Here is a 72,089-nt window from a genome sequence, read left to right as displayed (position 1 = left end):
GGGTCGCACAGAGTCGGACACGACTGAGGCGACTTAGCAGCAGCAGCAGCAGCAGCAGGAGCAGTGATGCCCTCTAGTGGTAGATATGATATAGCAGCCATGGATCATCGCAAAAGCATGAGTTCCAGAAAAACATCTACTTTTGCTTTATTGACTACACCAAAGCCTTTGATTGTGTGGATCACAACAAACTGTGGAAAATTCTTACAGAGATGGGATTACCATACCATCTGACCTGCCTCCTGATAAATCTGTATGCAGGTCAAGAAGCAACAGTTAGAACCAGACATGAAACAACAGCCTGGTTCCAAATCAGGAAAGGAGTACATCAAGGCTGTATATTGTCACCCTGCTTATTTAACTTATATGCAGAATACATCATGAGAAACTCTGGGTTGGATGAAGCACAAGCTGGAATCAAGATTGCCAGGAGAAATATCAATAATCTCAGATATGCCGATGACACCACCCTTATGGCAGAAAGCAAAGAACTAAAGAGCCACTTGATGAAAGTGAGAGAGGAGAGTGAAAACATTGGCTTAAAGCTCAACATTCAGAAAACTAAGATCATGGCATCTTGTCCCATCACTTTATAGCAAATAGATGGGAAACAATGGAAACAGTGACAGACTTTATTTTCTTTGGCTCCCAAAGCACTGCAGATGGTGAGTGCAGCCACGAAATTAAAAGATGCTTGCTCCTTGGAAGAAAAGCTATGACGAACCTAGACAGCATATTAAAAAGCAGAGACATTACTTTACCAACAAAGGTCCGTCTAGTCAAAGCTATGGTTTTTCCAGTAGTCATGTATGGATGTGAGAGTGGGACTATAAAGAAAGCTGATCGCCAAAGAATTGATGCTTTTGAACTGTGGTGTTGGAGAAGACTCTTGAAAATCCCTTGGACAACAAGGAGCTCAAACCAGTCAATCCTAAAGGAAATCAGTCCTGAATATTCATTGGAAGGACTGATGCTGAAGCTGAAGTTCCAAGACTTTGGCCACCTGATGTGAAGAACTGACTCACTGGAAAAGACCCTGATGCTGGGAAAGGTTGAGGGCAGGAGGAGAAGGGGACGACAGAGGATGAGATGGTTGGATGGCATCACCCACTCAATGGACATGAGTTTGAGTAGGCTCCGGGAGTTGGTGATGGACAAGGAAGCCTGGCATGCTGCAGTCCATGGGGTCACAAAAAGTCGGACATGACTGAGCAACTGAAGCGAACTGAACTGAGCTGAGCTATTTGAACTAAATTTTAAAGAAGCTTTCCTGGTGGCTTAGATGGTAAAGAATCTGCCTGCAACTCAGGAAACCTGGGTTTGATCCCTGGGGGAATATCCCGAAGTAAATTAAAATTTCAGCTCCTCATCTGCATCAGCCACACTCAAAAGTTCTGCTGGACCTGGAGCCCATCATCCCCATTTGGCAGACAAGAAACTGAGGCTCAGCAAAAGGCAGTGATTTTTCCTCAAATCGGCAGAGTCAGTAAATGTTCACGCTCAGACACAAACACACATCTGGCCCATAGGCCTACACCATCTCTTTCAAGCTCTGTTTTGCCCCATGAGCCCTTCATCCTGCTCTTCCCAAGCACAGCTTCACCCCCTCCAGGCTCCGGCCCTGACAGCCTCTCAAAGGGCAGAGCTGAGGTACCCTTCTGCCCACAGCCATGCCAAGGTCAAGGGCAGACTATCCAGGGCACAGCCGAGCCCTTCTCTTTCATCAGCAGAAAGAGTGTTTTCCCCAGGCTGCTGGCTCATACTGGCCAAGAGCCCAGAGTAGACAGAGCAGAGGCAGGAGGGATCCTTTTAAAACAAGAAAACAGCTTTAAAGACATTTCTTTTTCTTTCTTTTGGCCTTACTGAACAGCCTGCCAGATCTCAGCTCCCCAACCACAGACCGAACCCAGGCCATGGCAACGAAAGCCCTGAATCCTAAGGACTAGCCCACCAGGGAACTCCAGCAAAGACATTTCCTGATGACAGTAACTGTAAGCATATGTTCACACACAGGAATGCACACGCTGGCTAGCCCATCCTCACACATGAGCACACCTGCAGACTGACACACTCACACACACACACAAGGTGACTGGCACACACACACAGACATACACAGGAGCACATTCAAGGCTACAGGAGCTTGTTAACAAAGACGGCAGGGCCCACACCCAAAAACATTCCAGAAAGACACCCAGAAGAGTGTGCCCCAACTTCACGCAGAGCTGTTTCTCTGAAAGCAGCGGCCTTTCTAATTTATTTCTGACAAGTCCCCAAGCGCCAAAGACAGGCGCCCGTGAAGGTTGTTGAGAAGCACACAAACAGCCTCGTCGGTGGGCTGAAAGCCAGTCCGTGCAGGGCACAGTGAGAGGGGTGGGGCAGGACCGCCCAGGTGCTAAGGCTGGCCTGGAGGGGACAGTCTTGGGGGAGCTCAGCATGACCGGACACAGGGCAACAGTCTGGCATGTGGACCAGCCCGAGTGGATGCGAGAGCCGCCTCCCGACCCCCTGCAGCGAGCTACGAGTCCCCCCGCACAGCCAGGAGCCCATCAAAGCCTCTTCAACATCGGTGGCTGAACAGGTACCGCCGGGAGGAGAGAGGAAGGAGAAGGTCAGGATGGGGTGAATTTCCGGAGCTGGAAACATTTGCAAAAACGCCCAGGCCAAGGAAATGTTGTGACTTCCCACAACAGCCCCCAACAGGATCCACCCACGAAGGAACAGACGGGGCACATTCTATGTAGAACTCAGTGGAATGTTACTCGGGAATTAAATGAATAATTAAGTAAACCAGTGACACTGAACAGTGTGGACACACATCAGAGGCATAACACAGACTGAAAAGCTGGGCACGGGGAAACCCTGCAGACCCTCTCGAAATTTAATTCAACAACTGGCAACAGTAACTGGTGCAGTTGAGAAGCCAGAACGGTGGTTCCCTCTGGTGGGGAAGGAGGTGGAATTCGTGAGCTACTGGAATTATCTGTTTTTCCATTGAGCTGTACATTTAAGATGCATGGCCTTTACTGCATGTGTGTTAGGCTTCAATAATTTTTTTTTTAAGAGGAAGGCCACATGATGGCCGGAAGGCGAGTTTGTCAGAAGCAAGGCTGGGAGGGCTCCCTGTAGGAGAGAGCAGGTGTTGCACCTGCTGAGCCGGTTCCAGGAGTCGGGGAAACTGAGCCCCAGCAGACCTCGCAAAGGGGGTCTTGTAGGAGCCATTCCAAATCAGCTTGGACCCCACCCCACCTTTCTCTCTCTCTATCTCACGCACACACACACACACACACACACAGTCCTAATGGAGCTGAACTGCAGAGCCTGGGTATCACCCATTAGGGGAGCGTGGCCTGGAGGAGGGAGAATGTGGGCTCCATCTCGCCGAGCGTTGGTGTGACTGTGTCAGGAGAAGCCGAGCCTACCACCCGCAACATCCAGGCTGGGCCCCTGCAGTACGGGCCTGTTCTGGAGCAGCTCCATCAGCCCCTCGACATGGCAGTCTGCCTCCTCCTGCCTCAATCTCTATGGCTCGAGTTCTTGGGCTGCCTCCTTGAGCCTCAGTTTTCCCCATCTCTAAATTGGGCTTGTTATCACCTTGAAGGATGGCTGTGGGGACACAATGTGACCATGCCTACCTGAGCCCATATGTCCGCCCTTTCTGTTTGCCCCCTTCCCTTGCTGTGGTAAATTGAGTGTGTGACCAGTGTGGCAGGGTCTCCAGACTGAGGAATCCCCTGGGCCCTAGTGACCATACAGCGTGTCTCACACCCTCTCAGGATGCTGGGGTCAGTGGGGCTGGGCGGGGCTGGACACTGTTTTTCACAAGCTGCCCAGTGACTTTCACATGGGAGACATCAGAGAAACTCTGCCGGGCAGGATGAGGGCACACAGACTCCAGGTGGAACGCTGGTATCTGCCTCATGTGATGGTTTCAAAAACTCGAAGATGGGTGTGGGGTGTGTGTGCTGCATTCAGACCCCACCCTCAAGGCCAAGCACAGAGGTGGTGCTCAGATGGTTGTATTGTTGTAGGAGACTCAGCAACGGATCCAGATAGGAGGGATCAGAAGGAAAAAACAAATTGCAGGGCCAAGGCTGGGCCCCCACAGGCCTCTTAAATCAATGAGGTCCCAGACAGGTTATGAGGGGGTCCCAGAGTGGGGTACAATCTGCAGAACAGTGCAGCCCCCAACTGGGAGCCTTGGGTGCTCAGAAGGGAAGCTGACTACAACCACAAAAACGACTGCCACCTTTCCTGGCTCTCGCTCTATGACCCACACACCCAGGGAAGCGCTGTGCCAACATCCTTTCACAGAAGCCCATCACGGGCGAGAGGCAAGAAGTTTCAGGGTTACACTCTGACTTTCACAGGTCCTCAGCATTTCCACTTTTGTGGGCACCTTTCCCCATCAAAAACAAACAAAAAAAAATCATTACAAGTTCTACTTATGACTGCACTGCTATAAAGAGGAATATGATCCAGCCTAGATTACATTTATTTTCCTTCTGATCTTAACGGAAATTAGAATGCTGTTGTGGGCCCCTGTAGCAAGCTATCATCAATGGAGCAGCTTAAAATAACACTCATTTATTATCGTACAGTTCTGGAGGTCAGAAGTCTGAAACGGGTGTCACTGGGCTAAAATCGCAGTATCGGCAGGGCTTCCTCTTCAGGAAGCTTTAGGGGAGAATCATTTCCCTGCTTTTTCCAGTCTCTGGAGGCTGCCCACGTTCCTTGGCTCGTGGCCCTTCCCCCTTATTTAAAGCTGCTCGAGTCCTTCTCATGTAGAGTCACTCTGACGCTCCCTCTCTGACTCCCTCTGCCACATGTAAGGATTCTGGTCATCATGTTGGGCCCACAAGGATAACCCAGGCTAATCCCTCTAGTTCAAGGTCAGCTGGTGAGCGACACTAGTTCATCTGCAACATTAACTCCCCTTTGTCATGGAGCACATCATCTTCACGGTTTCCAGGGATGAAAATGTGGACATCTTTGAGAGGCCTTCATTGTGTCCACCACAGCCCATCAATCAGTATCTTGGGCCCTGGGTACTGCGTCTAATGGGTAAATTGGGTCTGAACATTACTGTTCTTATGTCATAGCTGAGAAAGCTGAGGCTCAGAGAGTGCAAGCAATTCATAAGAGGCCACACAGCTTGGAACTGAGATTGCCTGCCTCTGAAGTGGGGGATGGGGTGGGCGGTATGGCCAGGGTCCTAGGGAAGGTCGTGCTGGGATAGCAAAGCCATCTGCACCAACAGGTAGGGTACTTGGAAGGGTCTGGGTTTGGTGGGGCTGGTTGGTGGGGGCTGACCCAGCCCCTCAAAGCTCCTAACACTCCGCAGGAAGTAGATGCAGACAATACAGGGGTGGGGGGTGGTCAGAAGCTCATGATTCGTGGCCTAGCAGATGCCTCCCTGTACCTGTGTGCTGATTCTTAATAAAACAGATTCATTTATCTCTGTTTTATCTCATTTATCTCTGGCATTTATGACCAGAGACAGAAATCATACTGGGGAAATGTATTACTTTTCAAACACTTTTCAAATGTTTCTTCCTCATCACCTACCAGTAAGCAGATGTGGGTAAGGGTTATTTATCCGAGGTTCCTATTAACCGGTAATTAGGTTGCTAACACACTAGGAAAAAATGCAATTATCCAGGTGAGGGCATCCTCTTTGGAATGGGCAGGCCTGGCTGCTGAGTTGGCTGGAAACCCTGCTACCCTCCCGCAATGTGGGCACAGTGACCCAGGGAGCCAGAGAGACCGACAGTGGGAAGTGGGGAGGCTGGAGGTATGTCCAACAGAGGTCGAGGACCCGCAACTCTAAGACTGGGAATCTGGTGATTTGAGGGGCACCCCGGAAGGTGATGGTGGATCATCCTGGGGCCACAGTGGGGCTCAGAGCAGGACACAAGGAGGAAGACGGGCCCAGGACTGGAGGGTGGAGGCCCCAAAGTTCCTTAGTGCGCGCTCCAGAACAGTAACTCATGGCATTTGCACAGCACCTAATGTGATAACCATGGCTGACAGGTGTCAGCAGGATGGCTATCCCTGCATCTCACACAACACCTGACAAAGTATTCCCAGTTTTCCAGGTAAAATAATAATAATAAGGCACAGAGAGGTTAATTCACCTTCCCATGGTCACACAGCTTGGGGACCACGATTCACACTTAAGTGGCTATATACCAAGGGCAAGAGGGCTGGCCCCTCCTTGTTCTGCTGGGCTGTTCTGAGAAACCAAGTCTCGGGGGGACCCCCAAGCCCTCCCTCACTTCCCCAAGTCCACCGCACACGTCAGGCCACCCTACCACTGACAAGGGTCCTAGACCAGGAACTGAAAGAGAGGCAGGCCAGGGAGGCGGGAATCGCCACCCAGAACCCCCAGCTGTCTGCACAGATTGGCTCACAGATAATTCTCCCTAATGTTTGTTGCTTTTCCACTTATTTATTAGCCAGCGTGCCTCAAAATTTATGCCAAATCCATGTCGTAGCAACAGCTCAGCTGCTAGGATTGATTTCTTTTACTTAAGATGAAACTAGTTTAGCTTGAGGCTCTGAGCAAAATCATCATGCTTGCTGAAAAGGTGGTGTTTGGCAAGGGGATTCCTGGGAAGAATCCCAAAAGCTGGAGCCCCTCGGGGCAAGCTGCCATCCTTCCAGGCTCGCAGGTCCCAAGGCAGTGCATCAATGCCACGAAGGACAAAAAAGGGGAAGGTGCGTCACTGAACCAGGCACCCCCACTCACCACCCGCGCAAAGGGCATGCCTCCTCCCCTCCCAATCCTAAAGATGGCCACGGAGTCACAGAAATGTTGAGAAACTCGCCCAAGCCACAGAGAGAGCTAGGTTTATTTACCTCTAAATATGAGGCTTCTCTGAACCTGGTGATGGGGACAGATTTTCCCCCAAGTAAATTTGCTGAGCTTCTGTAACCACATCATAAAATGAATTGTCATGAAGCAGAACACGTTTCCCCACGGGAACTCTGCAAGGTATTCAGCCTGGGATCCTGATCAATGGCTGGGCATCCAGTACATCATAAACATGACGAGCTCTGCATCATAAATATAAATGTACAATAACTATAAATGTCTTAACAATCAGCCAAAACATAAACCCTAAATGGTCATGTAACATTTGTCACAAGTCCAAGGGACTTGGGAATAACTACAGCATGCATATTTGTCATAGAAGAAACCCTGAAGTATTATAAATAATGCATACGCACAGCGGGTAAAAACAGAGTGCTCTCACACCATAAACTTGACTTTAAAGTAATGAGTTGCTATAGCAGAAGTACAGAACTGCAGGAGAAAGAGGGGCCTTAAATTTTATTTATCCTAGCTCCCATTTGATGCTGGGATCCTCACTACAACAGCATTGCCAGGATCTTCCAGCCTTTGCTTGAACACCCCCCAGGGACAGGGAGCTCACTACCTCCACCACCTCCTAATCTACTGTAGGTTAAACTTCCTGTCACTGTTCCCCAGCATCCTACAGTTGCTTGAAAGGAATGAGCACAGCATTCTAGTCGGGGTGTGGCCAGCAAGCCTTGCGGGGAGATCTTGTCTTTGGTTAATGTTCTGTCCCCAGCAAGCTGTGTGACCCTAGGTAAGCTACTTCACTGCTGTGAACCTCCATTTCCCCATCTGTTGAATGGGCATTGATAATGGTCCCTACATCACACCCTGCTGTAAAGGCCAAATAAGGTAATTCCTGTTGGCTAACGATACTTTAGAGGAGGGAATATAAAACCACTCCAGTACTCTTGCTGCGGGAACCCCAAGAACGTATGGACAGGGAAGCCCGGGGGTCCATGACAGGGAAGTGCTGCAAAGAGTCGGACACCACTGAGTGACTGAACAACAGCAACACTACTTTTATTATCCTAACCAATGATGACGTGTCCACAGTGTCTCTGCTGTGTGTCTCCCTTGTCTCTGGGCAGCTGCCCTTGATTTGTTTTTTTAAGCCCAGGTGCTGGGTCTCGAACTCATCCTTGTAATATCACATATTGTTACTTCGAACCTTTTCTCTACCCTGTCAAGATATCTTGGATCCCAAAACTGTCACCCAAGGCATTCTCCATCCCATCAGGGTCTAACCACCCATCAATTTGATCAGCAGACAATCGGTGTCTTCTTCTCAGTTTCTGATGAGAAATGCTGATGGAGATGGGCCTGAGGTGGAGCCCTGTGGCATACCACTGCAGTTCTCTCTCTAGGGCAGCGTTTCCCATATTGTGTTCCTCAGAACTTTATCTTCCATGAGATGCAAATATGTGTTTGAGAATAAAGGAGCCAGGTTGACACACACTGATAATAACAGCATTTGCACGAAAAAGCAAAGATATAATGACCTCTAATGGTAAGCTTCCAGGCTAGACGGTTTACCTTCCAATAGTATGGGAGGTGGTCCACTAAAATTCAATTTTATCAAAGAATTTCAAGCTACATGGAAAGATGCTTCATGTTACTAATAATTTCAGACATGAAAATTAAAACCAGAATGAAATGTCTCACTTCATATTCATAAGGATGACTACTATTTAGAACACATCAGAAAGTAATAAATTTTGTGAGAACATGGATAAATTGGAAGCTCTGTGTACTACCGACAAGAATATAAAATGGTGCGGCCACTATGGAAGATTGTATGGTGGCCCCTAAAGTATTGAAAATATACTTACCACATGATTCAGCAATTCTACCTCTGAGTTTACACCGCAAAGAACTGAAAGTAGGGTCTTAAACAGATATTTGTCTGTAGTTGCCACGTTTATAGCAGCACGACTCGCAGTAGCCAAAAGGTAGAATCAACCCAAGGGTCATTCGACAGATGAAAAGAAAAAAATGGTGTATATATACAATGAATTATTATTCAACCTTAAAAAATGAATGTAATTCTGACATATGCCAAAGTGTGGATGAGCCTGGAGGACATTATGCTAAGTGAAATCAGCCAGTCACAAAAAGACAAATACTGTTTGATTGCACTTAGATGAGGTCCTAGAGTAGTCATAACCTTAAAGACAGGGAGTAGAACGAGGTTGCCGGGGGCTAAGTGAGGAAGGAATGGGAGCCACTGTTTAACGGGCAGAGAGTTTTGTTTTGCAAGATGGGCAGATGGAGAAGAGAGGTGGTGATGGTTATACTTAATGCCACTGAACTCTACATTTTAAAATGGTTAAGATGGTAAATCTTCTGTTACGTGCACCTCCTATGAGTGCCTTTCCCATGGCCAATCACTCCTTCCTTCCTCAGACACTTTATTTTTTTCAATGCCCCTGCCCTGGTGAGAACCCCAGCCACACCAGCCTTTAAGAGCTTCTTGTTTGGTTCTCTTGTTCTCCAGGGACCCTTGCTTGGTTCTACAGCAGCCAGCAGGGTGCGCTGCTGCTGCTGCCGCTGCTAAATCACTTCAGTCGTATCCGACTCTGTGTGACCCCATAGACGGAAGCCCACCAGGCTCCCCCTTCCCTGGGATTCTCCGGGCAATAACACTGGAGTGGGTTGTCATTTCCTTCTCCAATGTGTGAAAGTGAAAAGTGAAAGTAAAGTCTCTCAGTCGTGTCTGACCCTTAGCGACCCCACGGACTGCAGCCTACCAGGCTCCTCCATCCATGGGATTTTCTAGGCAAGAGTACTGGAGTGGCTTGCCATTGCCTTCTCCGAGCAGGGTGGGCAGCAGCCATCAATTCTGACTAACTTCTGTGGGCTCCTATTCAAACCCTGAGCGTCAGCTTCAAGAAGTGACGTGAAAGTCCCTCAGTCGTGTCCAACTCTTTGCGACCCCATGGGCTATACAGTCCATGGAATTCTCCAGGCCAGAACAGTGAAGTGGGTAGCCTTTCCCTCCTCCAGGGGATCTTCCCAACCGAGGGATAGAACTGAGGTCTCCCGCATTGCAGGCAGATACTTTACTAGCTGAGCCACAGGGCTGCTCCCAACTACAGCTACCTCAGATGCCCCAAACTAGGGCACTACTCTCTTCCCACCTCACCAGCCTGCCCTGGAGGCCCTCCCAGGACCGAGAATAGACCTGATGAGACCACAGGAGATTGAATACCCCCAAATAGTCTATGCTTATCTCCTTGATGTCTGAGAGTCAGCACCTACCTGCCTCAGACCTGACCCACAGTGGCTGTTTGTTGAATGAATGAATGTCCTCATGGAGGCGAGCTGAGTTTTCCTGTCCAAATGAGTATCCACCCTTTTAGATTACTCTCTCCCTCCCTTTCCAGCCCTGCCTGGGACTAAGCCTCAGAAAAAATGTATTTATGGAACTTGTTACAGATGGCAGGGCAGGCTCTATTCAGGACCATCACCAAAGGCATGGGGATCACTGCAATATAACTTGCAGGGAAGGAGACTGGCAAGTGGGAATTTATAACCAAGGATCAGGATGAGTGGGAGTCAGTGGAGGGAAAATTACTAAGACAAAACACCAAGGGAAGAGGGAACTCCAGTTAAACTGACTGAGTTCTTGGTGAATTGTGGACTAACCAGGATTCTTGCTGAAGGCAGGCCAGGGAGCTCAGACATCACCTGGAGGGTACTGTAGGATGAGGAACCTGATCAGATCTCAAGGTTCTGGTTAAATTGACTTGGCAGAGTACTGGCTAAAACTAGATTTTACAGGGAAGTGCTCAGATGGGCCCGGAAGAAAGTTAGGAAACCTGACTCAAGTCTGATTGAGAGACTTTGTCTCAGTAACATGGAGACTTACATTACCATACGTAAAATAGATAGCCAATGGGAATTTGCTGCATGACTCAGGGAACTCAAACAGAGATTCTGTATCAACCTAAAGCGGGGAGGGGTGGGGAGGGAGATGGGAGAGAAGTTCAAGAGGGAGGGGACATATGTATACCTATGGCTGATTCATGGTGATATTTGGCAGAAAACAACAAAATTCTGTAAAGCAATTATCCTTCAATTAAAAGATAAGTTAATTTAGGGGGAAAAAAGACTGTCTCCAGCCTCTCCTGGGGTTTGTGAATGAAATCTAATCAGCAGTGCTTACACATGAAACCTGCCATCAGGCCACTCTCTTTTTCACACACACACACACAAAAAAAAAAAAAAAACCTTTGGAAACATAGATCCACATCCCTTCAAAACTTCTGTCTAAGCAACGTGAATTGTCACCTCTCCACCCATTTGTGTCCCCTGAGAACAGTCATTGAAGTCCTGAAGATGCTCATCAGGTCTCAGTAATGGCCACTAGATGGCGACATCGTGCAACTGCAGAAACAACACAGGAGCTCCATGTTAAACAAAAAGTCTCAAAGAGCCAGACAGGACGGAAGCGACTGAGCACACAAAGAATAGGAGAAAGGAGAGGAAGTGAAAAGAGAGGGACTTTGAATTCCAGCTACCCCTCCCGCTATGCGGCCATATAATCTTGAACATGGCCTTTAATCTCCCGAGCTTCTGCACCTATAAAATGGAGCTAGTGGTGGTAGCTGCCCCGAAGGCAGTGATTAGAGTCCAGGGGTGCACATTAGGGTCTCCTGGGGAGCTTTAAAACATACTGAAGTCCAGCCCCCATCCTGATCAATTGAATGAGAGTCTCTAAGGCTGCCTCTCCTCAAACTAGCACTAAGGACAGAAACAAGACAAAAGCTCCCCAGGTAATTGTGGTGTGCAGCCTGGAGAGAAGCGCTGCTCGAGGGTGGCAGTTCTCAAGCTTGAGTGCATCAGGATCACCTGACGCTCTTAAATAACACCGGTCGCTGGACCCCACCCCCAGAGTCTCTGATCTAGCAAGTCTGCCTTCGGCCAGAGAATCAGCTGATGCTGCGGGTCAGAGCCCTACTTTGTGAGAGCCTCCGCCAGGAAGAGAGAGCCAGCCAACGCACCTACAGCACTGAGCACCACGCCTGGTGCAAAGGAGACCTGCAATGAATGTCGGTTACTCTTTTCCTTAACCCACTACCATGCTCCAGGCTATCTGTGGGTCACCCTGGCACCAATCTGGGCCCATATTTGAAGCTAGACATCCTGCCATCTACTCGCTATATGCCCAGGAAGGAACTGAGCCTCAACTTCACATCTGTAAAATGGGAGTAAAAGTTCCTGCCTTGCAGGATGTGATGACGAAAGAGAATACACACGTGGCACAGGGAAATCTCAAGATGGTGGCTAATCTTCATGACCTTGGGTGAGGCAACAGTTTCTTAGGTTTGATGCTAAAAGCACAATAAACAAGAGAATATATATTAATATCAACTGGACTTCATGAAAACTAAAAGCTATTGTATTATTAAGAAAGTGAGGGACTTCCCTGATGATCCAGTGACTCCATGCTCCCAACGCAAGGGACACAGGTTCAAACCCTGGTTGGGAAACTAAGATCCTACATACGACACAGCATAGCACCCCCCCACCCCCGCCAAAAAAAGTGTAAAAACAACCCAGAGAATGGGAGAATACGTTTGTCAACCACATATTTGATATGTGGGACATATCTGATAAGGAACTTACATTTGGACATACAAAAAACTTGCAACACACACACACAAAAAAAGGGCAAATAACCCAATTAAAAGCCGGCAGATGATTGAAGCAAACATTTGTCCAAAGAAAATACACAAATAGCCAATACCCATGAAAAGAGGCCCAAAAATACTAGTTATTAAGGAAATACAAACCAAAACCAGAAGGAGACACCACTTCACACTCACTAGAATGACTAGACTCAAAAGGACAAACATTAACAAGCGTTGGTGAGGATGCGGGGAAATTAGAGCCTTTCTCCATTGCTGGTGGAAATGTGGAAGGGTCGACCTGCTTTGGAGAGCAGTCTGACAATTCCTCAAAGACTAAATCTAGAGTTACCATGTGTGTACATATCTGCTTAGTTGCTCAGTCGTGTCCGACTCTTTGTGACCTTTGGACTGTAGCCCACCAGACTCCTCTAACCATAGGATTTTTCAGGCAGAAATACTGTAGTGGGCTGTCACTTCCTCCTCCAGGGTATGTTCCCAACCCAGGGATCAAATCATGTCTCCTGCATTGCAGGAGGATTCTTTACCTGCTGAGCCATTGCAGAAGACCGAAGTTACCATATGACCCAGAAATTCTATTCCCAAATACATACCCCAAGAGAATTCAAAACATTTTCACACAAGGACGTAATCAAACTCACAAGCTATCGCACAGCAAAGAAAACTATAAATTAAAAAAGAGACAGCCCTCAGACTGGAAGAAAACATCTGCAAACAATGCAACTAACAAGGGATTAATCTCCAAAATAAACAAACAGCACATGCAACTCAGTATCAAAAAGCAAGCAACCCAATAAAAAGAAATGGGCAGAAGACCTCGATAGACATTTCTCCAAAGAAGACATACAGATGGCCAACAGGCACAGGAAAAGATGTCCAACACTGCTAACTGTTAGAGAAATACAACCAAAACTACAACAAGGCATCACCGCATACATGTCAGAATGGCGATCACCGAAAAGCCTACAATAATGCTGGAGGAAAGCGAATCCTGTTTCACTGTTGGTGATAATTAATGCAAATTGGTGCAGACACTATGGAAAACAGTGGGGAGGTTCCTCAAAATACTAAAACTAGAGTTATAATATCAGTCAGCAATCCCACACCTGGACATATATCCAGAAAAGATAAAACGCTCAATTCGAAAAGATACATGCACCTCTACGTTCACAGCAGCACTATTAACAGTAGCCAAGATGTGGAAGCAACCTAAGTGTCCTTCAACAGATGAATAAAGAAGGTGTGGTATACTTGGTATACAATGGAATTACTCAACCATAAAAGAGAATGAAATAATACCATCTACAGTGACATGAATGGACCTAGAAACTGTCATTAAGTAAGTCAGACAGAGAAGGACAAAACATTATTTCATTTATAAGTGGAATCTAAAAAAATGGTACAAATGAATTTATTTACAAAACAGAAACAGACTCAGAGATACAGAAGACAGATTTCTGGTTATCAAAGGGGAAGAGGGAGGATAAATTAGAAGTAAAAGATTAACAGATTAATTATCTATATGTGTGTGTGTGTGTGTGTGCTTAGTTGCTGAGTAATATCTGACTCTTTGTGACTTCATGGACTGTATCCTGCCAGGTTTCTCTGTCCATGGGGATTCTCCAGGCAAGAATACTGGAGTGGGTTGCCATGCCCTCCTCCAGGGGATCTTCCCAATGCGGTGGAACCAGGGATTAAACCCAGGTCTCCTGCATAGCAGGTGGATTCTTTACTGTCTAAGCCACCAGGGAAGCCCATGAATACTGGAGTGGGCAGCCAATCCCTTCTCCAGGGAATCTTCCCGACCCAAGAATCAAACCAGGGTCTCCTGCATTACAGGCAGATGCTTCACCAGCTGAGCTACCAGGGAACCCCATATATGTGTGTGTATACATATATTCAAATCACTTTGCTATACACCTGAAACTTATACATTATTGTAAATCAACTGTACTTCATTTTTTTCAAATCTTTACACAAAAGCTTACGCACAAGTGTTCACAGAAGTCTTATTCATAGTGGCCAAAAAAGCAGAAACAACCCAAATGTCCATCAGCTGATGAATGGATAAACTAATGCGGATATCTACACACTGGAATATTACTCAGTCATAAAAAATAACAAAGCACTGATACATACTACAACATGGAAAAGCACTGATACATACTACAACATGGATGAAGATTAAAACCATGAAGCTCAGTAAAGAACTCAGCCATGAAAAGACCACATGTTGTGTGATTGCATTTACATAAAATGTCCAGGAAGGGCAAACCCACAGAGATAGAAAGCAGGTTCTTGGGCTAGGGGAAAGGGGAACTGGGAGTGACTGCTAATGGGGTACTGGATTTCCTTTGGGGTGATGCAAATGTTCTCGGAATAGATAATAGTGACTGATACACAACTTTGGGAATATATCAATACTCAAAAAAAAAAAACACTAAATAAAGGTTCTTATATATATAAAGTGTCCTAGAAAAACGCCAACGCATCTAAACCGTCAGAATCCAAATCAAACAGGTGTGTGAGGAAAGGAGGCAAGCAGGGAGCACGGAAGGGCACAAGACAAGCTTCAGAAGTGAGAAACACGTTCAAGATTCCGATTGTGGTGATGTTTCCACCATCGCACACATATGGCAAATCCTGCCAGACTGTATACCTAAAATGTACGCAATGTATTGGCATTAACTACTCCTCAATAACACTTTTAAAAAATAAACAAAGCTCAGTGAAGCTGGTTTGCTTTTTCAAAGAGAAGGAAACTCTAGTCTTTATTGTTGTCCGTCATGGAGAAGATGAAGTTCGGGTTGAGTTTCAGGAGGCTGGAAGGTCTAGAGGTGCTTTGGGAGGTGGAATTCCACGGGCCTGGCACACGCCAAGGTCCTGTGGCCTGGCAGAGCACTGTGCTTGCAGAGGCCCAGAGCTGCAGGGTGAGGAGCAGGGCAGGAGAGGGCAGCAGGGCCTTAAATACCAGGCTGAGGATCTTGGACCTTGTCCCAAAGAGCAAAACATGGTGGTCATCAAGCAGGAACTAGCACCAAACAGCAGACTAGTGAGAACGGAGCTGTGACGTGGTCAGACTGGGTATGACCCTCCCCCATCACAGTGAGGGAGGGCCAGAGTGACCGTCCCAGAGCTGAGCCCTGCAGCAGTGGCCTACGCGGCGGGCAGGGGCAGCAAACAACCCCTACCCAGCCTCCCTTGTCACCAGGAGTCTGGACCCCTCCCCAAACCTCCCCACCCTGACTCCAGTCTTCCTTCTCTCCAGCCATATGTTTCCTGTGAGTGACCCCGGCCGGGACTCACAAGCGGAAGGAAACTTTTCCAGAAGTACAAATAGACTGGGAGGAGCTGTTCTCAGAGGTGGTTCCTCAGCCCAGGGCAGGGGAACCCCTGATGATGGCCAGATACTCAGACACAAGGGGCTGCAGAAACAGCCCGAGCCTTTGAAGAGTCGTCCACACAGACCCACAGATCCCCAACTTCCTCCTCTCCACTGGCAGGATTGCCACAGCACTGCCCTGCCTTTCCCGCCAGCATCGTTAGAACTGTATGTAAACTGAGCGCTAACAGGCTCACAGACACCCCTGCGGGTACCAGCTTGAGCCCAGGAGCTGGGGAGGTTGCTTTCGGTGGTAGAGCTTCTCTTGGTTCCCTCATGGTTCTCAGGGGCATGGCAGGTGGGGGAGGCTGTGGGACCCCCAGGACCTCCACCAGCTGCCTCAGTTTCACCCAATCCGCCTTGAGCTCTTCCTGGCAGACTCCTTCCCCAGGGCCAGCCCAGACTCTTCATCCCCTGGCTGGACTGGGCCCACAGGGCTGCCCCAAGCCACAAGGGGTGGGGTCTGGAGATGGCTGAGAGGCCTGGAGACAGGCCGGGCCAGTGCAGGCAGGAGGCAAACATCCCAGGCTGGCTAGGTTCTGGCCCTGCCGCCACACTGCCTGAGGCTGTGGCCTGAGCTACGTCTGTTTACCCCATCAAGAGGCAGCCCCTGACCCACCTTCCTGCCCAGCAGAAAGCAAATCCTCTGACCCATTGTTCTCCGGGACAGTTGATGGAGGGTGCAAGGAATGTGGGGCCCAGAGGCAGGAAGTCCTGGCTTCCGTGCTGGCAAGCTCTCTGCCAGACTCAGGCCTGCCCTCCAATCAGGGCGGAAGGGCCCTGGGTCCCATCCTGCCACTCCCAGCTCACTGGGCCACCCTGGAGCAAAGCCTTGAGCTCTCGGGGCTCCTGCAGGAGACGAAGGTGCAGAAGGCTTGGTCAACAGGGTAACAGAAGCAGATGATTTCCAGTTAACAGAGGAGGAAGGGGCTGGCCCCAGGAATGGCCCTCCTCTGGCCTACTCGTGCACAGAAACACACACGCCACGTTGACGTGGACGCCTAACACGGTCCACACGAGCTCTGGCACGCACACATGTAGCCACACAGCTGCCAAACCAACGCCGTGCACATGCTCACACCCTCACCTGTGCGGCTTCACCATCGACCTCTCTGCGGCATCACTGTCATACTAACACCTATTGAACACCTACTGTATGCCAGAGGCAGCTTTACTTGAATCTTCTCAATGACTCCTTCCAGCAACCCCACAAGGAAGGCATGTGGTCGCTCCCATTTTACAGAAGGGGAAACTGAGGCACTGAAGGCTTGTCCAGGATCAGTGGGACAGCAAGCAGCAGGTATGCCTGGGACATGACCACAGGCATGACTGAACCCTCACGTCGCGGGACGGGCAGCTGCTCCTGGGTACCCTTCAGCCCCAATTGCGAACACAGCTTCCTAAGAGCCTGCCCGGATAAGGTGGAAGAAAAGTGAGAAACAGCTGGGAAAGTGCAGTGTGGATAACCCATTGTTCTCACTGTCGGGAATTCAGTGCCTGCTCCAGCGGTCCCTTCCTAGCCAAGGAGAGGTTTCACTTAGTCCAGCTCTATCGACTGTTCACATAGCGGCCACGGCTCGTGGCTTACCAGCCAGGCCACAGACCATCAGCCTGGAAGGGCCCGATTTGCCTGGCATTCAGTTTCTCAGAGGCCCTGCCTGAGTTTCCCCGTGCAGCTATTGAAGCCTCGGCCACCTGGCTTCACCCCAGCCAGTCCTTGAATCCCCCTCCCAACAGTTCAATGCTTTCCCCTGGGGAATGGATTCTCCTTCCCAAACAGGCAGGAGATACCGGTTGGATTCCTGGGTCAGGAAGATCCTCTGGAGAAGGGATAGGCTACCCACTCCAGTATTCTTGGGCTTCCCTGGTGGCTCAGATGGCAAAGAATCTTCTGCAATGTGGAAGACCTGGGTTCAGTCCATGGGTTGGGAAGATCCTCTGGAGAAGGGAATGGCTATCCAGTCCTGTATTCTGGCCTGGAGAATCCCATGGACTGTATAGTCCATGGGGTCACAAAGAGTCAGACATGACTGAGCGACTTTCACTTTTCACTTCCCAAACGGGCCTCCCTGCTTGGACCTTGCCCCTCTCCGTGGCTGGTCAGTCTTTCCTCTTGCCTTCCCCTCCTTTCAGAGCAGCCTGGGCGCTCTGTCCTCTGGGAGCTCCCCAGGCTACCTCCTCCAGGCACTCCAAGCACGGGGCACACACCTCTGTTCACCAACCTGACCCCACCCAGAGCTGCTCAGCCTGGCCTGACATGCCCAAAGCAGGGAGCCCGGCCTGGGTGACATCTGTGTCCTCACCCCCTCCCTCCTACCCCCACCCCTGGCTTAGAGCGAGGCAAAGCCTGCATATCATTAAGCATATTTTTAAAATAATATACAAGCACAAAACACTGTCAAACAATGACATGTTGCCCAGATGCAGAGTGGACACTCGGGAACCAGAAGACGAGGGTTGGAATCCTGGCCCTGACGCTCAGGAGCTGTGTGACCTTGAACAAGTTGCTCAGCCTCTCTGAGGCTCGGCTCCCTCCTCAGGGAAATAAGAATATGAACAGTATCTACACTTCTCAGGGTTGTAGCGGGGAATCATTGTGTAAGGGGGGAGGAGCCTGGCAGTCTTCGGAACTGGATGAATGGGAAGCAGGCGGGGTGGGCGCCTCCACGTGGAAAGATGCTTTCCAGAGTGGGAATCTGGAAGGGCTGGGTGGAGGGGTGGTGCGCTGGAGCTGGGAGTGCAGGAGGATTGGCCTGGTGGAGGTAGGCAGGAAGAGCATTCTGGGCGCAAGGACAGCACAGGGCAAGGCCTGGAGGCAGGTGGCTGCAGAAGCTCAGCCTGAGCTGCCCTGGGGTGTCCAGTGGGGCTCAGCACACTCACGGGAGTCCTGGCTTGAGGTGGGCAGTGCACTGGGTTAATACTCAGTACTGTCGAAAGGACAGTCACATGACCTTTCAAGGTCACCCCAAGTATTAAAAATAAGGCACAGAGCCTTGGACGGGGAAGACACACACTGGATTGCTGGCTGTAACCCAGGCCACCCCAGTCTCAGCATCTATCCAGGGACCGTCTCTTCCACTTTCCAGGGTCCTCACCTGCAGCTAGCACAGAACTGGGCACCCAGCAGGCTGACAGGCCACCTGGCTGACTCTGTGCCCTCCATGCTGGAAGGTACCGTGGACCCCAGGTACAGGGGCCCCACGCCTGTGTCTGGCTCCACGCGCCAGGGACTCATGCACACACTCGTCCACACATTCTTTCGTTCAACGACCCATCTCTGTGCCCACCCTGAACTCTGCCCTGAGCACCCAGAGGTGAGCCGAGCCCAGTCCCTGCTGGAAGCGGCTCTCCCTGGTACTCATGGAGCCACAGCCGAGGGTGAGACCCCTGCCCTGCTCCTGAGCCCCTGCAGCCTACCCTATGCTGACCCTTCGTTTGTTTCTGGGAAGGTTGTGTTCACTCCCCTTTCCACAGCCAGGGCGCCAAAGGCCATAAAGCTTTCCTTTCATCCAAACCTCTCAGCAGGCGGCTCACATCGCACCCTGCGCTCCATTCCCGTTAACACAGCCCTCTCCCGGCCACTCCACCCCGCCCCGTCGGGCAGCCTGGGAGCCCAGTGAACTCAACTGTCCCCTCTGACACCCCCTCAGCCCAGAGAAAGTCTGAGCCTCGGGTCCCCACACTCTTCATCAGCCACAGATTTCAAGCAATTACCTGGAGGAAAAAAGGAAGGGATTGAAAAATATTTCGGCAGACAAATCAAGCTACAGAGTCTCGGCACACATCCCAGGGACTTTCTCCCAGAGCGTGCTAACCTCATACCCCCTCGCGCTCTGTGATCACACGCTCACTCAGGGCTTTGCCCACTGGTCCGGCGCCACCACGCGCTCCCAAAGGCCCCGCAGAAGTCGCAGGTCCGATCCGCCGCGGGCTGACTGCCCCTCCACGAGTCCACGGTTTCAACCCCATGTGAGCAAAGTGCTCACCCTGTGCTGGGCGCCCACCAGGAACTGACAGGCACAGGAGACCGTCCCAGGGCAGGCAGAGGACAGGAGCAGATGGGCGGGGCAGCGGGTGGTGACGGGGGTCCATGTACAAGGTCTCAGAGCCCAGAGGAGGCAGAGGAGGGAGGAGAGGGCAGAGCAGACAGCTCCAGATGGAGCAGGGGGTTGGGGGGGTCTGTAGGCAGGCAGGCGAGGAGGCAGTCCAGTGAGCAGATCTGAGCATGGGCAGAGGCCCAGTGGCCTGGCTTCCCTGCCTTCCTTGGGCCTCCCAAACTGGGGGGAAGAACCAACAGGATCACCTCCTGATAAGCCCCTTTTGTGCACCAGACCCAGATGGGCAGGAAAGCTTGGTGGGCAAGGAGACCACCTCTGGAAACACAGGCTTGGCTGGGAATTTCCCATGTGCCACTAACGGGCTCTGTGATCCTGGGAGCACTCGGTTCCCAGGCTCTGTTTCTCCATCTGTGTAGGCGGAATAACAATAGAAGCCCCCCTCCCACCCCCTTCCCACCTCTCCACCGCTGCAATCCTCATAGTTGTCCTGAGGATTGAAGAGGGAACCCTATGGAGGGAGAGCTCCTAGGGCATGGCCCTCCAGTGTCAGTGTGCAAACACAGGGCCTGGAAGCCACAAACGCGTAGGTCTCGGGGTTCCACTGGCAGCCCTTCTGCCTCCACTGCCCTGGGGTGGGGCCCAGAAGCGTGCATTTTCAATACATGCTTTTCCGGTGATTCTGAGACAGGTGGCCACACTTGGAGAAATACCTGTTCAACGAATGCATGCTATTACCATCATTTCCTTTCATTGTCTCATCTGCTGCTCAGACAGACCTGCAAAGTCTGAACTGGTAACTCAGATCACAGGTAAGGAAAGAGGTTCAGAGAGGCAAGTCTGCTGGCCCAGGTCACACAGCCAGCAAGGGGCCCGCTCAGGATCTAAACCGGGTCTGTGTGCCCCCAAGCCTGAGCCTCTCACAGCAGGATGTCACAGGGCCACCTCCCTGGTCAGCATTTGTCCTGGCAGAGGCCGAGGGGGTGGGGGGCTGTCCCCAGGCCCTGCTGTCACGCTCCCCAGCCCAGCCCCACCACCTGCATTGTTGCTCCCCTCTCCAGCTACTCATCGGGCCTCGCAGACCACCTTGATTCCTGCAGGTCGACTGGCTGCCTCCTTTCCTCCTGATGGTACCTTCCTGGCCTGTGCCTTCCCATCACCTCCTCTGCCTCCAGAGGGGATTGGCATCGGGGTTGGGCAGTGGCAGAAATCAGGCAGAAGATCCTCAGAGGCACCAGCTTCCCTCCCGTGGCCTGGACCGCCTCTGTGTGGAGGCCCCAGGCCCACCCCAGGGGCGCATGCCCAGTCAGCCCTTCCCTTGTTTACGGACAGCAGGAACAGTGGGTTTCAGGGCAGAGTCAACATCCCCACGGACTGAGAGTACAAGGGGTCCTGGTGGGTGGAGTCAGGACAGACACCATCTCATTCTGCCCCCAGGGTCAGGTCTGAGACCCAGCAGGAAGTGGACGCCAGGACCTGGCCCGACCTCACGGGCAGGTCAACCACGAGGGCAGACAGGGGGTGAGGAGCACTCAGGCTGGGGCACCAGGGGCGGAGCCCTGGCCAGCCCTGGCTCCTCTGTGGCCACCCCACCCCCGGCAGGAAAAGGTAGAGTTAATCCTGTTGGAAAAGGAAGTGCAGAGAGTCCGTTTGTGCATCCCACAAACAGGGAGCGAGCGAATGGGCTGCATCCCTCCCGCCTCGGGACCAGCCTCTCTCCAGCAACGTCTGCCTTCCTTCCCTTCCCTGCTGCTGGAGTCCCCTCAGCGCACAAACATGCCAGCAGAGCTTTAAAACCAAACCTAAAAGCCTCCCATCTCTCTATGCCATTCACTACAAGTCTGGGGGAAGGAGCAGTGACCGCATGTCCCCACTTCCTGGTCCCCAACGCCAGTCCCCTGGGGGCATCATGCCTATCCCTTTTCCCTGGGCCTGCTCTGGCCACACCCATCAGTGGCCTCAAATGTCCAGTGGTCAAATCTCCGTCCTCGCCTTGCCCAGGCTGACCCAGCCAACACCATCCTTCCTCCCTCCAGGCTTCGGACACACCTCCTGGCTTCCCTCTTCCTTCCCTGGGCTCTCTCCTAATGAACCTACAGATCTCAGAGGCTGGGGCCTCCCTCCCTGTAAGCTCATCCACCACCACGGCCTCCGGCGCCAGCCATAATAAGCTCAGGGCTTCCAGACCTCACTTAGGGCGGACTGCACCCACCTGTATCCAACTACCCACCTCTCTCTCCAACTGCCAATCTGACCTGGCCACTTGTGGGTCTAAAAGCCATCTCAAACAGGCCTGGAACAGAGAAATCTTTATCTCCCCCTCCCCTATCTCCACACCAGTGGCCCCTGACTTAGTGCCGCTGGGCAAGGCTCTCTCCCTCTGAGGTCTCACGTTTGTCCAGTTGTATAAGGGATCCCGTACAGGACTTCCCAGCCATTCATCCATCCATGGAAAAATAGGGGCAACTATTCACAGATTCCCACTACCTGCCCGGGGAGATTCCAAAGTCAGCTGCACTGCCGTGGGGCCCCGGTCTCCGCAGCTGGTAAAATCTCCTATGACTCTCACGACTGACAGAATCTGAGCACCTCCTGCCCCCAGCTTCCTGGTTCTAATAGTCCTTGGTCCTGCCTTCAGTTTCCCTTGTCTTCCACATTATCTTGGACTCCTGTTTATCTCAACAGCCTTGTGAGGATGAATTTCTGATTATCCCCATTTTACAGCAGAGAAAACTGAGGCTGGGGTGGAGGTGCACGACTGGCCCATGGTCAGCTCAAAAGTGGAGTCAAGGAACCGGACTCCACTTGGTATTCCTAAACCCAAACAGGCTGGCGCCTCACAGCTGGAGCCCAAGTCCACCCTCACCGGAAGAAGCCGACCCAGTGCACACAGCCAAGGGTTGCGGTCTGTTTCCTTTCTCCCACCACCCACTGCCCCCACCTCTGAGGCTCCCCCCAGGCCTCCCCACACCTTTGCAGTCGGCCTTCCCCCAGCATGTCATGGGGTCACCTGGGAAAATCTGGCTCTGGACTTGGGGTGACCCAGGCTGGACTTCTGGCTCTGCTTATGCCCCAGCTTAGTAGACAAGCACCTTAAACTTGCTGAGTCTGTGTCCTGAGCTATAAAAGGTGGGTGATGGCACCTGCCCTTGGGGTTACAAGGAGCATGAATGAAGGCCCTTGGCAGGTGCTGGGCTCAAAGCCCCAGAGCTGAGGCCTAGGGTTGGGGTCCGAGTTACATATCCGAGGCCAAATCTGAGACTAGGCCTCCATGGGGGCAGCCCGTCTGGGCAGACCCATTGCGGGGCCTGCCTCCCTGCAGCCGGCTCGGCCCTCACAAACGAACAATAACAGGAAGCCATCCTGGTGGGGGGAGGTGGCGGGGGGACATGGGCTGGGGCCAGTTGGAAAACCTGCAGGGGCGGCGGCCAGGCCTCCCTCGCCGCTGGGTGGGGCTCCCCTCCAGAGGCTGTCGGCCGAGCTCCTCAGCACTCCACGGCACGTTTAGCCCCAACCAGACAGCCAGACGGAACAGACACGCTCTGAGCCCACAGACACGGTGAGTGAGGGGCCTCGGCCTCCCCTCTGTAGGATGGTCATCATCGACTCCCCCAGGAAGAGCCGCTCCTGAGGTGGCCTGTGTCTCCTGGTCAGAGCAGGGTGGGGAAGGGGTGTCGGGTGGTGGTGCGGTGGGTACAAACGGATGTTCTCGGGGAGGGGGAAGCTTGGCTCTCCCACGGGTAGACTCCCAGACTCGAGGGCCCACAGGCATCCGTGGATGCCGAGCTCCGATGCTCAGAGGACAGGATTCCACCTGAGTCTCCCAGCACACCAGGGGTGGCAGACTGGAACCCAGGCAGTGCCCCTACTCCCATGAGAGAGGACTTATCCAGGCTGACATCATCCCCTCTCCCGAAGGCTCTATGCTGGGAGTGGGTGCTGCTGCTGCTGCTAAGTTGCGTCAGTCGTGTCCGACTCTGTGTGACCCCATAGACAGCAGCCCAACAGGCTCCTCTGTCCCTGGGATTCTCCAGGCAAGAGTACTGGAGCGGGTTGCCATTGTCTTCTCCGGGGAGTGGGTGAGGAGCCCTGAAAGGGGAGCTCAGCCCCTCGGCCCCCTCCCTGCCAGCCCCTGCCCCCATTTTCAGTACAGGCACACTGAGGCTTGGCTCTGGGTACTCGAGGCCCTGCCTGTGGAATCCTCTCTCCTCCCTCCCCAGACCGCGGGAGCTGTGGATTCTCCCCCAAACACCCAGGTACCCATAGATCGGTTTCCAAGAGACCTGGAAGCCCTCATATTTTAGAGAAGTTCTCCCAAAAGACTTGAAGGCAGGCAGTCTAGGGTGAGAGCCTGGCCTGGAGACCGTCTTCCTGTGTACAAGTCCCAGCTCGACCATCCGCTTCTGTGATTTTCGTTAAGTTACTCAGCGTCTCCCAAACTCAGTTTGCGTGTCAGAACAATGGAGACGGTGGTTCTTTCGTGAGAATCCATTGTGAGAGCTGGTGATGAGGGCCACAGAAGGCTCTGAGGCACTGGAGCCCGTTACTGTATATCACACCAGCAAGCTGATGAGTTAGACACAGCCCTTCTCCATTTCTCAGTCAAGGCAACTGAGATGTGAAGTGAGATCCCGTGCCCCAAAGCCCAGGTTCTTCCCAGAACCACACAGCTTCTCACATGCCAGCCTCCTCATCTGTAAACCCGAAGAAAGGGTCTTTTCATGAGTCAAGGGAGGTGATGTATACACTGGCACTGGGAATGGATCGTAGGAAAGGAGCTTTGAGAAATCACAGCTGAATTTACCTGCCACCTGGAACTGACCGTGGCTGGAATGTCATGAAGGTTATGACCCCTGGGGTTGGTCAGTCCCCAGCAGGTGAGGGATGCGTCAGCTCGTCTTCCAACGGGCACTCTGGGCAGCGACTCTGCGCCAAGCACTGTGTCTGGTCCCCACCCCCCAACCCGTGGATGTTTCTGCCATGGGTGGGGGACAGATAGGATCCTAACAGGAGATGAGGGGCATTCCAGGGGAGGCAGGGAGCCTGGGCAGCTTGATGGACCTGGAGAAGCCAATGTGGCCAGAAGGTTGTAAGAGCAGGGAGTGGTGGGAGGGCAAATGATGCTGAGGTCCAGGGCTAAGTACCAGGACTGAAAGCCCTGGTTCATCTTCAGGCAGTGGGGAGCAGTGGGACCCTCCCGACTGACCTCAGTCCAGCCACGTGTGAGCCCCAGCCTGGAGGGCAGCAGGAGATCAAGGGGACCATGAGCTGCTGTGCCCCCAGGCAGCCCCGCTAATTCTGGCTTACCATGGTGAGGGGGTAGGCGAGGCACCCACTGGCCTGGCAGGGGTTAAGCTGCCCGCCCCACAGTCTGGACCTGAGCGATTGTGCTGCTGAACAAGGGCCGGACATGGGGGCAGGAAGCCGGAGGGGCCATGCTTTTCTTCTCCCAAAGCCGGATGACTCACAGCTCTGCTGCCACCCCGAGGATACACAATGGACACAATGGCCACTAGCTCGGGGAAAAAAACCTCTGAGCCCCCTTGCCCATGGGATCCATCCCTGCTACGTCCATCACCTCTCTGCACCTTCTTGGCATCTGTGAAGCTACGAAAAGAATTCCCAGTTGAAAGACAGAACCACAGAGGCTGAGAGAAACTGAGCAGCCAGTCCAAGGTCACACGATTACTATGAAGTGAAAGCAGGATATGAACAAGGCCAGCCCCTTCTGACCCCACTGCCCTGCCACACTCCATAGGGAAGCCTGGAGGGGGAGAAGCCGGGCGTGGGGATTGAAGTGGACAGTTCAAACCACAGAATCAGGCACCAGACTGAACCAGGAACCCAGCGATCCTGGAGGAGGAATGTTCTAGGAGACAACAGCTGCCCTGAGTAACCGGCTTCTTGCTGAGAGATACTGGCAAGCCCGTCCTAATGCAGCTCCAAGCTGATGTTGGGTGCAGAAATCACAGAGTTCCTGGAGGAAGAGCAGGAGCCCCAGAAGGTGCTGGAAGGTCTCGGGTGTGCTCTCTGAGCTTCAGTCTTCTCGTTTCTCTAGGGCAGCGAATGGACTGCATGGTCCCTAAACTCACATGAGGACCACTAGACCGTGCGCCACAGCATAAAGGTCGGATTCTGGCAGGTGCAGACACTGGGAGGAGGGGACAGTAGGGCCCATGGAGCTGGGCCAGGAAGGCGGTGAATGAGATTTCCTTGCACAGGCAAACAGAAAGGAGCAGGAGATGAGCCCAGGGCAGAACCAGGAAATGAGGTCACACCCACAGCTGCCAGGCCAGGCTGAGTGGATAAGGTGAGAGTTGGGACACCACACACTTACTAAGCACCTCCTGTGTGCTGAGCTCGGCACCCACGATCTCATCACCTCTCCATTAGAGATGAGGAAGTTAGAGTTCAGAGAAGGCAAGGAATGGACCTAAGGCTACAGAGCCCATGAGTGAAGAGGCAAGTGGGTAATACTTGTTGCCCCCACTGACTGCCTCAGAGCCCCAGGCAAAGTCAGAAATCCCAGAGGCTGGAAAAGGCTATCCCAAGGGTGGGTTTTCACTCCTTGAAGCTGCCCCTTTAGGATATATTGGGGTAACCCAGAGACCCTGGCATACATTTGTTTCAAATCACAAACAAGTTGTGATGAATTGGTAGTCTCTAGCTCAAAGATTCAGAGAAGGCAATGGCACCCTGCTCCAGTACTCTTGCCTGGAAAATCCCATGGACAGAGGAGCCTAGTAGGCTGCAGTCCATGGGGTCGCTAGGGGTCGGACACGACTGAGCAACTTCACTTTCACTTTCATTTATTGCAGAAGGAAATGGCAACCCACTCCTGTGTTCTTGCCTGGAGAATCCCAGGGATGAGGGAGCCTGGTGGGCTCCCATCTATGGGGTCGCACAGTCGGACACGACTGAAGCGACTTAGCAGCAGCAGCAGCAGCAGTTCAAAGATTGTACTGAGGATTCAGGAGCTGAGTTCGAATTCAGTAGGAACGAACATTGTGATTTATCAGTGACGTCTGCCATGAGTATGAAAAAGGCTGAGTGTCAACTCAGGACTTCTGTTTTGTCAGTCCGGCCTTCAGAGCTGCCCTGCACATGGGTGTATGTTCATCAGTGAACATAAGAAGGATAATCTGATTGTCCTCAAAGGGTTGTGTGTCTGACAAAGCGATGGGCTATGAGAGATGCTATTTGGGGACAGGGAGGAGCTTCTCTGAGTTGTTTCAACTATTGTGCCTGCTCTGAGCACCCAAGGTGGTATCTGCAGATGTGCAGATTTGTTTGAAATTCTGTGAGTGAGGAGGGAAGGAGTGACAAGATCAGAGCAGGAGACCAAGGCGGGCTCACAGTCAGTGGCGGGGACACTGGCTCCTCAAGGTCCTCTGGGCCTCGAGTTCACACAGCTGGATACGGGGATCACTGGCCCAGGACCTGCCTGGTCAGAGACACTCAGGAGTCCGTCAGAAGGTGTCGTAGAGGATACGGACTAGGGCTTGAAGAGAAGCAGAGCATTCACCCCGGGGCCACAGCAAGGAAAGGCATTCCGGGCAGAGGGAACAGCCTGGGCAAAAAGCCTGTTAAACAGAGGAAGAGCACTGTGTACTGCAGAAACACCCAGTTCTCCTCCTGGCTGGGAGGGGCAGGGCGGGGAAGGAGAGGAGAGCCAGAGGGTGCACAGCGATGCTCAGGAGCAGGGCCTCTGCCTGTGGGGGTGGGGAGCCAGGGAGGAGCTCTGAGGGGAGTCAAGACATGCGGGCTGTTGGCAGAATCCCAAGGGGAGGGGATCAGGACTGGGACCCTCAGGAGCAGGTCATGGGGCCGAACAGAGCCCCAGTTCAGGATAAAGCCCCAAGGGGCCAGCTCACAGCTGCCCAGCCCCACCCCCAACACTTGCTATCCCTGTGGCTCCCAGGGCCTCACCCTTCTCCCAGTGTCGGTGACCGCCAAGGCCCAGCCGTAAACACTGGGGCTCAAGAAGACAATTTGGGAATCCCTGAATGAGTTTGGGGATCACTGGCTCCAAACTCTGCCCTAGACTGAGGCTTGAGGTGGTGAGAGGGCGGTGGCGAGGGTGGTCCAGGGCCACACAGGGAGCAGGGGCTCCAGCGCCCCACCCTGCAGGCACGCCTCCTGCAGGCTCTGGGCCTCTCCTCCCACCTCCCAGCCCCTCACCCTTGACCCAGGGTCCCTGGGAAGGAGTCCAGAGCCTTCAGGAGGCTGGGCTGGGGTGGAGTGTCCAGTGAACCCTCCGAGGCTTTGCCTGGGGCTGGGCTCTGCCGCCAGGTCTTGTCCCAGCTCATAGCAGGTGTGAGAACAGGAGAGGGGCCAGCTCCGCAGAGAGAAGACTCTTCAGGGGACACAGGTGTGTGCTTGCATAGGCAGCACGTGTCTGTGTCCGTGTGGCCTGAGGATGTCATGTGTGTTATTCCTGACCTGGAGTCTTTCTCTAGCCCACACCCAGGGGCCCTGTGGTCTGCTCAATAACCCCCTAAACCCAGACCCAACCTCTGAAACCTAAAGCTTGAACAGGTCAGGGCAGAACTAGCCCAGGCCTTTGCCAGGCTGTCTGCTGAGCAGCTCCCAGGTGGTCCAGGCTTCCTAGGGTCCATTCAGCTACATAAAGCACAGCCTCTGCCTGCCCCATCTCCTCCTATACCCCCCCTTGTAAAGAGCAAAGAGCTGAGCAGACCTCACAGCCCCTTCAAGGCCAAACCCTAGTGACAGATAGAGGCCACAAAGACAAAGGGACCAAAAGGAGTTGTGCCTGCTGTCCCACAGCGGGTCAGAGAGAGGCAGGGTCACTAACAGGCTGAGACCCTCTGAGGAATCAGGGGCCCCAGCCCCGGCCTCTCGCAGCTTCCTCTCCTCCATCACCCTACACACCACAACCTGAAACTGTGTTTATCAAATGGACAGTGTCTCCACACGGTGTGGCCTGTGTTTGCTGGCCACGTGTAGGTCAGTGCCTGGCATGTAGCAGATGCTTGACAAACGTTTGCTGCATGACTGTATAACCCCGGGGCTCTAAAGAGGGCTTCAGAGAGGTGGTGACATGTGACCCAAATCCAGGCAGAGGCAAGAGAACATCAAGGGCAAAGGCTGGAGACTGTGACTGAGCCTGAGGGGCGTCACCGTCCTCCAGGCTGGGGCTACTCTTGGAGGCTCGCCAAGCACCCTCGAGGCCCAGACAGGGAATTGCAGAGGAGCAGAGGCACACAGCCACCCCCAGAGCCCCACCTCCACCATCTCAGCTCAGCCTTCAGAGCCACACCTCTGTCCTCAGGCCTAGGCATCCGGTTCTGAGCTCAGTGATCCCACAAACTGTGAACACAGACCCAGACCCGGGAATTCTCCAAGGCCGTGACCTCCCATCCGAGCATGCCCAAGCCCAGCCAGCCCCTACATGCTCCAGGTTTCCCCTACCCTTTCTCCTGGGCTCCATATACCCACTCCAAGGGGACACCCTGGACCTTCCCAGACTGACCGAGGGCACAGGGGACCTGCCTTTGCCCATCAGTCCATTGGAAGCTGCCCCTAAAGCCTCTGTCACAGCCAGGGATGGAGCATCATCACAGATCCTGGATTAACAGGGACAGAGGCCGGAACCTGGCCCCTGGGTGCCCGCCAGGCACCTCTGAGTATCCGAGCAAATCCCCCATCCCCAAGGCTGTCGTCAGGCAAGCTCCTGGGCTGCTTGGTGGGCATTTCTCAGCACAGACATCACTTCCAAACCCCTCAGTCCCTCTGCATTTCTGTGGTACCCACACCCAGCCAGCAGCAGCTTGATCTCTCTGAAAACTTGTGAGAAACACCAAGAGACATGCCTTCTGCTTTCAGGAAAGGAAAGGGCTAAAATAAGCCTGACCCCCGCCGTGCGCTGACCGCACCTCCAGAGGTACAGCCCAGGGCAATTCCGTTTCCAGCTGTGGGTCCAACAAATCCTGCCGGCTGACTTCCTCTCCAACTGTAGGATGAGGAGGAATGATTTCTTGACAAACCGTTCCCCTTAGGTAAATTTCTAACCAAAGAGGCAAAAGACAGAAATACAGGGGGCTTTTCAGAGAAGCCCAGGATTTAGAAAAAAAGGCAGATCTGCATGAGGGCTCCAGATGTACGACTTACAAGTTGTAATCTGAGCCTCACTTTCTTCCTCTGTGAAGTGGGGGTGATAATTCCTACAAGCTGGGGATAGTGTGAAGACCATGGGATAGAATCTATGAAAGCCAGCATGGAGAGCAGCTTCTTATTATTATTACCACTATGATGATGATGATTATTACATGGTAGAGACAGTGCCATGAGGGAAAAACACTACTTGGGTGAAAGGCAGCCTAAGTTCAAATCTTGGCTCCACCGCTTGCTGCTGTGTGACGCAGGAAGACTCCTTCTACCTCTCTGAGCCTCATCTGCAAAACAGGATTACTGACAACTATCTCACAATTTGCAAGGTTTAAGTAAGACAAAGTTTCAGTATGCCACTGAGGAGGCATTCAGAAATGATGCCCCGGCAAAGAGGGCAGACCTGGGCAAGCACACCAGGGTCCAGCAGGGGAGAGAGATGGGGCTGGGGCACGAGGTCCTCCTCTCCCAAAGGCCCCACCTCCAGAGTCCTGGCCCCTCACTCACTGCTCAGAGAGCTGAGCATGCAGAGCCCAGCAAGGGACACCCTAATGACATGAAGTGACTCTACAGGAGCAAGCACCAGTCCTGGGTGCCAAGGGATTTCTCTCCAGGGCTCACAGCAGAGAGAGATTCCTCTTCTAGACACACATAGGATCCAAGGGGCTTTTCTGCACCTTCAGAGAACATTCCAGGGTTGGGGGTCAGCCAAAGCCACCGAGAGGATGATGTCTCCCGTGAGCCACGTGGCCATAGCCTGTGACTAGCAGCCTCTGCTGTACTGAAGGCCAGTGTGGTTATTTGTTTGTTTGGCTGTTGCCTGCTGTCAGCCCCAGGACCACTATGCTATCCAAGAGGCCGCAACAAAGAGAAAGCTGCATCCTCTTCACTGTATCAGATGGAGTCCCAGCTGGAAACATCAGTTACCCATGGCATTCCAAAGAAGAGATTTTATGAAGGAAACATAGAGCTGTGAGCTTAATCATGGGAACAAATGGGATGCTGAGGCCTGTAGAGACAAGAAGCAGGCCATCCCAGGACCAGGGGGACTAAGAAGAGGGGAGGGTGTTTCCAGAACCCAGTGAGGGCCTGACGGGAGTAACAGAGGCCAGCAGGATGGAGAGATGCAGCCACAGGAGGAAACAGGAACCAGAGCAGAGAGCAGTGGGGAAGAAGCTCCTGACTTCTCTCCCCCTGTCCTCAAGACGCCCGCTGCAGACCCTACTGGCCAAATATCTGAAGCTCAAGCCAGAAGGCCCAGGGTCAGTCCCCTTGCCACAGAGCAGAGGTCAGGGGAGGGGCAGGGGCAGTGGATCCAGCAGGGTGGGAACCTGCAAAGCCCCCAGCCAAGTGGCTGAGTAATAAGGAATGAGGGTGGTAAGCTGACTACTCAGTGGAGCAGAACAGAGTGTCAGCAAGGATTCATGTATGCTTAGCTTCATTCTTACCTACTGTTTTGGCCATGGATTTTTTTTAATTCAGGCTGAAAACAACCCTGAGAGGCAGACACTAGTGTTCCCATTGTACAGATAATGAGACTGAGGCTCAGAAAGGTGAAGTGTCATGTGCATGGTCACACGGTGACAAAGCGGCGAAACTGACGTTCTCTGAACCATAGAGCCTGCAGTCCCAACCATCACCCTGCTCCGCATCACCCCACAGGAGAGAGGGCCATGTGCCACGCGTGACTGGGCCTTGGGGAGCAGGGAGGATGGACACAGGGCAGGTGGAAAGCTCTTCTCCAGGAAGGGAAGGAAGCTGTGATTTGAGCCCAGCAGTGGGAACTGGTCCCCAGCCCTGGGACCAACCCCAGGTGATGATGTAGTGGAAGATACCCACGGATGCAGGAGGTGCAGGGTGGATACCGGAGATGGTTCCCCAGAGAAGTCTGTTTGGGCTCAATTCCGGATGACAAGCTCACCAGACAGAGATAAGAGGGAACACCTGTGGGGCTGTCCTGGGCCACTTCTCCTCCCTGGTCTCCTTCACATTCCAGCCTCCCAGTCTGAGCACCAGCCACAAGACACGACTGTCTGTAGCTGCTCCAGCCCCGATTTCTCTCCCACTCCAGATCAGGTCTCTGGCAGCTCCCGGCCATAGCCACAGAGACGTCTCATAGCAACTCCAACCTGACACAGCCCACACAGACCTTGTGGCACCACCACCCACCCATCTTCCAAATCTCAGCAAAAGCCCTGCCCTGCAACTGCTCAGGCCAAAGACCAGGGAGCCGGCCTCGATTCTGCACTCCTTGGCCTGGGGCCCCGTATCTCTCTCTGTTTCCCTCATCACATCTCCTTTTTTCTCGTTCTGATCTTCCTGCCTTCATCTTCTTAAGGACACTGTGATTGTACTGGGTCTATCCACATAATCCAGCATAACCTCCCTATCTCAAGATCCTTAACTTGACCCTATCTGCTCCAAGTCCTCTGCCATGGAAGGCGACTGGGGAGGGGGGACATGGACATCTTTGAGGAGCCACCATTCAGCCTACCACCCTGACCTGGTCACCTCTTCTGGAGTCCCCACAAATTGCTCATTTCTATCTGACCCAAGGGCCTTCTCTTTTGTTTCTTCAAACAAATGAACCATTTTTTTCTACCTCGGGGCCTTTGCACTTGCTGGTCCTTCTGCCAGGGATTCCCTCCCTTCCCCTGGTATTCCAAGGGCTGACACTCCGATGTTGGCCCGTAGTCTTCTCTTTTGAGAGGCCTTCCCTGGCCTGGGGAGTCTCAACCAGCTGCCCCCTCACCCTCTGCTGTGCCCCCCAGTATAATTCCCTGAGGGCCTCTGATCCGCAGCTGATGCTTTCCCTCATGTCCTTATTTTTCTGGGGTTCCCACGACAATGTGCACTCCCCAAGGACACGTCCTGTCTGTCCTGCTCACTGATGCAACTAACGCCGAGCACACAGCAGAGGCTCCATTCACGTTCGCCCAGGGCTTGGCCTCAGGACTTAGTCCTGCCCAGGGACCTGAGAATTCTTTCTTCCCCTTTCTCAGTTTCACTTCTGTTTGTTTCACTTGTTTATTTTTTAAAAAAACTTTTTATTTTATATTGGAGTATGGCTGGTTAACAATGTTGTGACAGTTTCAAGTGGACAGCAGAGCGACTCAGCCATACACACACATGTATTCATTTTCCCCCAAACTCCCCTCCCATGCAGGCTGCCACATAACATTGAACAGAGTCCCCTGTGCTATACAGTAGGTCCGTGTTGGTAATCCATCGTATTTATTTTTTATTTTATTTTTTTATTTAGGCTGTGCTGGGTCTCTGTTGCTGCCCAGGCTTTTCTCCAGTTGCAGTGCACAGGCTTCTCATTGTGGTGGCTTCCCCTGTTGCTAAACTCGGGCTCTAGGGTGCAGGGCTTCAGTAGTTCTGGTTCCTGGGCTCTATAGTGCAGGCTCAATAGTTGTGGCACATGGGCTTAGTTGCTCCACGGCATGTAGGATCCTCCAAGATCAGGGATTGAACCAGTGTCTCCTGCCTTGGCAGGCTGATTCTTTACCACTGAGCCACCAGGAAAGCCCAGTAATCCATTTTAAACATAGCAGTGTATATACGTCAATCCCAAACTCCCTAACTATCCCTTCCCCCACCCTTTCCTACTTTTTCATTCTTGAGTCACTTCTCACTTGAAGGATGCAGAAAGCAGCAAGACATACAGGTCATTTCCAGGCAAAGAAGGAAATGACCTACCGGGCCTGAACCCCGTGAGGCTGGCCAGGGGTCACAGCTGCACTGCCTCTGGGTTAGGACAGCTTCCTGGCAGGACTCTTAGCTCCTCATGCCTTTGTTCACTGCCTTCCTCCTGCCCGGAGCAGCTGCCCTTTTCACAGCCTACCTCAAAGGACATCGGGTCTCTTTCGGTTCAACCGCCTCATTTAGGACTGAGGAAATGGACCCAAAAGTCTTCCCAGGCACACGGCACTTGCTCTCCAGGCACTGTCCCACCCTAACCCTGCAAGCCCGCTTCCTCCCAGGCCGGCAGCAGGGACCACAGGGATGCTGGGTGCTAAGATCAGCAGGCCCAGGAGCCAGTCTCCAGACACCCTTGGCCCTCACTGAGGACAGCCTGGCGCCACCGTCTCAGAGAAAATGTTACTAGAGTTTAGAAACTTCCTGTGCTGTGCAGAATCCAGCCCCTCCCTCCAGCCAGGGCAGGGGACGGCCAGGGTGGCAGCCTCCCACCCAGCACCCAGTGGGTCCCTCCCTCTCTCCAGATGGGAGCTCTGGTTCTCCCACGCAGCACCCTTCTTCCTCTGAACCTTCCCAGGAGCCTAAGGTCAGTGACACAGGGCCCAGCATGGGTATAGGCTGAGGGGTCAGGGCTGAGAGGGCACAGTGACACCCACCGTGGGGCAGTGAGAAAACCCCCCTTCCTTCTGGAACTCAAGGTGCAGCCAGGCCCTCTCTCTGTGTGACCCCAGATTCCCCATCCAGGGTAATCCCACATCCCAAGGGTTGCCTTCAATGGGATCGTGTGCTTAAAAGGAGCTCGCGCTAGGTTTCATGTTCTTCTGTCTCTGTCCTTAAATTCTTCATAATTTTTGTAAAAAGGACCCCGTGTTTCCACTGTGTTCTGGACTCTACACACTATGAAGCTGGTCCTGTGAGCCCAGCCTCTCAACACTCCCACCCCACCCCACCCCTGCTCTCGTGACAGCTCCTAAGCTGATCACCAACTGTGAGCTCGGGATCTGGTGAGGGCCTGATCCTCTGGGTTAAGACATCTGGCTTTCTTAAGAGCCTTCTGCAGACAGCATCAAAGCAGCGCTGCCACAGGGGTTCTTGTGCTGGCCGGGGGTAATATTTGCTCAGACAAGCCTTTAAATCCCACCCCATAGCAGGTGCTAGGACAAGAGAGGGCAGAAAGAAAAAGCAGGAACTTTGGGGCCAAGCCAATTCAGTTTGAGTTTGACTCTGCAGCTTAGAGTCTGGGTGAGCTGGAAAATGTTACTAAACCTCTCTTTTCCTCAGCTCATCTATTAAGTGAGGGCTATATACATCCACCTCCAGGGTTATTGGGAGGATTAAGTGAGACAACACATATCAAGTTGATCTTTATCACTCTGGTGACATTTTTATTTTTTATGACATTTATTGATAAATGTCAGCTGCTGAGGTCAGACAACTGGGCTCTAGTCTCAGTACCACCATTTCCTCCAGCGTAAACGTCACAGGTCTGTGGCTCAGGTTTCCCACACGTAAAACGAGGATAAGCTGGGCATCCCCTGTACAAGGCTCCGGGAGCTCTCACTCATGCCAGCATCACCCTCTCCTCCAGAAAATCTCTCCTACAGCTCTCCTTTGGGCTCCCCGTCACCCACGCTTGGTTCCCCGCCAGCACATGCGACCTTTAAGAAGGAGTTGTTTCCACGTCCTTCCTCCCCTCTTGGACTGGGAACTCTGTGGGGGGGCAGGAATAGGCTCTGGTTCCGCTGGTCTGAGCAGAGAGTGGAGGACAAAGGGTTAAATAGGTCAGTGCTCCCCGGGAGATGCTCGAGCCCCACATGACCTGATGATGTATCCCCTCTTCCCTCAGACCCAGTCCTCCCTCCTGGGAAGATGCAGGCACTCGTGATGCTGCTGGCCGCAGGGGGCACCTACTACCTGGGCCTGCTGGCAGCAGCTGCAGCGGTCGTCAACCCTGGCCAACCGGACACCCCCGGCTCGCTGTCTGCTCACCGGCGCCAGAAGAGAGACTGGATCTGGAATCAGATGCACATCGACGAAGAGAGAAATGACTCGCTGCCCCATTACGTGGGCAAGGTAAGCCTCAGGCCCTGGAGCAAGAGAGGCCTCGGCGGCAGGCGGCCCACAGCGTTGGTGGTGATGGGAAAGACTCTGATGGGGTCGGGGGGTGGTGGCTGTAGGGTTAGAGATGATGGCTGTGAGGGTGGGGGTCACAGCAGGAGAGATGGTGGAGGTGGTGGAGGTTGTGGAGGTGGCGGTGACTAGGAGAAAGGAGACAAGGAGAAAGTGGAGGCGGTGGTGATTGGGAAGGGGAAGGTGGTGGGGGCGATGACGATGACCGCGGAGGTGATGGTGGCGGTGGAAGTAATGGTGAGCACAGGGTTCATTTTTCTCCCAGACTTTGGTCTGTGGCCTGAATATCACTGGCAGAAGGACCACCCCATGCACAGTTAAGGAGGCCAGGATAGTCTGAGGGTTCAGGGCTTAGGGTGGGACCAGTCAAGGCTGCTTTAAATCTGCCCGTCTGAGGTCTTCAGGACCTGAGCAGACGTCTACAAAATTGTGCTGGCGACAAAGCTCATCATCCAGGCCACAGTTTGCCATCTCTAGTCAAGGCCTTTGAACTTCCTCAAAAACCCCTTTCTCTCAGACTACCCACTCAACCAGATTCTAAGACAGCCATAACAAGGTGCCGGAACCAAGCCTGCCCTCCAGCGCAGTGTCTGTGACTCTAACCCTCACTTCATCCCTTTGCAAACATGCCCACCCTCAGTCACCTTCCCAGGGTCTGGAGCTACACTGAGTGACTAATGAATGATTTTCCTGTGTCAAAGGACTGCTAATGTCAAAACCACTCTATTGAAAGGAAAGGCTCTAGTGGTGGAATTTCACATGTGGCAACAGGGAGGTGGGTTAGGCATTCCAAGAGTTTTCACTGAGGGGAAATACTCCATTCAAGTACGTTAAAATCTCACCGTGTCAGTTTCCTGGAAGCTAAGCAGGGTCAGCTAAAGGGAAACCAGTGCCCTGGTGAGAGGAGGGCTGGTCCCAAGCACAGACTGGGCTCTGGAAGACAATGGGGGGCAAAGACAGATGTGGTCCTCACCCTCAAGCAGCTTGTGATCTAAAGCAGGGGTTGGCCACATGTCAACCAGTGACGTCAGGACACCCCCTCACACCACACTCAAAATGATTTATTACAGACTTAAATATAAGACATGACACCGTAAAACTCCGAGAAGAGAACATAGGCAGAACATTCTCTGACATAAATCACAGCAATGTTTTCTTAGGTCAGTCTCCGAAGGCAAAAGAAATAAAAGCAAAAATAAACAAAAGGGACCTAATCAAACTTACAAGCTTTTGCGCAGCAAAGGAAACCATAAACAAACAAAAGGACAACATATAGACTGGGAGAAAATATCTGCAAAAGATGTGACAGACAGGGGCTTAATTTCCCAAATACATAAAAAGCTCATATAGCGCAATATTAAAAAAAAAAAAGTCAATCAAAAAATAGACAGACGACCTAAGTAGACACTTCTCCAAAGAAGACATACAGATAGCCAACAGGCACATGAAAAGATTCTCTACATTGCTAATTATTCAGTTCAGTTCAGTCGCTCAGTCGTGTCCGACTCTCCGTGACCCCATGAATCACAGCATACCAGGCCTCCCTATCCATCACCAACTCCCGGAGTTCACTGAAACTCATGTCCATCAAGTCGCTGATGCCATCCAGCCATCTCATTCTCTGTCGTCCCTGTCTCTTCCCACCCCCAATCCCTCCCAGCATCAGAGTCTTTTCCAGTGAGGCAACTCGTCGCATGAGGTGGCCAAAGTATTGCAGTTTCAGCTTTAGCATCAGTCCTTCCAATGAACACCCAGGATTGATCTCCTTTAGAATGGACTGATTGGATATTCTTGCAGTCCAAGGGACTCTCAGGAGTCTTCTCCAGCACCACAGTTCAAAAGCATTAATTCTTCAGCAATCAGCTTTCTTCACAGTCCAACTCTCACATCCATACATGACCACAGGAAAAACCACAGTCTTGACTAGACGGACCTTTGTTGGCAAAGTAATGTCTCTGCTTTTTAATATGCTGTCTGCTGCTGCTGCTGCTAAGTCACTTCAGTCGTGTCTGACTCTGTGTGACCCCATAGACGGAAGCCCACCAGGCTCCCCCATCCCTGGGATTCTCCAGGCAAGAACACTGGAGTGGGTTGCCATTTCCTGTCTAGGTTGGTCATAACTTTCCTTCCAAGGAGTGAGCGTCTTTTAATTTCATGGCTGCAATCAGCATCTGCAGTGATTTTGGAGCCCAAAAAAATAAAGTCTGACACTGTTTCCACTGTTTCCCCATCTATTTCCCATGAAGTGATGGGACTAGATGCCATGATCTTAGTTTTCTGAATGTTGAGCTTCAAGCCAACCTTTTCACTCTCCTCTTTCACCTTCATCAAGAGGTTTTTTAGTTCCTCTTCACTTTCTGCCATAAGGGTGGTGTCATCTGCATATCTGACGTTATTGATATTTCTCCCAGCAATCTTGATTCCAGTTTGTGCTAATTATTAGAGAAATACAAATCAAAACTATAATGAGGTGCCACTTCACACCAGTCAGAATAGTCATCAGCAAAAAGTCTGCACACAATAAATGCTGGAGATGGTGTGGGGCAAAGGGAACCTTCTTACACTGTTGCTGGGAATGTAAAATGGTACAACCAGTATGGAGAAGTGCATGGAGATTCCTTGAAAAGCTCAAAACAGAGTTACTGTATGAGCCAACAATCCCAGTTTGGGGCATATATCCAGAAAATACGACAACTCTATTTCAAAAAGATATATCCAACCCAAAGTTCACAGCAGCACTGTTTACAATAGCCAAGACATGGAAGCAACCTAACCGTCCATCAACGGATGGATAAAGATGTGGAGATATGCATATATAGGGGTGTGTGTGTGTAAATATATATATGCCATAAAAAGAATAACACTGCCATTTGCAGCAACATGGATAGACCTAGAGGTTAGCATACTAAGTGAAGTCAGACAGAGAAAGACAAATATCATATGATATCACTTATATGTTAAATCTAAACACATGATATAAATGAACTTAATTACAAAAAAAAAACAGACTTACATAGAAAACAAACTTACAATTACCAAAGGGGAAAGAGGGGAGGAATAAATTAGGAGTTTAGGGTGAGCAGATACAAGCTATCATATATAAAACAGACAAACAACAAAGTCCTACTGTATAGCACAAGGAACTATATTGCGTAGTTGGTAATAACCTATAAAGGAAAAGAATTCGAGAAAGTGTGTGTCTGTGTATATATATTGTGTGTATGTTCGTATATATATCACTCTGCTGTACACTAGAAACTAACACAACACGGTAATCAGCTGTATGTCGATTAAACAAACACTTACACAGACGGGCTGAGAGAACTGCCCCACCACATGGTTTTGAAAGTGAAGTTGTGGTTGCCTTCACCCTACAATGGCAGATTTGAGTAACTGTCCAAAGACCATATGACCCACAGAGTCAAAAATTTTTACTGTCTGGCCCTTCACAGGAACAGTTTGCCCACCCTGGTCTAGAAGGGCAGCATGTGTTGGACATAGAGCCCCACATATGGCAGATGGGGGCTCCCTGTGATTATAGAGAAACAGGCCAGAAAGGATCCTTAAATGGCGGAGGGTTCAGTCTGGCCCTGGTACCAGAAATGCCACAGAAGGTGGCAGTGGGGGCCAGCTGGGGAATCTCCACTCGCAGCTCTGCCCAAGGCCAGCTCCCTGGGCCCAGGCCTCCTCTGGACACAAAGAAATTTGGCTGGGAAATTCAGATCTTTCAGGCTGCCTTCAGAGGGAAGAAGCTTGCCCCAGGGTCACAAAGGGAAACCAGAAGAGCCCCAGGAAAGCACAGGGCTCCTGACTCCCCACACTAGAGGAAAATGTCGTCAGACCACCTACTCCTCCCCAGTGGGATGACTGGGCCATGAATCAGCTTCCAAAGAGAATGGCTGCCCCCAAGGAATACCGCTGAGCTGAGTCAGGGACAGTCAGCAGAAAGCGGGGCTACGAGCAGCCCTGACAGACTCTGAACAGCTCGCCTTCGATTCTTTGCCCAGCAGGAAGAGCGTCAGGCCTGCTAGTCACCTGCCACCAGCATGCACTTGGCACCTGGCATGGGGCAGGGGGCGGGGAGGGAGCCCCATGTAATCCCCACTCTGGGAAGCAGCAAGGCTGCCTGGAAAAGCCAAGGGCAGGGCTCCATGGCTCACCTCCTCACTCCAAAGATGTCATCTGAGAGAAGGAAGTCCCTGTTTATCAAGATCAGAGCCACGGAGCCTTTGTTTACAGAGCTGTTTGCTGGACAATGGGAATGAGACCTGAGCGGCCTTCTGAATCCACAAATATGGGTCAGCATAGCTTTCGGCATTGAGATGTTACTTCCAAATATAGGGATAATTTTTAAAAGGGGAGGGGCCCCCAAAACCTATAACCTCAGTCTGTTTAATCATGAGCAAAACAGACTCCAGTAGGGGGGCATCTGACAAAACACCCGAGCAGCAGTCCTCAGAACTCTTAAGGTCATCAAAAACAAGGAGAGTATCATAGAGAAAAAAAGCTTTTGTTACCAAAGAGGAAAGTGGGGTAGGTGTGGGGGAGATTACTTAGGAGTTTGGGATTAATATCTACACACCAGTATATATAAAACAGGAAAACAACAAACACCTACCGTATAGCATCAGAGAACCATACTCAGCATCTTGTAAAAAACCTACAATGGCTTGAAAATAATCTGAAATAATCTGAAAAAGAATATGTATGCATGTATAACTGAATCACTGTGCTGTACACTTGAAACTAACACAACATTGTAAATTAACTATGCTTCAATTAAAAAAAAAAAAAGAAGAAGAAAACAAGGACAGTCTGAGAATTATCCCAGCCCAGAGGAATTTAAAGAAACATAACAACCATTAACAGATGTAATGTGGTATCCTAGGTGGGATCGTAGAACAGAAAAAGCACACTAGGTAAAAGCTAAGGAAATCTGCACATACTACAGACTTCAGTTAATAACAATATATAAATACTGGTCCATAAATTACAACAAATGTACCATACTAATGTAAGATGTTAACGACAGGGAAACTGGGAGCAGGATGTATGGGAAACCTCTGTACTATCATCTCAGTTTTTCTATAAATCTAGAACTGTTCTAATATCTAAAGGCTACCTAAGAAAAGTTGGAGGGAAGGAAAACAGAAACTTACCTTCACAGGATATCTTTTTTAATGCTATTGATGTGATAATATTGAGAAATCTTACCAAAGTTGTTTGAGTCAGATACAACTGTCAACTGAAAAAAAAAAAAAAGCACAATCTAAAAGTTGAGAGTCCTGTTTTATTTGGTGGACATCCTGAGGACTTCAAGCCTGGGATTTAGGACTCTCACGTCCCTCTAAGGGACATCTGCAAAGAGGCAAGGTGGGGAGCCAGGATACACAGGAGCTTTTACAACAAAGATCAGGTAGTCAGAACTTCAAAAGATTACTGTTAATTAAAGAAAAACAGACATCTCAAAGCACTTAGCCCTTTTCTGTGTATGAGAAGATGCCAAGGTCAGGGTTCACTAAAATCATCCCTTTGATGCACAGCTCAGCTCTCTGGGGTCAGTATCCGGGGCTTTCTCATCCTGAGTCTCCTCGGGTGCACCCTCTGCAGGGAGGCGGGGCAGGGGAGCTATAATGCAATGGCTTGGAGGCTGCAACATGCCTTCTTTGCTAATATGGCAGCCAACATTTTTTCCATTGCCACAATCTTAGAATTCCAATAACATATCCAAGCAGACTCATGCGCCCCCTGCTACCTTCCCCTACCTGGGTCCTAATGCACCCACGCAGCCAGGTTTGGAACGACCATCCTATCCTAACCTTGAGTAACTCACAGGCCCCCACACTGTCCCTCCTCCTTGATCCCGTCTCCTGCCCAGGTCACAGGTAGAGCAAGTACACCACTTTTTGCCTCCAGCCCATCCATTCATCACACGTCCTGGCTGCTGGGTTTTGCAGCCTCCCCACGAACCACCTGCCCCCTGCACACTGTGCTCTAAGATGCTTCACCACCTCTAGCTACAGCCCCACTTCTCCATCTCTCCACCCCGCAAAGGGGAAGAGCCTCATTCCCAGTTCCCCCTTCCTCACCTCTGAGACTCTTTTCTAAAAGCCTTGTCATCCAGCTTCTCAGTCCACCACCCTAATGCTGATCTCCCCAAGGGCTCTGATGACCGCATCATTGCTAAGCCTAAGGATGCTTTCCAGACCTCATGGGACTTGACCATGCCCATCTTCATGCCACCTTTTCTGACCTGAGACCACTCTCTCTCTCCAGTCTTCTGCCAGCCTTTCTGATGTGACCCCTTCACTCAAGGCTCTCATTCCAACTGACCCTTAAATGCTGCCCATCCTCAAAAGCTTAGCCTCTGCAGCTTCAAATCAGGCTCTGAGAGCAAGGACACAGTCTGCACTATCTCTACGCTTCCAGGCTGGCACTTTGTAGGGATTTGATGATTTTTTTTTCTTTTATTGAATTGAACTTTGTTTTTTGAACATCCTAACCATCCATTAGAGAAGCATTCGACATGTATGAAATATCATTTATTTATGCTCCTAAGAATTTCTGTTTCTAAGATTCTATAAATGAAACGTTCAGCAATTCTAACCTTCTAATATCCTTTAACATATGGCTCTAGCATGAGTAACAACTAGCATTTATGACAGCCTGAGCAAATTCCTTTACACACATTATTTGCCAAATCTTATTCCTAAGGACACTAACAACACGTGTTACAAAGGAAAAGGATTCAGTGGTCTCACGAGTATGGGAAATCCTGAGTTAAACAAAGCTTGCTGGAGTTCTTTTCTGCAGGGCTAAATATTGAAAATATCCAAGAGGAGAACATTTCTTTTTTTCCAAGAAGAGAATATTTTATGTATCATTCCAAAACTAAATGGCTGGGGCCCAGTGATGTGCTGATAAACAGTTGACAACTGGCTTTTGAAGGGAAAAGGCCCTGTTTACAGCATTTGCCAATTTCCTTGGTGTAAATACTTTCCCCCTACCTGTTTCAAGCTACCAACTTGAAGGCAGAGTTGGAAAGAGATGTGCATCAACACACCATTAGTCAGTATTTCCACGATTAGACAGTTCAGTTCAGTTGCTCAGTCGTGTCCGACTCTCCGCGACCCCATGAATCACAGCACCCCAGGCCTCCCTGTCCACCACCAACTCCCGGAGTTCACTCAAACTCATGTCCATAGAGTTGGTGATGCCATCAGCCATCTCATTCTCTGTCATCCCCTTCTCCTCCCACCCCCAACCTTTCCCAGCATCAGAGTCTTTTCCAGTGAGTCAACTCATCTCATGAGGTGGCCAAAGTATTGCAGTTTCAGCCTTAGCATTAGATCTGGACAAATGAATGTATTGATCGGGGCAGTCTCAGTGAATTTTAACTGAGAGATGGATCAAACTAAAAAATATCCAGAGCAGTCAAATGTTTCTCATATTTGACAAAAGCAACTGGCACTAAGTCAGTTGCCTTTACTACCAGTAAGATTTCTTTTCTTTACTGTCTGTTTGTCAGACTCCAGGAGTAATCCTAATAAGGCTCCCAGCTTACCTACTTTCCTATAGGCCAGCTGGTCCATGATTAGACAGGATCCACATAAAAACTCAAGAACATAGTGAAATGTAGTAAAATTATTAGGAAGCAATAAATTTTGAGGTCATTACCTTCATTTTTAATACAATTCATTTAATTGTAAGCTTATATAATTGATTTTTCAACAATCCCGTACACTCACGCGGGCACACACACACAGCACCGCCGTCTCCAGCTCATGGCGCCTCTGCTCCTGTAGATTAAATCGAGTGTGAACCGCAAGAACACCAAGTACCAGCTCAGGGGAGAGTCTGCCGGCAAGGTCTTCCGGGTCGACGAGAACACAGGGGACGTGTACGCCTTGGAGAGGCTGGACAGGGAGAAGATCTCCGAGTACCACCTTACTGCCCTCGTGGTGGACAAGGACACCAGGAAGAACCTGGAGTCTCCTTCCAGCTTCACCATCAAAGTCCACGACGTCAACGACAACTGGCCCGTGTTCACCCACCGGGTGTTCAATGCCTCCGTGCCCGAGATGTCGGGGATAGGTATGCGCCTGGTCTGTCCCTCTCCCTCTCCCCTCACACACCCCGACCCAGAGGCGCCTCTCCCGTCAGCAGCTCCACTGCCTGGAGCAGGAGTCAGTGAGCCCAGGCAGCGATGCGCACGCACGTAGCGCCACTGGCTACGACTGGAAAGGAGCTCTGGTCCCTAAACTCTGACCTGGCCCCAGACAGAGCCCTGATCGTCACACACACACACCCCCCCACACACACACACACACATACACCACACACACATACACCACACACCACACCATATTCACACCCCACACACACACCACACACCACACACACACACACCACACACACACACACCACACACACACCACACGCACCCCACACACACCACACACACATACCACACACCCCACACACACACACACCACACGCACCCCACACACACCACACACACACCACACACACACCCCACCCCCCACACACACCACACCCCACACACACACCACACACACCCCACACACATACCACACACACCCCACACCCCACACACATACCACACACCCCACACACACCACACCCCACACACACACACCCCACACACACACACCCCCCACACACACACACCACACCACACACACCACACACACACACACACCACACACACACACCACACCCCACACACACACACACATACACCACACACCACACACACACACCACACACACACCACACCCCACACACATACCACACACCCCACACACACACCCCACCCCCCCCACACACACACCACACCCCACACACACACACCACACACACACACACCACACACACACCACACGCACCCCACACACACCACACACACACCCCACCCCACACACACACCACACCCCACACACATACCACACACCCCACACACACACACACACCACACACACACACCACACGCACCCCACACACACCACACACACACCACACACACACCACACACACACCACACCCCCCACACACACACACACACACCACACACACACCCCACATGCACCCCACACACACCCCCCACCCCCCACACCCCACCCCACACACACACCACACCCCACACACACACCACACCCCACACACATACCACACACCCCACACACACACACACACCACACGCACCCCACACACACACCACACCCCACACACATACCACACACCCCACACACACACACACACCACACTCCACCCCACACACACACCACACACACACCACACCCCACATACACACACCACACACACACATCACACACCACACATACCCCACCCCACACACCACACACACCACACACACACACACCCCACACCCCACACCCCACCCAACACACACACACACACACCACACACACCCCACACCACACACCCCACACACACATACACACACACCACACCCCACACACACATCACACACACAACACACACACACACACACACAACACACCCCACCCCACACACACACATCACACACACACTGCACATACACACACACACACTTTGTTACTCTTTGAAGCCAATCCCACCCACTGCTCTGACTCTCAGGGCTGGCATGCCGAGACCACAGACTTCACACATGAAGGAAGCCAACTCTGCCACCAAGATAAGGAGTCACCTTTAGGGTGACTAGGTGCAGGAGTCGGGGGGCGCGGTGGTGGAAAGGGACACACTTCATCCCCAGGTATGTCACCAGCCTAGACCCTAGGCCCCCAGAGGAGACTATTTCTTCCTCAATTCTACTCCCAGCCTCCAGGGGATGCAAGAAAAGAGCTCCCATCCCCACCCCTTAGTCCAGGCTCTCTGATAAGGGCTCAAGACCAGACCTTCCTGTTAAGCCTGGAGAGCCTGGAGTTTGAGGGAAAGAGATATGACACCCAGTCTTTTGGGACCCTTCCTATTCTCTTGTTCTCATGCTTCCAGGAGCAAAAAAAAAAAAAAAGCAGCTCTTCCTCTGTTTCTCCCCATGACCCCAGACACTCACCCCTTCCCTCATTTCCCTCATAAATGAAAACCACCTGTTCTCTTCACCCTTCATGTTTGACTGGGCTGGGCCTCCACCACTGCCAGCACTTCAGTGCCAGGCAGGCTCCTCAGAAAACAGGACCTGGGGGAGGGTGTTCAGGGAACCGCCTGAGCCCCAGGCTGGGAATGGGGCGAGGGGCTGGTAGTCACAAGGCAGCAACCCTGGATTCTCTCCCGGCAGGGACCTCGGTCATCCAGGTGACAGCAGTGGATGCAGATGACCCCACGGTGGCAGACCACGCTTCTGTCGTGTACCAGCTCACGAAGGGAAAAGAAAATTTCGACATCCGTGGTCCTGGTCCGTGTGACTAACCCCCCTGGGCAGCACTGGCTTGGAGAGGGTAGAGGTGCAGGCACAGAGGGACGCCCAGTCGGACGGGTGTCACCAACCACTGACTCGCACTGTCCTGTGGAGGCGGTCGGCACCATGCGTCAAGACAAGGGGGCTGGTGAGGGCAGGAGGAGGCAGACAGGTGCCCAGAACGTGAACTCAAGTCCAGGGGACAAAAATCCAGACCCAAGCAGTGACACAAGAGGCGGAGGAGAAGGCTGGTTAGCAACTCTGGCTATGGAACCACACAGATCTGGTTTCCAACCCCATCTTTGCTGCTCACCGCTTCTAAAGACCTTGGGCAAATCAACCAACCTCTGAGCACTGGCGAGTCCTCATGGTGAAAATGGGGAAGGTTATATGCACGCACCCCATACAGGAGCTGTGAAGTCTGAATTAGATGACATATAAAGAGCATGTGGCTCGTTGTCATTAGCCATCACATGTGACCTAAAAAACCATAAGGACTGAGTCTTTGGAGAAAGACAGAAGTCCAAGTGGTCAGGCCTGCGGCATGTCACTGTTCAGAACAATGGCAAATACACAACCTATGCTGCACTGAGGCATAACCCATCACAGCACTTTGCTCACCCTGAGCCTAGATGTGGCCTCAGGCTCTTTCTCAGCCCATAGTGGACAGAAGTGTTTGTGTGGCTTTGACCTATCAGTGCAGGGCATGGAAATGGGTGGTGGATCTCCCCTGGCTCTTGGCCCTGGCTGCACAGGGAAGTCACCCAGGAGCTCTGAAGTCACGGCTCTCTGGGTAGCATCTGGGCATCCATATTTTTTTAAAAGTTCCCCAGGTGACGTGGTTCCTAACAGGACACATTTTGCAGGACTCATTGTCACCATGAACAAACATCTGGACCGAGAGACACAGGACAAGTACGAGGTTGTGGTGGAAGCAGAAGATGCCCAGGGCCGCCGGGGGGAGTCAGGCACAGCCACTGTGTTCATCACTCTGCAGGACGTCAACGACAACTTCCCCATCTTCACCCAGAGTGAGCCCCTCTCCCTGGGCCCTGGTAGAGGGGTGGTGCTCTCAGGGAGGAGCCTGGTGTCCATCTACCTCTCCCAGAGTGAGCCTACATCAGAGATGGCTTCCCGGTGCTTCCCATGTCTGCACACACTCCGAAGGCTGCACACCTGGCCTGCCAGGGAGCCCTCTTGGGCCAGCAGCAGATCACACTCCCTGTTGTGTCCCACGTGCCCAGAGTCCCACTACCAGACAGGACTAGTTTCACCCAGTTCCCATGAGCTCGGGAAAACCCACAAGCCGGGGAGCCAGGGTTCAGCAGAGCGCCAGAGCCAGGGCTGGGCCCTGACCCACCCACAGACTGAGTCTCCCAATAGGAAAAGGTCCAACAAGAGCTCTTCACATGAGCTGGGTGGGCTGGGGAGGAAGGTCAGATAGATGGCTCATCACCTGCACCTCCAAGGCTGATGTCACTCAGAGGCTCAGCCACTGCAAGGACAGGCCAGTTTACCCTGAAATGACCTCACTGTATATGGTGAAAGCTCCTCAAAGGCAGGGCTTCTCTCTCTTGGTTGACAGATCCCCTAGCAAAGTGCCTGACATACAGAGGGTGCTTAACAACTACTTGTCAGATGGATGAAGGGATGAAAGGACAGATAGATTGGAACCTCTGTGCCTTGGGACCCAACATTCCAGAGGAATTACTACTGCTGCTGCTGCTACTTTATTGTGCCCATTTCTTGTATCAAAATACACTGGGATACTGTATGCGACAATTACCTTGTTTATCTCGTTAACCCGATGCCCTTTGGGGCACCCCTTCTGCATCAGCCAGGTACACATTTTCTGTGCCAGAAGACATCCGTGTGGGCAGCCCCCTGGGCTCTCTGTTTGTTGAGGACCCAGACGAGCCCCAAAACCGGAAGACCAAGTACAGCTTCGTGCAGGGCGAGTACAGGGACACCTTCACCATCGAGACGGACCCCACCCACAACGAGGGCATCATCAAGCCCATAAAGGTTTGCAGGCCTGCAGCAGTGGCATCAGATGGGGGGTTGGGGGCTCCTGGCATGCTCAGGACTCAGCCAGGGCTGCTTCCGGGTCAGAGGCCACCAAAGGTCCACGTTTGGGCCAGTGTGGAGCAGGCCATGTGCTCGTGGATCCTGTGACCCTGGAGCTGGGATGTAGAGCCATGAGAGAAGGGTCAGTCCCTTGGGCTGGGCTACCCCAGAACCAGCCCTTGAGGCAAGGACTTAGGTGTACACAGCTTATTTGGGGGGTGATCTCAGGAAGCCCCAGGAGCAGTGAGGTGTAAAAAGGAGGAGAGTGAAGACAGGCTCCTTAGTGAGCAGGTGATCACTGTGGGTGAGTGGGATAAGGTCCCACTGGGGACGTCTGGGCGACTACGTGGAATATGCTTCTGAGTTGCAGCAGTTTGGGCTGCCTGAGGGCTCCTGGGGGCTCACTTCCTGGCACTTTCTATCTGCCCTGGGCACCGGCCAGGAGAGCCCTGGCAGATTACAGGTGCTTGTGGCCAAAAGCCACCAGTGTGGAAGGAAACAGTGAGCATCGTGGGGATGGGGTGCCCATTGGCAGTGGCTGCTGCAGAGAGAGCAGTCAAAGCAGCTGAATCTAGAAGAGGAGAGGTCTGCCAGCGGCACAAACTGCCTCCAAAATGGCCATGCCGAGGACTAGGGGGCCCAGGCCAGGGATCTCCTCCTCAGAGGGGACACTCAAACCCGTGTACCTGAGCCAGACCACTCCTCCAGCAGACCTCTCTGGAGTCCTCCTCTGATCCAGCCCTGTGCTGGGAACTGGATATACCCAGGGAAGTCGGACAGCCTCCGTGGTACCAAGGCTCTCAGCCAGTAGGGAGGACACACACACACCAAAGGGGACCCAGGCAAGGAGCAAAACTACCTGTGTCAGGAGGAGCAGGAACAGGCTTATGAGGACACCTGGTTACGTTCGGACAGGCTCCTTGATGGGGTGAGGAGGAGTGTGGCAAGCAGGCAAAGACTTGAGCAAAAGCACACAGAAAAGGCACAGCTTTGAGGAGCTGGGGGAAGAACCGCTAGTCTATGCACCCTTTAGAGCAAGAGTGTGGCTGATCTGCTTGGTGTCCCCAGTACTCAAAACAGAGCCAAGGTCAGGACGAAGCTGAAGACAGCCAGGCCACAGGCCCCTCATCTGTTAAACAGGTGTCATCCCAGCGCTACCGTGCAGGGCCTGGTTCAGAGCAGGAGCTCACCACACTGTTTCCTCCCACAGCCCCTGGACTATGAACGCATCCGGCAATACAGCTTCACCATCGAGGCCACGGACCCCACCATTGACCTCCGCTACCTGGGCAGCACCTCCCCCAAGAACATCGCCCGTGTCATCATCAACGTCACAGACGTGGACGAGCCCCCCATCTTCCAGCAGCCTTTTTACCACTTCCAGCTGCAGGAGAACCAGAAGAAGCCTCTGATTGGCTCGGTGCTGGCCAAGGACCCTGATGCTGCTCAACGGGACATCAGGTAAGAGGATGGAGGTTGTGAGGACGGTGATGATCATGGCTACACCCTGGCACCAAGGTTCTTACCTCAGCTGGGCTGGGCCCAGGATGCCAAGGGGGAAACTGGCTGCTCCCAGCATGGACACTGGGCATGGACTGGGGGAGGACAAGAAGCCCAAGCTCTTCCACTAACCCACGTGGCCAGGTATAATCTTGTCCTGCCCATATACCCACCTAGCATGGTCCTGGCCATTATTCCAGTATTATTTCATTATTATTATTATTCCAATATTCCAGTATTCAGCTGCCCATTGTCTGCTCTACCTTGAAGGGGAGGTACAGGTTCCCACAGGTCCCATCTAGGGAGATCTGATGGTCAACAGGACAACCAACTTGACATATGTGAAACCCCTTCACTAAATATGTTTCATTATATGTGTCTTCCCAAAACCACAAAAGGAATAAGTTTATTTCACACAATGAAACAACACCAAGATCTACAAAGAAAGCATCAGTAACCCTGACTTCCAGACAACTCATGTTCATGGTGTGCTGTGATCCTATCACGCCTTTCTTCATGAGCACACAAACACCTACAGACATTTATGGTGGATTTGTCATTTGTTTCAGGGCTCTGATCGTTTTAAATTTTTTCTGGATCATAGTATGCCCATTTCAGCTTCCCTAGTTTCTCAGGGGTAAAGAATCCACCTCTTAATGCTGGAGATGGAAGTTCAATCCCTGGGTCGGGAAGATCCCCTGGAGAAGGAAATAGCAGCCCACTCCAGTATTCTTGCCTGGGGAATCCCATGGACAGAGGAGTTTGGTGGGCTACAGTCCATAGTGCCAAGAGTTGGATGTGAATTAGCAACGAAACAACAATTATGACCATTTCATCACTACTTGTTCCTCCATCTCAACTAGGCACCTCTACCCTCTGTGACAAAAGATGTAGTTCCAGCCCATACTTTCTAGGGCCACATAACATTTGAGAGTATGAAATTCACACAGTCTCATTTTTTTCCAGAGCTGGTAGCCAACTGTGCCAGCACCATTAATCAAATAAGTCATCATTTTCTACCTTTGTTACATTACTGAGTTCCTGTATATCCCTGAATCTACTTTTGAATCCTTTGTTCTGTAGCAAAGTCATTCTGTTTTACTGTAGCAGCTTTATACTAAAACTTGGTATGTATAAGGCAAGTCCCCCCCCAAGTATTTTTTCACTTTATATAACTTTAATGCATTCTCAAACATCCGTTCTTTCTTGTGAACCATAAAACTCTTGAGTTTTATAAAAAGCATTAGAATTCTAATGAGAATTGTGTTTGCGTATGAGTTTGGGGAGAGTTAACGCTCTATTAAGGACAAATGTGTCCCTCCCTTTTGACCACATCTCATAAGTTTGGGGATGACTGTTTTCATAGCCATTCTATTTTAAATAGTCTGTAACGACAATTTTTATTTCTTCACTGATCCAATGGTTTATTTAAGAGACTCTTTTTTCATTTACAAGTGGTAGGGCACTTTTTGGTTTTAACGTGTTCTGTGGTGTAACGCAACTGTCCTTTTGTCCATTTTCCTCTGTAACATCTAAGCTTTTGCTTTATGTATTTTAAATTTTTCTATTCAGTTAACAAAGGCTTATAATTATTTTACCTTCATTATGGCTTGTCTCTTTCATCCTATGACATTACCCAGTTTATCCTGCTTAAATATTTTGTCCTCCACTCCATGTTGCCTGATGTAAGGTTTGTCAGTCCTGCTTTCAGGTTACTGATGTTCGCCTGAAATCTTCCGACCTTTGCTCTTTTTATAGATAATTGTATTTATTTATTTATTTGGCTGTGCTGCGTACTCACTGCTGCACAGGCTTTTCTCTAGTTGTGGCAAGCAGGGGCTGCTCTCTAGCTGCTGTGAGTGGGCCTCTGCAGTGGTTTCCCTTGTTGCGTGCAGAGCATAAGCTCTAGAGCTTAAGGACTTCAGTAATCAGAGTTCGCAGGCTCTAGAGCACAGGCTCAGAGTTGTGGCACATGGGCTTAGTTGTTTAGCAGCATGTGGGATCTTCCCAGACCAGGGATCAAACCCATGTCTCTTACATTGGCAAGCAGAATCTTAACCACTGAGCCATCAAGCCCCAATCTTTACTTTTAATATTTCTAGGACATTCGGCATTTAAGTTGTCTCCTGAAACTGGAATGCAGATGGCTTTGCTTTTCAATAGAAACTGAGAGGCTTCATGTTTAACCTGTTGACATTTTTCATCATAAATGATGAGTTTGATCTTATTTCTTTTAGCCTGTTTTACATTATCTATTTCTCAAAATTAATGACTTTTTTCTCTTCCCCATCTTTGTTGTAGTCTATTTTTTTCATATTTTTTTCTCCTAGGTATTTGTATGGAATATATGCATTTTTACTTCTGCCAGTGACATTTATTTCTATCTGTAAAACTTAAACTGGTTTCCTGGACCAATATTTTCTACTTATAAATCTCTCTCAAACACACACACCACCACCACCACTGCTTTCCTATATATGATAAAGAAATCAACAATTTCCATTTAATTCCTCCCAAGCCAGATTTTTTACTTTGAGACATTTCTTAGATGAAGTGAGTTTTCACAAAAAGTTTTTCAGGACCCATATTGTGGGTGATATACTTCCTGAGTTCTTTCATATTTACAAATCAAAAATATTATCAATGTGTTCTAGCCCTTAACATTGTGCAAATGTCTAGGATTAAGTCTGATTTCTCTTTCTTTATAAGAATGTATTTTTTCCATCTGGACTCTCTTCAATTTTTTTACATACCCCTGAAATTCCAAAGTATCATCAGAATATAGCTAAATATTGATCTTTTTTCCACTATACCTGATATCAATGACCTGTTTTAATGTATAAACATGGGTCTTTCTTCAGATCAAGAAGTTTTCTTTTATTACATTGTTTGTTATTTCTTCTGTTCTCTTTGTTCTGGAATTTTCCTTCAGTTCAGTTCAGTAGTATTAGAAAAAATATATCTGGAACATTATGGATTTTTTCATCTCTCTTTTCTTCTCTTCATGCCTTTTTTTCTTAAGAACTTTTCAAATTTTTACTTCACAAATTTAATTTCCTTTCAATCACTTTTTACCTCTTCTGGTTCCTTTTTTTTATTTCTTCCTGGCTCTTACCCAAATATCTTTTCATTAATCACAAAATCCAATTCAAGCTGAAGTAAAGCTGACTACAGTGCCACCTGCTTCGACTCTAAAGATACTGTGGATCGAGTCTCAGGGTCCACCCTCATCCCAGTGATCTCAACAGTGCCCGGATCAAAAAGATTATCTCACTACTCTGACTCTCTCTGGGTGGTCAGGTGCAATGAGCAGTGAGAGAAGGGTGGGGGGTGATGCAAGGGACAGATCCTAAAGGGCCTCGTCTGTCCTTCTGGGAGTCTGGACTCCACAAAGAACAATGCAAAGCCATGAAATCCCTTGAAACTCCTTCCCCTGGACAGGTACTCCATCCGCAGGACCAGTGACAAGGGCCAGTTCTTCGGAATAACCAAGAAAGGGGATATTTACAATGACAAAGAACTCGACAGAGAAATGTACCCTTGGTACAACCTGACAGTGGAGGCCAAAGAAGTGGATCTTAGTGGTGAGTGGCCCCTTTTGCCAGAGGACCTGGGCTCTTCTCTTTTCCTCATTCTTTTAAAATTGGCATAAACTGTCATTTGAGGCCTCCAGAAGTACTATAAACACTGCTGATGCACCACTTGGCTGGGATGCTACAGTGCCTCTATCCCCAAGTGTAGATGGACCAGCTGTATCCACGTCACCGGAGACTTTGTTAGAAGGCAAAATGGCAGGCCCCAACCCCAGACTGAGTCAGAATCTCATGCACACTACAGTTTAGGAAGCACTGTTCCAAAACAGGCTGCCATGTGTCCCTGTGATGGGAATCACATGAGTCACCTCTTTTCTCAGATGCCTCTCTGGAGGTCCTAGTCCAGAGAGTCAGAAACAGCAGGGAATGTGCACTGAACAAGTGCCGTGTGATTTTATTATCATGGACGTTTGGGAAAGGCTGCTTTGGAGACTGTTTATGTGCCAGTTAGTGGGTTGAATTCAAAATCTGAAGCACTTGCCAACTCTAAGATTGTTAGAGTCTCCAGAAAGTAGGGTAACTGTTGCCAGAGGGAAAGGCAGGTGTTGGAGCTTTGCATTCTTAGCCTATATGAAAAAAACACAACTGCTCTCCAGGAGAAGAATCAACATTCCCCACCCTTCCCAGAGACCAATGGGGGTGACTTGGCCAAAGTGCAACTGGTGCTACCCAGGAGGGTCCCTGCCTCCTGCTGGCAGCATGTCCCCCACATGGCAGCCAGGCCAACTTCAATAGACTTCTGAGTGCTTTCCAGATCAATCTTTGCCCCTTTCTTCCCCATATAATCTCACTCATACATTTAAATCTTATAGTAATAGCTTACTGTGCATTTTAAAATACAGAAAATACAAAAAAGAAGAAGAAAAGTATCCCCCCGCCATAACCCCACCATACATCAATAGCTACCGTTAGCACTCTAGTGTGTTTCTTCTGGTCTGTTTTCTGTCATTTTATACAAGTGAAATCATAATATCCTGAAGTTTTACTTAACCCTATTCCAGAATTATTTTCTCATGGTACTAAAATGTCTTTATGAAAGAGATTACAACTTTTAAAATGTAATTTACATGGGCATTGCAAACAGCCACATGGTCCATTCTTTTAAACTGGCCCTGTTTATTAAAGCAATTTCATACAGACTGTTTACCTTTTCAATTATTCTGTAGTTTATTTATTTAAATTGGCTTGATCACTTATATTACTGCATTGATTTAATAATTACTTAATTGATTTAATTAAAACCTTTAAAAATACACTTAAGTTGTTTCTCTTTTTGATTCATACAAGTAATTCTCTAGCAAATATCCTTATGCATGAGGCTTTACCCTGCTTCCTCTTCTGTTCCTTTCATCCAGAATGCCATGCCTGGCCTTCCTTCTAAATGTCCACAGCCCCCTCTTCCAGAAAAAAGCGCACCCCTCCAGGACTCCCACCAATATACCTTCTAATCTCAGGGCTGACATCTGCTAAGTCCACTGTAGTGACGAGTCCTTTCTCCTGCAGGGACTCCTACGGGCAAAGAATCCATTGTGCAGGTCCACGTTGAAGTTATGGATGAGAATGACAACGCCCCAGAGTTTGCCAAGCCCTATGAGCCCAAAGTGTGTGAGAACGCCCCCCAGGGCAAGGTGAGTCTGGCTCAGGTGGGAGGGTGAGGCAGTGCCTGCCTGGGTCAGACCAAAGGGGCAGCACCTCCCGGTCACACTCAGCTGACACTTCATGAGCTTAATGTAACCTGTACAACAGCCTTGAGAAAAGATGACATTCCCCCTACAGACGGTGAAACTGAGGCTCAGAGAGAATGTGCAGTGAGCAGACTGGTGGGGAGGTGGGTGGTAGAAAGAGTGACTTTTTGGAGACCATTGAGATTAGTGTTACAGGTGAGAGGAAGCCACAGTCAGATCTAAACCCAAAGTCCCTCACCATCACTGAAACCCCAGCCAGCTCAACACCACCACTGACCATCCCCCGTCTTCCACCCTCCAGCTGGTCATGCAAATCTCGGCAACAGACAAGGATATAACACCACGAGATGTGAAGTTCAAGTTCTCCCTGAGCACTGAGGACAGCAACTTCACCCTCATTGATAATCACGGTGCGCCTCGAAGCAGTCAGCCTGGCTCTTGGAGTGGGTGGGGTTGGGGGGAGGTGGCCATCAGAGATGGAGTTATTTGAGTCTTGAGATGCCAGGGTCAAGGACTAAGCCAATGAATCAGGTGCCCTCCCTGGGGCTATCAAGTTCCAAGACGCTGTATACCACCCACCACATACCTTATTGGTCTGTGCAATGGTCAGAGCCACCCTGGCCACACTGCCAAGTCCACATAGCCTTGTCTTTTCCCTTAAGGTGCCCAGGTCACTGAATAGGCACCGAATAGATATAAGGTGTAGACAGCCTGGTTCACAAACTAACTAAGGGACTCCTTCCCATGGGACCTCTGTGGTCAGTACAATTGCAAATTACTCTATGACATGGAACTTTGAGGTTGCTCCCAAAGAGCCAAAATGGGACATTTGAAACCAAAATGCCAAGAATACAGTGTTTTGATTTGGCCACAATGACTACTTAACACCAGGTGTCCTCAGGACGGGATCTGGTCCACCAGTCACATCCCAGAGTCCTGTGACATCAGCAGTGGCCAATCAGAGCTTCTGATGAGTATGTGCTTCCCGGAGTGATGAGGCTGAGTTGGCTGGATTCCAGCCAAGAACAGACAGGCTTCCATGCTCTCTGCACCTTCCTCAGAAAAAAAAACATAGAAAATCCCCCTTGGGTCTAAAGAGAGCAATCCTTCCTCCAGAATGGGGTGGAGAAAAGCTTGCGGGTCTCAGACTCACTTATAACATGAATGTCCTGCTACAATATTAAATGAGTATAGCAAGAAATCTCTAATTTCTCTCATACAGTCTCAGTGGCCATACTGTTATTATTTTCTATTACAATAGAGATGGCCACTTAATAATGAAACGTAATTGGCTTCCATTTGAAATCTATAAGGCGGCCGCCTTTGCTTTTGGCTGCCTGAGAATGCCAACCCCACCCGTGTAGCTACATAAAACCTGGAGTAGGGAGTCCCTGCACCTTTGACCATCACAACCTCCCAGGAGCCAGTAAAAGACACATTTTCCTGGCCTCTGCCCAGAGCCACTGAATCAGAAGTTCAGAAAAGGAGAGGGGGGAAAAGAAGGAAGGAGGAGTAGAGGGGAGGTGGGTGGGGTGGGGTCTGAAAATCAACATGTTCAAAAATCTCCCTGGGGAATTCTGTACATGGACTGATTGGAGCTCAGAGGGAGAGCCAATATTTGGGCCAAAGCACAGTCCCAATTCCAGCCTGCCCAGGGAATCCTCAATTACAACTGTAATCATTCTCCCAGTGCCGCAGGGGACCTGTGCATTGTTCTTACTTTCTAATGCATTTTCAGGGACAGCAAAAACAGCCTTAGAAGTTAGCCTGATGCTAAGAGAATCAGGTGCTTTTTAAATTTTGTTTTCCCGATTGTTCATAAAAGCTTGAAACAATGCATTAATTAACTGAGAGTTCCCTCTTACTGAAGTAGAGTTAGGGGTCAGGTATTTCAGTTATCCATAGAAACAAAAAAGCAAGGATTTTAAGTACTGGCCAAATCCTTCTTAGAGGCCAAATCGAAGCAGCTGCCCAAAACATCCCCTCTCTGGAGGAACAGACCTGCCCTCAAATAGCTAAAACACAAGGCAGGGGTATAAAGAGCAGACACATGACCCAGGCAGCACATGAGCTGGCACAGTTACTGAGGGCTTCCTGGAGGAGGCGGGCCACACTGTAGGTGTCGATGAGAGAATGGGCCCTCCAGACAGCGGCGCCTGACTCCGAGGCCTTGGTGTTTCCAGATAACACAGCCAACATCATAGTCAAGTACGGGTATTTTGACCGGGAGCGCACCAAGGTCCACCACCTGCCCGTGCTCATCTCGGACAACGGGAGGCCAAGCCTCACGGGCACCAGCATGCTGCACGTGACCGTGTGCAAGTGCAACGAGCACGGCGAGTTCACCCTGTGCGAGGAGGTGGCCGCCCAGGTGGGCATCAGCATCCAGGCGCTGGTCGCTATCTTCCTCTGCATCCTCACCATCACAGGTCAGTGCCCACACAGATGGGAGGGGATGGTGAGGGGACTGCAGGGGAGACGGAGGAGGCCAGGGATCCAGGCCCAACCCTGCTGCTTTCAGCCCAAAGTGCAGCCCTGCGCCGGGTGTAAGGTCCACCTCCCTGGGTGCCAAAGGGTAGGAGTGGATGACGGGAGGAGGAGGTGGGACTCAAGACCCCTTCCCCAATTTAAAATACTTTCTATAACATTCAGTCATTCAACTGACACATTTTGAGCACTTACTGTGTGCCAGGCACTGTTCCAGGTACTTATTTATATAAAATCTCTTTTGAAAAAAAAGAGAATCCAGTCTCTCTTTTGGAGAGAAATGGGAAGTGTAAAATTTCTAGTTTAAATTATCACTGGGAGCAGGGAGGGCTTTCTTTCTTTAGGATTCCTCCAGCCTTGATCTCTCTTTTTTTCCCCCTTGTTTGGGACTCAGAAATTTTAGGGGCATTTTAGACCTAGCCTCAGTGTAGGTTCTCCAGGAAGCAGACCCCAGGAAAAGGATTGGGGTACACGTAATTTATTTGAGAAGTGGTTCCAGGAAGGCCCAGAAGGAAGAGTGGGAGTTTTGATGGGGAAAGGAGGCAGCTGGTGAAGGGCAGGTTGTCACACAAGTTGCCACCACGGGTCACTGGAGCTTCTTCTCCCTGGGGACTGGGCAGCAGCACTCACAGTCATGTTCGTCCACCAACACCCACCAGCAGATAACTGGGGCTCCTCCTGCTCTTTACCTGGGGCAGGAGCCAGCCGTCCAGAGGAAGCCCTTGGGTGGTCAGAGGTCACCCTGCGCAATACAGTGACAGGACCGGGGACACAGTAAAGCACCCACATTATCTGCTCCAGGCGTTTCCTGCCAGTGGCTCCCCTGAGAGGCCCCCTGGCAGAGCCCCCCTTCTGTGGCATAGAGTCCAGACTGACATTCCTCTCTCAATAAAAATCTGTAATAATGATGATACTGGCATCCCCACCACACACAGAATTGCACTTAACCTCTCAGCCACCTTATCAGATGTAAACAGCAGAGGAGTCATCACTTTCATTTTACAGATAAGGGAACTGACTCAGAGGGCCATCCTGGCTTGCCTATTAACAGTTTGTTAAGTATCTCCAGGCTAGAAGGACAGAGTCTAGGGATGTTCTGGGCCTACTTCCAGGAGCTCTCTGCCCGACATGGTCCACCCCTCCTAGGGCTAGCAACCCTTATGCAGTCACACCCCTCAGAGCTCTGAGCAGGGCCAACATCACACCACTGCCTTCCCACTGATCATGGGACTCTGGGCAAGTGACTCAGCTTCTCTGAGATCAGTCCACTTACGTAAAATGGGATAATAATACCGGATGAGATAGTTGGATGGCATCATCAACTCGATGGACATGGGTTTGGGTGGACTCTGGGAATTGGTGATGGACAGGGAGGCCTGGCGTGCTGCAGTTCATGGGGTCGCAAAGAGTCGGACATGTCTGAGTGACTGAACTGAACTGAACTGAGTAATAGAACATGAAAACGTGCGACCACCATGCCAGAATGTACACAGTAGGTGTGCAAGAGTGGCTGCTGCCACTGCAACGGCTGCCATGTCCACCAGCACCATTATGACCCAGCATCTTCATCATGGCTCAGAATCTTGGCACCCCAAATTCCAACTCCATCTTTCCCCTCTTCTGCCCCAACCTCTGGCCTCCTGGCCTTTGCAGAGACAGAGAATTTGTCACAGTGCTAAGAGGTGGGAGGAATTGAGGATGCAGTTAGATGGGAAGGAGAGTGGCAGGAGAAAATGAACTTGAGAGGAGGCCCACCGTGTTCCTCTCCTCTCATCCCTGCTGTGGCCAGTGACACCAACAAGGATCATACCCTGGGGTAGGGTGGGATGGACATGACTCTGGGCTGGGAGTGAGGGTGCTGAGGGTGGACCCACCCTGAGTCCAGACGGAACCAAAGCTTCTGTGTTGGCCCAGGTGTCACTGGGAGCTGGGGTAGCCCAGGGAGGAGGGGAGGGAGCAGGTGGAGCTGGGAGGTGGGAGCGGGGGGAAGCCTCCGCCCGGCCTGACCGGCTCTGGCTCACTGACCGCAGTGATCACCCTCCTCATCATTCTGCGGAGGCGGCTCCGGAAGCAGGCCCGCGCCCATGGCAAGAGCGTGCCGGAGATCCACGAGCAGCTGGTCACCTACGATGAGGAGGGCGGTGGCGAGATGGACACCACCAGCTACGACGTGTCGGTGCTCAACTCAGCGCGCCACGGCGGGGCCAAGCCCCCGCGCCCGGCACTGGACGCGCGGCCGTCCCTCTACGCGCAGGTGCAGAAGCCGCCTCGGCACGCGCCCGGGGCGCACGCGCCAGGGGAGATGGCCGCAATGATCGGGGTGAAGAAGGCCGAGGCGGACCACGACGGCGGCGGCCCACCCTACGACACGCTGCACATCTACGGCTACGAGGGCGCCGAGTCCATCGCCGAGTCCCTCAGCTCCCTGGGCACCGACTCCTCGGACTCGGACATTGATTACGACTTTCTCAACGACTGGGGACCCAGGTTCAAGATGCTGGCCGAGCTGTATGGCTCGGACCCCCAGGAGGAGCTGGTGTATTAGGGGGTCACGGGCCTCTGGGCCTGGGACTCAGACCACTTGCAGCTCAGGCTAGTCGGACACGAGGCATCGAGGCCTCCAATAGTAGCACTCCTGTCCCAGCCTAACAGCCCTTCCTCGCAGGTCGCAGAGACTTCACCACCTTGGTTGGCAAAATCCAAGTTCCTGAAACATCCAGGAACATATTTCAGCCATGGCTGCTCCCCAAATGCTGGAAAATCAAGGCTGGTATGCTGTCTGGGTTGAGACAGCCATATAACCCTGTCACCTGGAATCACAGGTCCAACTCAAAGACTCTGTCCCCTCAAAGCAGCTGATACTCTGTTGCCACAGGGGTTGGGATGGGGGTCTTTCCTTGAGGTCCCTGAACCCTCTGGGGAGGCTGGGGAGGCCCTGGTGCCTGTCAGCCTGGAGGCCAAAGGCTGGACAGCATGACCATGGGGCAAGACTCTCTGTAGCCCTGTCCTACCACAGACTGGGACCACCCATCACGCTTGTCCCACCTCAGCTTCCTCACACACTCCCAAGTACCCCCGCATTCCTCAGCCTCTCCCCAGGCCTGTCAAGAGAGAGAGGAAGGGCCTCTTGACATCTCCCAGCCTTGGGTCCCGAGGTGACCTCGCTGGCCCGCCGTACCTGTAACTGTGCTGTACTGTGTATTGAAAATCCACCCAAGGTCAGGGAAGTAGCTTGATAAACTCTGAAGCAACTGTGAATTCTCCCTGGAGGAGCAGTGGAGACCAAGTGTGACAACAGATTATAGGGGGAGGGCCACCTTCACACCCACTCCCTCCGGAAGGGGCTGGGAGTCACTGTGACCCCTATTTGAGACTCATGACACCCCTCCAGTTTTGCCTGGGAAGCAGGGCAGGTGATCCCAGAGCAAAAGACGTCTCCCCATCTCTCCTGGTCACTCGTTCATGCTCCTTTTTTCTTTCTTTCCATCTACTCTTGATCTCTCGGCGTAGCAGCACTTAGGATGTGACCCATGACTGCACAACAGAGCCGTGCCGTTTGTCTTCACACCTCATTGCTGCCACATCTCAGGGAACCCCAGCAGGGCCCCCTCCCTGCGGAAGGCAAGGCCCCTGCTCAAGTCGTGTGGTCACCTATGTCTCTTCCACTGTCGGCCACATATGGAACTTTCCACCGCAAACACATCTTGGGGAAGGGGCATCACTAATCAGGAGGGGGAGGGGAGGAAGGAGGCAAACTCTCCAGCTCACCCCCTGTCATGGACCAAGGCTCCTGCTGTGGGCAAGGCCCCTCAATCCAGGGGACTGTAGATCATACTAACTTTTAATCTTCAACTAATAACTAGTCTTTTTATATTTTTTATACTAATAATACTTAACACTTTTCTAGCTCTCACAGACATATAGAATAAGGGTATTTGCATAATTAGGAGGTTGCTATTTAGGTTAACAATTTTATTTCGGGTTTTTTCGTTGGATCAAGAAATTCCTGTAACCATCTGTTTCCTATCATTGTAGTAATTGCTCTACTAATAATGACTATATATATATAGTCTATATCATATAGTATATATATATATATACAGGCTACACTGGTGCATAGAACATACTGTATTTTTTTTAATAACTAAATAAAGAAAAATCTTGAAATACGTCTCTTTCTAGAGCTAAGTGAGCTCGTGAGAAATGGAAGCACATACTTGCCACCACCAGCACCATCATCAGAGGAATCCAGAGCGCAAGGTGACACTTGCAGTCAGGATTTCAGACACACACTGTAGGAAAGTGACTGGTCTCCTCCCAGAGGCCCATGCCTTCGCTCAGCCTGCACATGCCCCCCAGTCACCCTGCCTCTACACAACAGGCAGGGCCTCTGGCAGCTGAGCTGCCACACCTTTTCCGAGTGGCAAATGGACCAGGTGAGTGAGATAAATCAGCAGTGAGAGAGGAAATCAATCTCTAATTAGCTGGCTAACAACAGCGACTGAGCAGCTGGCACTTCACTCGGATGTGTGAACCCCAACATTGAGGTCCTGCCTGGAAATCAAAAACGAGAATACAAAGCCTCCCTGCCAGACCTAGGACTTGAATTGGGGAGGTGAGAGATGAAACTCACTTCACCAAGGCCCCTGGCTCCTTTACCCCTGCCAGCAGGGCCTGGGCAGTGTGTCTCTCAGGGATGGCATTTTGCAAACTGTGCTCTGGGTAAACACTACTTCTTGAAGTTCTCAGGGGGTCAATATGTCTTAATTCCAATTTTGCTATAATTTCCTTTGTGATTTCTTGATCCATCAGTTATTTGAAATGTATTGTTTCCAAATATTAGTGAATTTTCCAATTTCCTTCCATCATTGATTTCTAATTTCATTCCACTGTGGTCAGAGAATTTTTGTAATTTAAATCCTTGTAAAGTTTATGATTTAAAACTAGTAAATTTATACTAGTTTTATACCCTAACATATAGTTTATCCAGAAGAATGTTCCACATGCACTGGAGAGGAGTATGTATTCTCCTGTTGTGATGGAGTGTTCTATAGTGGTATGTTAGGGTTGTTCAAGTCTTTTGTTTCCACATTGATCTTCTTTCTTGCTAGTATTTAAATGTTATTGAAAGTTTAGTGCTAAAATCTCCAGTTAGTACTGTTGAATTGTATGTCTTCCTTCAATTCTGTCAGTTTTTGCTTCATGTATTCTGGGTCTCTGTTGTTAGAGGCATATAGGCTTATAATTGTTATATCTTCTTCTTGATGGACTGGCCCTTTTAGCTTTATAAAATATACCTCTTTGTATGTAGTCACAATTTTTATTTTAAAGTCTGATTTGTCTGATATTAGTACAGTCACTCCAGCTGTCTTTTGGTTACTGTTTATGTGGCGGGAGGAGAAGGGGACGACCGAGAATGAGATGGCTGGATGGCATCACCGACTCTGTGGACATGAGTTTGAGTGAACACCGGGAGTTGGTGATGGACAGGGAGGCCTGGCGTGCTGTGATTCATGGGGTCGCGGAGAGTCGGACACGACTGAGCGACTGAACTTACTTATTGAACTTATGTGGTATATCTTTCCTATCCTTTCCTTTTCAACCTATTTGTGTCTTTTAATATAAAGTATCTTCTGTGAATAAAATATAGTTGGATCGTGGCAGTTTATCCATCCTACCGGTCTCTGCAATGTTGTCTTTTAATATAAAGTGTATCTTCTGTGAACAAAACATAGTTGGATCATGGCAGTTTATCCATCCCTACCAGTCTCGGATACTGAAGCATTTAATCCTTTTACATTTACTGTGATTACTCGTAAGGCAGGACTTACGTCTGTCATTTTCCTATTTGTTCTCTGTGTCTCGTCTTTGTCGTTCCTGTTATCCCGTTACTGCCCCTTTTACTTAAACAGATATCTCTTAGTGTAGTATTTTAATTCTCCTGCAAGTTCTTTTACTGTATTTTTTGATATTTTCTTAGTGGTCCTCCTAATGATTATACTTAAAACCTTAACTCTTAACTTAGAGCAATCCAGGTAAAATTTGTACCAACTCAATTTAAGCTGTGGACAAAACCTTGCCCCTCCTGTCTCCACTTCCTCCCCGCCTCCTTTGTGGTGTCACTGTTGCGGATATTACAGGCACACAGACATGTATGCCCAACAACACAGATTTGTATTTGTTGCTTTATGCAGTTGTCTTTTAAATCCTATAGGAGGGGAAAAAAGAATTACAAACTACATACATACTGTCTTTTATACCTACCTGTATCTTTACTTTTATCACCGATCTTCATTTCTTCATGTGAATTCAAATTACTGTCTACTGTCTATCACTTCCGCCCGAATGATCCCTTTAGTATTTTCTGTAGGGAGAGTCTTCTAGTGAAGAATCCCTCCATTTTATCTGGGAAGACTTGATTTCACATTTATTTTTTTTTTGTAGGGTAGTTTTGCTAGATACAGAATTAATAGTTGATATACCTTTTCTTTCAGCCCTTTGAATTTCGTCCCACGGCCCTCTGAGCTCGCTGGCTTCTGATGAGAAGTTGATTGTTAATCTTACTGAGGAAGCTTTTACGTGATCAATTATTTCTCTCTTGCTGCCATCAATAGTCCCTCGGCCTGTGATTTCCAACAGTCTCATTATGATGTGCCCAGGATAGGTTCTAGAGTTGATCTTGCTTGGAATCCACTGAACTTCTTGAATGTACATATTAATATTTTTATCGAATTTGAGAAGTGTGAGGCCATTATTTTTTCAAATATCCTATCTCACTCTCTCCTCTCCCCTGTGTATGTTGGTTGCTCAGTTGTGTCTGACTCTTTGAGACCCCATGGACTGGAGCCCGCCAGACTCCTCTGTCTATGGAATTCTCCAGGCAAGAATACTGGAGTGGGTTGCCATTTCCTTCTCCAGGGGATTTCCCAACCCAGGTATCGAACCCCGGTCTCCTGCACTGCAGGTGGATGCTTAACCATCTGAGCCATCAAGGAAGCCCTCCTCTCCTCTGGGACTCCTATTATGCATTTGGTAATATACTTGCTAATTTCCTGTGGATATCTAGATTTCTATTCTTTTTTCTTTCTGTTCCTCAGACTAGATTATCTCATTTTATCTATCTTCAAGTTCGCTGACCCTTTCTTCAGCCAACTCACATTTGCTCTTGAGCTCATCAAATGAATTTTTATTTCATTTGCTGTACTTTCAACTCCAGAATTTCTATTTGGTTCTTTTTAAAGCCTCTTTGTTGACATTCCCTATTTGATGACACATTGGTCTCATACTTCTCTTTCATTCTTTAGACATGGTTTCCTTTAGTTCTTTGGACATATTTTAAATAACTGGCTTAAAGTATTTGTCTAATAAGATCAACATTTGGGTTTCTTTAGGGATAGTTTCTGTTGATTGCTTGTTTTCCTGTCAATGGGCCAATTTTTCTTATTTCTTGACGTGTCATAATTGTTGTAGAAAATTAAATATTTAAATAATACAATATGGCAACTGTGAAAACCAGAGTTTGTTGTTGCTAGGCTTTCTTAGTGCTACGGTTTGTTTATTGACTTTCGTTTGTTGTGTGTAGCTACTGAAGTCTCCCTTTGACTGTTGCTGTTCAGTTGGTAAGTCATGTCTGACTCTTTGTGACCCCATGGACTGCAGCATGCCAGGCTTCCCTGTCCTCCACTATCACCCAGTCTGCTGAAATTCATGTCCATTCAGTTGGTGATGCCATCTAACCATCTCATCCTCTACTGCCCACTTCTTATGCCTTAAATCTTTCCAAGCATCAGGGGTCTTTTCCAGTGTGTCGGCTCTTCACATCAAGTGGCCAAAGTATTGCAGCTTCAGCTTCAGCAATAGTCCTTCCTTCCAATGAATATTCAGGATTGATTTCCTTTAGGTATGACTGGTTTGATCTCCTTGAAGTCTAAAGGACTCTCAAGAGTCTTCTCCAGAACCAAAATTCAAAAGCATCAATTTTTTGGCACTCAGCTTTCTTTATGGTCCAACTCTCACATCCGTACATGACTACTGGAAAAACCACAGCTTTGACAATACGGTCCTTGTCAGCAAAGTGATATCTCTGCTTTTTAACATGTTATCTAGGTGTGGCATAGCTTTCCTTCCAAGGAGCAAGCGTCTTTTAACTTCCTGGCTACAGTCACCATCCACATGCTATTCTCCTTGGTAGTAGTCAGTTAGTGACTGGACAGAGTCCCTTAAATGCCTGGAATGAAGAAGTCTCTCAGCATTTGCCAAGGGGTTCTTTGTGTGTGTTGGGGAACTCCTTCAATGCTCAGGCAGACAGTTTACAAGTCTGTCTTAGCCTTCACTTTCTGTTGCACAGAGTTTCAAGATTAGCCAGAGGTGAGAGCTTAGGGCCTTCCCAGGTCTTCCCTGAGAATGTGCACAGCACTACACATATGAGTGGCCTCTTAGATTCCTAGGAATATGCCAAAGTTTTTCAAAGCCCTCTGTGGATAGCTTAAGTTTTCTTTAAAATTTTTGGTCGGCTTCTTGTTTGCCCTGCCTGTGATCACTGCCTAAGGCAACTGTGATGTTAAAAGACTATCACCGATCATTTTCAACAAATGCTCTCAGGGGAAAAAAAGAAAAAAAAAAAACCACTTGTTTGCATTAAGCGAGCTTCAAGTTGGGTCAAATAAACACAACCTTTCAAGGGAGCTCACCTCAGGAAGCACCAGATAGGTCAAAAGAAACCAGGTCTCTAGGAACTAAACTTTGGAGGAGTTTATATTCTCTTCTGCTCCTTCCAGTGGTTGCCAGGCTGCTGATTTTCACTACAGCTGTGGAGCTATTGGGTTTCAAGGTGACTGCTGGGCTAGAGAGAAGTGGATGGGACTAAGGCAAGTTAAAACACTGCAAAGCTAACTATTATTACCACAATTTAGCCACTTGGTTTTTGCCATTTCCTTTTTTGTTTCATTGTTGATGTTTGCTTTTGCTTGCCATGCCAAGCGGCTTGTGGGATCTTGGCTCACTGACCAGTTCCTGGCCCTTGGCAGTGAAAGCACCGAGTCCTGACCACTCCTAACCACTGGACTGCCAGGGAATTCCCTTAGCCATTTGTTTTCGATGAATACTCCTTGGATTGTTTGAAGCCTTTGGGTAATTTCTAAAGTTCTGAAAAGGTTGAATTTGATCATTTTTCCCAGTGTTCTCATTGCTTTTATGGAAGAGAGGATTTCCTTATTCTGCATTCCTGCTGATGTAACCCCCTCAGACTGGTTTTTGAGCTCTGTTTTCCTGTTTGAAGTGTCTGCCCTCTGAACTCACAGTTGTCCAATCCCTGAGACCCATGAGATCTGTGTACTACTTTCTGCTCCAAGAAGTCTCCCAGGCACTCCCAAATCAGGGAGTCCCTCTCCCTCTAGCCTTCCAGAGGGGCCTGGCTCTGAGCACGATGCCACCCCTGCCACATTCTGACTCCTGTTTACCCTGAGGTGGCAGCAGTGATCCTCATGAAACCAGAGAGCTAATCTCTCAATTATCAGCCTTTAGTGGATGCCATGAAAGGGCACAAACCCAGTGATCCCTGGAATCTGCTTACCACACGGCATGTACCTGCTCCAGCCAACTCTGGGCCTCCCACCAGGCCAAAGGGGACAGAAGCTAAAGAGGTTCTGAGCCCTTCCTCAAGTCAAACGAGGTCAGCATCACTTTCCTCATTTCACAGATGACTAAAGTGAGACCCTGAAGAAGGGAATGGCAACCCACTTCAGTATTCTTGCTTGGAGAATTCCATGGACATAGGAGCCTGGCGGGCTACAGTCCATGGGGTTGCAAAGAGTCAGACATGACTGAGCACTCATGTATGCAAAATGAGACCCAGAAAGGGATCTTTCTGGAACTCTATCTTTCTGGGAAGGCCCTAAGCTCTCCCCTCTGGCCGACCTGAAGGCTCTGTGAAATAAAAAGTGGCCAGGGTCACACATCAAGTTAAGAAAGAGTTGGGAGTAGCACATGCCTTTTGGCTCCCAGGAAAGTATGGATCTGCAATAGATTTCCCTAGATCTGGGGGCTTAAAGGCTGCAGGAAACGTCATCCACGCCCATTGTGCTAGTAATGGAGAAAGTGACCACTAGGGGGCGCAGGGCCTCAACACATGCTCAGGACTCCTCCAGCATCCCTGAGATGGAACACCTGGGTATCCTAACATACACCTCTGGTTCTGAGGGGCCTGGACCTTGACAGAACCTAGATCAGAAAGGGGGCTACAGGGCCCAGCCCCACATCTTGCTCTGCATCTCCCCTCATGCCAGTCTCTCATGGGAAAAGAAAGGCAAGTACTTGGTTCCCCACCTTCTCAAGTAGACAGGTTACCTGTGACCTCCAGTAGCTCTGATGACATGGAGAATCTCAACTAGTGGGAGGAGCTGGCCCTGGATGTGTACCCCATTATCCCTTCATGCACCAGGAGCCTCTCCCTCCACACTCAGCCCTCCAGCTCTGTTGCACCCCACTTTTGCCTAGTCAATCCTGGAGCAATCTGATTCTTAGGCCAGAAAGAGCAGCCATCCTTGAGCACCCTGGTTCCAGGCATCTCCCAGGTTAAGAATCCTTACCATAAATTCTACTGTCCTCAAAATGATAGGCTGAATCTCTGATATTTACAAACAAAACCCCAGACCACCCAACAATTTTTTTGGGGCTCCAAAATCACTGCAGATGCTGACTGCAGCCAGGAAATTAAAAGACGCTTGCTCCTTGGAAGGAAAGTTATGACCAGCCTAGATAGCATATTAAAAAGCAGAGACATTACTTTGCCAACCAAGGTCCGTCTAGTCAAGGCTATGGTTTTTCCCGTGGTCACATATGGATGTGAGAGTTGGACTGTGAAGAAAGCTGATTGCCGAAGAATTGAGGCTTTTGAACTGTGGTGCTGGAGAAGACTCTTGAGAGTCCCTTGGACTGCAAGGAGATCCAACCAATCCGTTCTAAAGGAGATCAATCCTGGGTGTTCATTGGAAGGACTTATGCTAAAGCTGAAACTCCAATACTTTGGCCACCTCATGCGACGAGTTGACTCACTGGAAAAGACTCTGATGCTGGGAGCGATTGGGGGTAGGAGAAGACAGGGATGACAGAGAATGAGGTGGCTGGATGGCATCACCGACTCGATGGACATGAGTTTGAGTGAACTCCGGGAGTTGGTGATGGACAGGGAGGCCTGGTGTGCCGTGGTTCATGGGGTCGCTAAGAGTCGGACACGACTGAGCGACTGAACTGAACTGAACTGAACCTAGGTTAGTTTCTAAGGCTTATCTCAGTAACCAATCTTCAGATAAAGGTCAGATGCTCCATAATGTACAACCAGGAGATTAACACCAGGCTATAATCATTTAACAATTGAAGTCAGGTGACTTGGAGTATACCAGGCTTTATCTAATAAATGTTCTTGACTTATAATTCTTATTTTACTAATAACTGCTGCTGCTGCTAAGTCACTTCAGTCGTGTCCGACTCTGTGTGACCCCATAGACGGCAGTCCACCAGGCTCACCCGTCCCTGGGATACTCCAAGTAAGAACACTGGAGTGGGTTGCCATTTCCTTCTCCAATGTGTGAAAGTGAAGTCGCTCAGTCTTGTCTGACTTGTAGCGACCCCATGGACTGCAGCCTACCAGGCTCCTCCGTCCATGGGATTTTCCAGGCAAGAGTACTGGAGTGGCTTGCCATTGCCTTCTCCAAATAACTGCTAGTTATGGCTATATTATTTTCTATGTCACTTGTTTCACTGAGCCTGTGATATAATGCTGATATGCAGTTCCATATGAGATCAATAATTGTAATAATGTGACTCTGAGTATGAGAAAAAGCAACAAGAGGGAATATTTTCCTGGACCAGGAGGCTAGTAAGACAGTGGTCCAGAGACTTTTGCTACTTGCAAGGCCTCGTCCAATTTTAGCACACTGAGTGGCCCATCGCTTCCCTAGACCTGGGAATGAGCGTTCCCAGCACCACGGGACACAATGGCCATGTAATGGTGTCACATGATCAGATGTGTGGCTATGAAGGGACCCTGCTGACTGGAAGTTGGCACTTGCCAGCTGCCTCTACAAAGATTACATCATGACCATTGCAAGCTGCTGACCTTCAACACCCCCTGAAAGAAGTTCAGGGTGAAAATCAGGAATGAGGCACTCTGTGCTCTGAAAAAACTGGCAGAACAGGCCTTCAGATAGTTAGATCTTTTCAGAAAAAGGTTTTATGAGTTCCAATTCTTGCATCTTCTCATACCTAGAAAAACACTGACGTCATTAATGGTGACATCTGCTTTGGCTATTAAAAAATTTTACAATTAAAAGTCAAAATAGAGTAGCTATGGTTCAGACATCCTGGGAAATAACTATTTCCCAGATATCCTGAAAAATGATATTATGGGTGTGATTTCAGATTAGACGCTGTAACCTAATGTAAAACTTAATGCTCCTGTAATGCATTTTTGCTTCTGTACTTAGCTTGCTGCTTGCTGCTCATAGAACCAAAGTTACTCTATTTTAGATAAGATTGTTTTTAAATAAAGATTACTAGAATTGTTTTGAGTAAGGCTGTATAAAGATCCCTGGATCAAACTCTACCCACGGAGGAAGATTCCTCCATTTGAACGACAGAAAATGGGGGAGATGTTAGGAGCCCTAACATCTGAGTAGCCATGATAGGCCTGAGACTTTGCTTAGGCCTAAGTTTGGATTTCCTGGAGACAGGGTGGAGGCTAAGTTAAAAGAAACTCCTCCCTAAGAAGATCCGGCCTGCGCCAAAATTAAGAAACTTCTCCCTAGAAAAGTCCCACCAGCGCCAAAAATCAGGCCAATCAGAGGAAAAAGGGAAATCCCCCAGAAAAACCCCCGCGCACGTATAAACTGGCCAATGAGCTTCTGCCAGCTTGATCTTTTGAACAAAAATAGGTTCTTATGTAATCTAAGACTATAAAAACCGCTGTGACCTGGGCTCGGGGCTCTTGTCCCACTCCACTGAGCTGGAGGAGGCATGAACCCTAGCTCGAGCTAGAAATAAACCCCATTCTTGCTTTTGCATTGCTGCGAGTGTCTTATTCTACCAGTATGGCGGGACCAGACTCAGGGCATAACACCTTTTGGCAACCCACTCCAGTATTCTTGCCTCGAAAATCCCATGGACGGAGGATCCTGGTAGGCTACAGTCCATGGAGTCACAAAGAGTCGGACACAACTGAGTGACTTCACTTTCAATCATTCCTTTTGAGAGAGTCATTTCCTAGGCAGGTTGATAAGAAGTCTAGGGGTCCCCAAGGAGAGAGGGGTCTGGAATCCTCAAGGAAGAAGAAAGGACAAACCTTTTTTTTTCCCTCTATACTCCTTGCTGCTACTGCTAAGTCACTTCAGTCGTGTCCGACTCTGTGCGACCCCATAGATGGAAGCCCACCAGGCTCCCCCGTCCCTGGGATTCTCCAGGCAAGAACACTGGAGTGGGTTGCCATTTCCTTCTCCAACGTGTGAAAGTGAAAAGTGAAAGTGAAGTCGCTCAGTCGTGTCCGACCCTTAGCGACCCCATGGACTACAGCCAACCAGGCTCTTCCATCCATGGGATTTTCTAGGCAATAGTACTGGAGTGGCTTGCCATTGCCTTCTCCGCTATACTCCTTAGGATTATATAATAATAATGTATCCTGCCTGAGGACAGTCTCTGGATCAAACCTTCTGGCTAATCCTGTTATCATAAAATGTAAATTATGGGAGTAGGTCTGGTCTTTACAAGGATTATATAACAATAATGTATCCTGCCTGAGGGCAGTCTCTGGATTAACTCTTCTGGCTAATCCTGTTATCTTAAAATGTAAATTATGGGAGTAGGTCTGGTGAGGTCTTTACAACCTCCAAGATGTCTGGCTCTAGTTCAGTGATCATGCCATTGTGATTATCTTGGTCTGAAGATGTTTTTTGTACAGTTCTTCTGTGTATTCTTGCCACCTCTTCTTAATATCTTCTGCTTCTGTTAGGTCCATAACATTTCTGTCCTTTATTGAGCCCATCTTTGCATGAGATGTTCCCTTGGTATCTCTAATTTTCTTGAAGAGATCTCTTGTCTTTCCTATTCTGTTGTTTTCCTCTATTTCTTTGCATTGATCGCTGAAGAAGATCGCTGATAAGATCGCTGATGCTTTCTTATCTCTCCTTGATATTCTTTGGAACTCTGCATTCAGATGCTTATATCTTTCCTTTTCTCCTTTGCTTTTCGCTTCTCTTCTTTTCACAGCTATTTGTAAGGCCTCCGCCATTTTGCTTTTTTGCATTTCTTTTCCACGGGGATTGTCTTTGTCCCTGTCTTCTGTACAATGTCATGAACCTCCGTCCAGAGTTCATCAGGCACTCTATCAGATCTAGTCCCTTCAATCTCTTTCTCACTTCCACTGTATAATCATAA

At 50.0% G+C, this 72,089-nt stretch overlaps 1 protein-coding gene across 1 annotated transcript; it reads left to right on the top strand.

Moving 5' to 3' along the window:
- The first annotated feature begins 23,374 nt into the window (after positions 1-23,374).
- On the top strand, positions 23,375-65,331 carry CDH5 (cadherin 5). The gene is made up of 12 exons (XM_055412621.2): positions 23,375-23,512; positions 35,630-35,856; positions 43,719-44,007; positions 46,214-46,330; positions 47,200-47,364; positions 48,171-48,358; positions 49,611-49,861; positions 53,342-53,484; positions 54,997-55,121; positions 55,480-55,588; positions 57,362-57,607; positions 59,696-65,331. The coding sequence occupies exons 2-12, from the start codon at positions 35,653-35,655 to the stop codon at positions 60,208-60,210; spliced, it is 2,352 nt and encodes a 783-aa protein (XP_055268596.2). The 5' UTR covers positions 23,375-23,512; positions 35,630-35,652; the 3' UTR covers positions 60,211-65,331.
- Positions 65,332-72,089: the final 6,758 nt, after the last annotated feature.

The sequence above is a fragment of the Moschus berezovskii genome, chromosome 22, assembly GCF_049115385.1.
Source record: "Moschus berezovskii isolate FMDL1 chromosome 22, NW_MosBer_1.0, whole genome shotgun sequence".
Taxonomy (NCBI): domain Eukaryota; kingdom Metazoa; phylum Chordata; class Mammalia; order Artiodactyla; family Moschidae; genus Moschus; species Moschus berezovskii.
Note: the sequence above shows the minus strand (reverse complement) of the source record. Positions and strands in the feature narration are given on the sequence as shown.

Coding starts and splice junctions, on each gene's coding strand:
- CDH5 (XM_055412621.2), top strand. CDS start 35,653: ATGCAGGCACTCGTGATGCTGCTGGCCGCAGGGGGCACCTACTACCTG. Junction 47,365..48,170: donor CTTCCCCATCTTCACCCAGA/GTGAGCCCCTCT, acceptor CTTCTGCATCAG/CCAGGTACACATTTTCTGTG. Junction 48,359..49,610: donor GCATCATCAAGCCCATAAAG/GTTTGCAGGCCT, acceptor TTCCTCCCACAG/CCCCTGGACTATGAACGCAT.